Consider the following 70,257-nt stretch of genomic DNA (forward strand, 5'->3'; position numbering starts at 1 on the left):
TGATGGTGGTGAGGCACAGGCACAGGTTGCCCAGAGAAGCTATGGATGCTCCATCCCCGGACGTGTTCAAAGCCAGGCTGGATGGGACTGTGGACAATCAGGGGGGAGAAGAGATGATCTTTTCAACGCAAACTATTCGGTGCTGCCGCTAGGGAGCACTGCCGGCCTCACCGGGACGGACGGAGCGGGGCGCACGGCAGGAAAAGCGGATCGGCCGGTTCGGGTCCCTGCGGGCGGAGGCTCGTCCTGTGCAGAGCGTGGTGCCGAGCTCCAAAGGCGCACACGAGAATTGCGCCTCCAGCCCGCCGTCCGAGTTTGGGCCAACATGCAGCCGTGCCCAGGTGAAACAGAGATTTTTAGAGTTAGGTTAACAAAATAAATTAAGCATTTATAATTTAGCTTGTAGAGTTATGTGTTGAATTTTAACCTTTTACTTAAGAAACCTCTGCCTGGTACAAAAGGCATAGGAAAATGCAAATTTCTGAAGCTTCTTGCATAAAGAACAATACCAGAAGAGGCAAAGAACCCAGATAAAGAAGCTCCTCTGTCTCCAAGCCTATCAAGACTGACAGACCTACTCAGATAAGCACTAAAGGACTGAAAGCGCACGCGCAGAGAGGAAAAGTTCAAAAGGTCAATCATGAGGAAGACCACAATCTTCAGCCTCAGGACCACCGAGAGACCCCCGTGCGACCACCACAGCAAACCACGCGTGCCCAGAAGGGCGTGGACTTATTTAGCATGAGAGGCGAGGACAGGCGGGGCCAGGGGTTGAATATGCATTAAAAAGTTGTGCAATGTATTGCATATGGAATATCTTTGAGAATAAAGGTGTGGGTCAGACTGAAGCTCGGGGCACAAGTTTTGGAGAGCTATCTCACTTGTGCCGGGCGCCGACATACATACCCACTTCATAACTACCCCAGGTTGTGGAGTCTATTTATTTATTCCGCGTATCGCTTCACAGGGGCATGTGATTAATACTGCACCCAAGCTCCGCTTTAGTGCTTTCATGATTTTCCAGAGAGATGGGTCGGTAGAGGAGAGAGTTGATAAAAGTGTCATTATAAAGCCTGCAAAGCACAGATCACACTGTTTACCACACAAGCTATATCCTGGTTTCTTCATTTTTTCTGTGTCCTGTCAGTGAAAACCTCAGGTTGTCTGAGGAAGACACAGGCACAGCTCATGCTCAGCACCCCAAGTCCATCTTGATGAACTGAATTTCAGGCAGTGGGCTTAGACAAGTGGCCATTCCCCCTGCCTTATGTGAGCCCACAGCAGGAATACTGGATTCAGTTAGGGGAACCCAGTGCCAGAAAGTCATTCTTATATTGGAGCTCAGCTGAGGCCATCAAGGCAGGGAGCTGGTGTGTAGACAGACTGAAGGTATCAGGGTTGTTCTCATGGAGAGCAGGTGAGCCTGGAATCTAACTTGCAGTCTGAAAGAGTGTTACAGAGTAGATGGAGCTGGAGTCCAGCTGACACTAAGATGGAGCAAGAGGGCACTAAGATAGAGAAAGGGCAAGGAGCTAAAGCTGTGCTGAGGGAAAGCCTGGTGGGACATAAAGGAAAAACATTCTTTCCTTGAAAGTGGGGCAGCCTTGGGTTGAGGACAAGAGGGGGATGATCTCATGTCTTGGAGAAGGTCAGCACTTGACTGGAGAAAGCCCAAAGCAGGCTGGTCAGATTTAGCCATGCTCTGAGTAGGGGTTGGACCAAGATCTCCAGAAATCTCTCCTCACTTAACTTTTCCTAAAGTTAAATGATTTCCTGGTGGAACAGGAGAGTCAGGTCAGGTGGTGGAGCACTGATGAGCCTAGCTTGGCACACATCTCTGGTCTGTGGCAGCCCTGGCAGCATTATAAAAGTATTTATTTAAATAATGAACACAGGATGGGAAGGAGCAGAGCTAACAAGTTCTGAGCAGGAAGTGGTGGCCAAAAAGGGAGGGGTACTTGCTGTCTCCAGGATTTACTGCTTAAAGTCAATATTTGTAAATCGATTAGCAAATGCTTCTTATCATGCAAGACTAGGCACTTATGGGGTGGAATGGCTTTCATTGACCTGTGGTGGCTTCTGGTTGTAAGTCGCTTGCCAACTTCTTTCTGCTGAGGCTTAGATACAACTTCACTTCTGCCAAGGACAGGAAGATCCTTCTGGTTCAAAACATCGCCCATGAGCAACAGCCTGCCACAGATCACCCCTGACTTTCAGCAAATGTGGGGGAGCCCATATATTAAGAGTTAATTTGAGAAGTGGGAAGCCAGGGTGCATAAACAAAACAACTTCCCTTGTCCCATAGAGCTGGAAGCATATTTCCTGAAAGGATACTGAAAGGTAATCAGCATGACAGAGGACAATCTGGTTCTCCAGGATATGATGTTAGGTTTCCTCTTCTTAGTGCTCGTGTTATGGCTGTCAGCACTCAGGATGGCTTCTTGTGCTCTGCAGGAGAGGGGGTCAGCACCTGAAGCCTTGAGAAAAGCTCACAGGAGCATGTTTAGTCCAGGCCGGTTGACATTAACTAATATCCTGCTGAATCTCACTAGTGAGGAGACAACTACAGTGCTCGTGTCCACCGTGTACCACAACATGCCTTCATCTCTGTGCCTCAAGGAGCAGGTCAGAGCATCCTGGAGGAGCCTCAGGCAGCCCTGCCAGTTTACAGCACACCAAGGATCACTGTGTCAGGCACTTACCTGGCTCCCTGTGCTGGCCCCATAGCTCCCTGAACCCATATCTTTCTCTTTGCCAGTAAGGAGGCTGCAGTCAGTTAAAGATCTCTGGCCTTCCCCAGACTTCCCCTGAATGTCAGAACCAGACCATAGTGTCATCCAGTTTTCACCCAGAGGGTGAAAATTTACTTTATTGGACTCTTTGTCAATGGCCCTGGGTAAAGACATCTGTCTTGGATTCAGGAAGGAGGGAAGAAAGGGAGAAGGTGACTTGTTGCACTTGCAAAAAGCAGCCTCCCTGTCGATTTCTCTGGGTTCTGAAGGTCAGGGTGACCCCGAGATTGTAAAGAGTCTTTGCTTCCCTAGCCCAAAGCAGCCAAAGAAGGAGCCTGGAATGCATCCAATTGAGTTTTCAAGGTTGTTTATTTCTTATCTAAACATTCTCTGACCTGCCGAGCTTTGCCTAGCAAGGAGGCCATAGCATTCTGCCCCGAGCCTCGGGCGGCTCCCACCTTATATACTCACAACTACATGTCTATGTTTACAATTTATTACCAATTCCCATCATCTATGTTAGACAGTGAATCTCTACCTTGAACCAATAGAAAAGTGTCACCATCACACCAAGACATGGAGGACAAGAAGAAGGAAAAGAAGGCTAGGACATGACCAAATTCCTTCATCTTATACCCCCTTGAACCCCATTCAAAAAATCCCAAAATTCTACTTTTCCACCCTGTGTTTGTTCAAATATCACACTACTAAAACCCTTGTGGCTTGTAATTCCTCATACAAAATTGACAGCCTTTTCCACAGGCTAAAATCGAAGCCACAGATGTTTTTGACTTCATGTCAGGGTCTCCAAGACCCCTGCCAGGGTCTTGAGACAGCCAGGGCAGCCAGAGGGATGTCCTGGACTCCGACATCTCCCTATCCTAGATACAGCTGTCCTTGCCAGCCTCCCTAGCTCCATTCAGGCAGCAGAACCTACCTCAGGGGTACACAGGGACCACCATGAGTCCAGCCTCACACCTGAACTCCATCTGTATAAGCAAGAGCTCTGTTATCTGTCCTCTCAACAGCGGAAGAACCAGTGCATGGCGAGTGAAAGCGTTGATTAGGAGGACTTCCTTTTGTTCAGTTTGTGATAAGATTTGTTGTTTGCACAGGCACACCTTTCTTACTGTCTGCCAAAGAAGACAAAGTAAGAGCAGCTCTAAGAGAGAGTGTGCACTACCTGGGATGACTCCAGGACTTCCTAGCCACCAAAGGCATCTCCACAGAGATGGACAGAGGTGCTTGCTCTGGTTCCTGCACATCTCTGCCCTCAGGGAGCTCTCCCAGCCCTTCCAGTGCAAGGATTAGCACTGCTGCCCATGTGTGCATCAAGAGTGAGTGTTGCCCCATATTCATGGACACCTCACTCTGCCAGGCCTTCATCACCTCCTACAGCTCCACTTCACAAAGGAGAAGGTGGAATACAGTTGTTCTGTGCCCTCCTTGATTGATGTGAGCTGTAAGATGAATCTAAACCTCCCCAGAAGTTTCTTCTCAAAAAAATCTAAAGGGCTCTGGAAGTCAGGAGAGTCTAAATGTCTGCAGATGTGGGCAGTATGGCTGATTCCCCATCCCTGTCAGCACTACAGAGGATCAGAAGGAAGGGCCACTGGCTCTTGCTGGTCTCTGCCATGGCACATGTGGGGCTCCACCAGGTGGAAGGGTCTCCTGGCCTGCCTGGCAGCAGCCACAGCCCAGCCTTTCTGCAGCACGGTGTGGGCACCACACTTGCAGGAGGACCCCAGCACAACTGTTGTGCTGTTGCTCATCCATAACATGACCTCCAGCCTCTGGCTCTACTTCAGGCCAATGCAGCCTCAGCTGCCTTCCCCCAGTGCCTTGGTTTAAGAGCAAACCTCACAGACAGAAGTTCCTTCCATGCTGCAGGGCTTCCACAAGGCCCTCTTATACCTTAGATATTTGGGGTTGTGGGTAAGGTTTGAGTGGTTCATGGTAGAAGCTGAGAGATCTTGTTCAGCTGCCACCAGTATCAGTGGCTCAAGCTCAATACTGTGGCACAGAGCCTCGAGGGCTCTGGGACAGCAGCAGCAACATGTTCAGAGACATAAGAAAATCCCCGAAATCAGGGGTGCCTGCAGGATCCGGCCAGCCTTGTGCTCTGGGAGACAGGCCCTTGGGAAGTCAGACAATGGCAATATGACCTCCACTCCTCCTCAAGAGGAGAAGGATCCTCTGTGTCAGGATACTACAGGAATATAAGAGAGCCTCTTCCCTCTTCCCTCTCTTACATCAAGAGAGACTCTTCCCTTCCAAGAGCAAGAACCACAAGACCTAAAATATGGGGAGAGACACAGGGTGCCCCATTACCTCCCGGCTTCAGGAGAAATCCTGTGTGAAGACTGGGGAGACAGGAAGACAATGATTGTGCAGAGTGTCGCTTGTCTTTGCTCCAAATGGCATTTTCCTGACAAAAGTGTATAATTCAGCCAAGTTTCAGCCCAATGCACTCAGCTTTTAAACCATCTTTTGTTTGTCTTACAAGGTGAGAGTGAAGCTGCCCAGAAATTAAAACAAAAAAATATTTCCAGCTTTAGGAAAGCAAGATGTTTATTGCAGATGAAAACAGGCAATCAGAAAAACTTTCAGACTAAAGATAATAGCGCAAAGGGTGGTGGGATTTGTAGGGTGCAGTAAAAAGCCCAAGCTGGGCTTCTCCAGCCAGCTAAAAATCATGGTGAGTGTTAGCTTTGCAATGCCACTTAAGAAATAAGAAATTACTTTCAGAAACACAGGTGGATACTGGACTGTACAACTGAACTGTAGTGTGGCAGAGCACTGTGAAGCCTTCCATGGGCCCAAGCAAAACAGCCTGTTTGCAGAGGGAGCAGGAGGCTCATAAGCCACAAGCAGCTCCCTATGGACTGCCTCTCTAGCCTGGAAGGAGCGTAGAAAGCAGAGTGACAAGGAGAGTATGGGCTTTATGGCTCCCAAGAAAGCAGCTGCTCAAAATCACTGTGCTGTACTTATCAAGTTTGTGAGTTGAGAGTAAAAATAAAAAATATCCCCAAAAAATCAAAAAGTTAATACAGAATAGGCGGGATGAATTCGTTATCCTGGTGGTCATTTTCCAGAGAAGTATTCAACTCTTCTAGTATATCTGCTTCTGCTGGTTTCAGCACATCCTTTTCACCTATAAGGCATGTAAGAAACAGATAAATTTGTACTGGGGGGCTCTCATGTGTTACCCCTCTGTCCCATGTTAAAGCTCCCCTGGCCAGTCTCTTGCAATTGCCTGGAGAAGGTATTATGTAGCTCAGGGTGGATTGCCTGCTTTTCAAGGGCAGTCCCAGTTGTGAAGGGGAGTTGGAGAAAGTAAAGAAAGCACTGGCAGTTTTAAAGCCAGAGGCAGTAACCTGATGGTTGCCCATTTCAAGACCTCAGGGCTGGAGGCTGGACACCACCCCAGATCCCAGGACACAGAATAGCTGTTTTCCATGGCACGTCACCATCACATGCCTTGCATCAACAGGCCTTTTATTCCCCCCTGCACAGACATTGCTGGAAATGCAGTAGATGATGGTCAAAGGATTGTTACTTCCTCTGAAGCAGATCCTTAGTTTTCCTGTTTTGAGGCAAACTGCATGCCTGACCCACTGACTGCTAAAGTGAATGTACTCTACTCTTCCCACTCCAGATCTGGGAGCAACTCCTGATGCAGTGTCTGTAAATGGATTTTTTGAGCCCAGACATCAACCTGCCATTCAGACCAGCTTAGTTCCCTCCATGCCTCAGTCCTGGCAGGTTTCAAAGGTGTAGTTGCCTGCAGACCCCCACCTCTTTTCCCAGTGCCCACTTTGCTCTCCCACCATCCCAGTGTCAGTCCTGAAACTGGACGGACTGTGGACAAAGCATGTCTTGACTTTGGCTCCCCCATCCAGCTGTGACCACAAAAAAAACCCTCATATTCTCTCCACAGAGAAGAGATCTTCACAGAGATATATCACCCTGTACTAATATGGCTCTTAGCAGAGCCACAGAAGTGTTCTTAGGACAAGGAGTTATAAAGGACCAGGTCCACAACCCCATCCCAATGACTGACAATAATCGACTTGTTATCACTCCCCTGGACTCAGAAAGAGCTGTCTGTCCGCACAGTCCCACCATCCCATCCCCCCACCCTTTCTCAGCTACCCAAGTTTTGCAGGTTAGGGACCTAAACCCTGTAGATGCTGTGGGGTTGTTGATAAAGTGAGCACCCTTGGCTGACAATCCTCAGGAGGCAGCACTGCACTGCCCTCCAAGCCACCATGGGGCCAGCAGCTCTGCAGCAACTCACCAGCAGGGTCCAAGCTCCTGTCTGCCAGCTCCCCTTCCATTGCCACTGCTTGCATCCCACCGACCATGTTCTGGATGGCCAGCACAGGTGGCTGCTGTTGAAAGCCTGGTTCAGGCAGTGCTGGCTCAGAGGGTACTGGTTCAGCCTTCTCCTGTGGGTCAGGCTGGGGGTCCACTGCTGGCTGTGACTCCAGGACAGCCTTGACCACCATCTGACGGCCCCGTCCTCTTTTGGCTCTTCTGCCTCTCCTTTGCTGTTCGTTCTTATAGTCTCTGCCAGGGGATTTCACAGGGGCGATGACTTGGGAATAGGACAAAGGACTTTCTGCCCTAAGGCAGCTTTGCTGGGTCTCCCTGTTGTGATTGCAACCCAGTTCATCCCGGCAGAAGCTGCAATTCTTCAACCCCCCTTCATGAGCCCTGCACAACAGTGGGCATGAGCAGCTGCACCAGTGGACAGGAGCTTGGGTAACAAATTTTTCCTCAGCCCCACATTATGATTGAGGTTTGCTTGCTACCCATCCATCTCTACCCTCAGTGCCTTTGTAGACCTTGAGCAACTACTAGCTGCAGGTCACCTTTCCCCACTGAAGACTGATGGCTCTATCCTTGGGTGAAGATGGAGGGGATGGGCCATGTCTGGGCTCAGGTTAAGTGCACCACAAAAGCAATATGACAGAAAAAGCAAGATTTACCTCATAACCCACTGAGCTGAATCTTTCTCCATGGCTTCTGCTTTTCTTTTCCTGAGCAACTCCCGGTCTCTCAAGCGACGGGTTATGATGACATCTACAAGGATAAACTGAGTGTTAACATGACATTCTGATCCTTCCCTGCCTGGTACTAGAGCATTGATGGATGAGGCCATGATTTTTTTTTGTCCCAAAGGGGTCTTAATATGAAACTCCTTGAGCACTGTACTTCCAGCACAGCCTCAGTGGGTAGGATCTGATGACACAGCACCCAAAACTCCCAGGCTCCTAGCCCGACAATTACTCTAGATTTCCAGTTACAATTCCTTGGGGTGACCCATGTCCAACCTACTCCCCACTGTAGGGACTTGGGGCATGGTGCCTTTGATCAGGCATCAGTATAGACAGAGAGCTGGAACTGGCCACCACTGAAATCAAGATGTTTATCTAACAACAAAGAGAAAGCCTTGACCCACAGAACAGACAGACCTTCAAAAAAGGAACAGCTCTGTGGGGGCAAGGATGAGCCGGAGGGCACAGCCTTACCCACACAGATGCTTACGTGCATTGGGCTGAGACCTCGTGGGGAGATGGTGATCCAACCAGAGACCAAGACAGGACTAGTACACACTGCTGGGGTTGAGAAAATTGGTCCCAAACACCACACAAACAGCCCCAAGATGGTCTGCAGCTGTGAGGAAGACCATGGCAGGGCCTAAGAAAGACTAACTGATGTGAGAAAGCTCCAACAATGGCTTTATTATTTGGGCAGGATGTGCAGGTTGCATACAGCCAGCAGCAGAGGACTCCCCAGATCCCAGTCACCATGCCTTCCTTGGCTAAGGTCAGCAGTGTCCATTTCACTGGTTGCAAAGGGCTCCAAATGGCTTCCCAAGACAAAGACCAGCCTAAAAAATGGTATGAACTTCATTTCTCCATGTCTTTGTCCTAAAAGACAGCAATCCCTAATGATTCCTAGTGTAGACTCTAAGCTGTGATAATAAAAACTTGTCTCAAATCAAGCAGTATGAGACCCAATCCCAGGAGACAGGGACCAACACTACTGCCCTGAGGCCTTGAGGGAGAGAGAATTCTTCCAAAATGTATACTGAAGAGATCACAAAAGAACTGATTTGCATAGTTTCGATAAAACCCACACAAGTGGAAAAGCAAAATTATGACCTGCTCCTTCCAGATGTAGTCAGATCCAGCTCCTTTCACAAAAAGCCTCGGCTCACATTAAAGTAGTGAAATCAGTAAATAATTGTCATTTTGTCATTCCCTTGATCAGATGGTAGAAGTGTCAAGACTTCTGAGGCTGAGCTGGGATTACAACTCTTTATCCCAGGTATTTATTAAACGCAAGAGAAAATGTAGTCCAGGACAGGACAATGCAAAACTGACAGCAGGAGCCAGTCTCTGCCCAAAGTAGACTTTTACACAAGACACTTCTGATAATTAATAATAATCTTAGAGAAATTTAGCTTGGAGAGTATTTATGTTGGTCTATGCTTCAGTGCCCTCATCAAAGCATAGTCAACTTTAAAATTACATCTGAGTGCCCAGGACACTCTCCAGGGAAGTTGAGAATAACTCCAAGACAAGTGGAAGGTTGTTCCCTGACATGAGGCAATAACAGAGACAGTAGGGCTCAGCCAGCAGGAGATGACTCTGCCATCCACATAGGAAAAGGCAATAAACTCCCTGGGAAGATGAGGTTACAAGTTGCAGTAGCAGGATCTGCACAGGGCCTCAGTTCAGCTACTAAAGTATATAATCCCTTGCACATCCCATTTGCAGCCAAGGTTATTTTCTTTTCCTTTCAAAATGTCTTGTCAGCTGTAGAAGCAGTTTTAGCTGCTTGCAATCAGTCTCTTTCCAAGTCCGTTCTAAGAAAACACCCCTAATTCATTTCTAATTGGACCAAAAAAGCATTCCCACAACAGCTCCAAAGCTGTCACCTGCCAGCACTAAGCAGGAAAAATCACAGTAAAGCATATGCATCCCAATGAAAAAATATTTACTAGAGGGCACAAAGAAGCAGAAATTAAATTAAAAGAGAAAATAAAATCTATAAAAACAATGAGGCAGTACTGCCAGTCTGCAAACAATCTACTGAAGCTCTCTGAAGGACTTTAGTTGAAAAGCCTTTTTATGTGCTTCTGCCTTTGGGATCTGGAACATAGCATTTGCAGTTAAATGTGCATCCTCTACCCCCAAGCACAGACTAATAATTATTAGTTCCTTTCTGAGAAACACTTGGTAACAAAAATCATGCTCTCCTCTCTCCAAAAACTCAAGTTAAGAATGTTCTCATCATTACCTGGCACAGCATACTCCTCACAGTCTGCAGAGGGTGGCAGGGAAGAGTCCCAAGAAGCATGGTCTTTGCCTAAGCTCTCCATTGCTCTTTGCAGTTTTAATTAGAAAGCAGCTTAGCTCCCTGGAAACAACATCTGGAGATACTGGTGCAGCATAATGAGAGCTTGAAAAACTGCAGACTGCCCGCCCCAAACCTCTTATCTGGCCAGGCCACTAGGAGGGTATTAATATTCTCCTTATCGGAGTGCAAAGGTGTGTGAGTCCAGGATCTACTGTGTGGATTGCAAAATATGTTAGTGCTTTTATACTTCAATAATTCTACTTCAGATAGGAAATTTACACTCACTGCTGCTAAACTGTGACTCAAAAGCTCTCCTTTGTACTGGACATGGCAGGGCAGGATGTGGCACTGCCTCACTGCTGCTTTCTAGAGTGAGATGCAGGGATGTGTTGTTAGTCCTTAAAAACCCCTTGAGGGGTCTTAATTGGGACATATGCTCTCTGAAGGTGTTTGCATAGGATCCTAGCAGTGCTGGTAAGAAGAGACATCCTCCAGCTCCCCTCACAGCAGGACTGTCTGCTTCACAAGGTCAGGATGGCTTTGTCATATTCTTTGGAAACCCTGAAGGATGGAGACTGTCACAGTCATGGTACCTGTCCAAGAGCTGCACCAGCTTCCTGGGATCCAGACAGAATAATAAATCCATGCCAGCCTGGCTGTGCATTTTGAGAACTTCCTAATGATTCTTTGTTCCAGTCCCTAGTGGATCAGGACTATGAACAAAGCACTTCACTGATGAAGTAGGATGGTAATGGGCAGTCCCAGAAAAACCAGTGGGTTTAAAACCCAGCCGCTCCCTTGCCCCTCATAGGATGATTTGCTTAAGTGGCTCTTCCTAGCGGCTGGTAGCCCCTTGCAGCCCCAGCCCGGCCTGGCCTGCAGGTTGGTGCAGGGACATCTGCAGGGCCAGAATCGCTGCAAAGGGGAAGCTGCTGCCTGGTACAATTCAATGCTGAGAGCCTGTTCCTTGCTCTGTGGGAATGGCCAGGCCCTTAGATCAGCATATGGGAAATGAGGAGATAATCTTGGTCTCTCCTGAAAACTGCCTTCATAGTTTCTTATGCCAGGATAGCACAGAAAAGCTCAAGAGTATATTGTGTGTAACAATTCCAATGGACCAGAGATACCTCTTTACCCAGTTTCTCATGCACTCAGCTGCTGTCAGCACTTTTCTCCATGAGATACTCAACTACTTACACACTGGTTAGGTGCTAGTGCCGCTAATCCCTTCCCTCCCTGCTTGCCATGAGTTCAAAAGTGGTTCAAAGGTTAGTAGAATGACTTGATTATGTGTTTACCCCTAGGTCCTTTGGGACCTGACTGCCTTTCATGGCAGGGATGATCCCACCTCCTCCAGCAGTCTGAGGACTTGCCCTGAGGAAAGCAGCTTCTCAGAGATGAACAGATCTGGCTGCCTCCAATCTTTGCCAGTCTTTTTTATTTTTAGTGTACATCTTATACTCTAAGCAGAATCTCTCTCTAGATCCTTGGAAGCGCCAGAGCTTGAAATTTCATGCATGTAGACTTCATAAGGTGCAACCTTGGAGGTCCATGGTCATATGTGCTGCCATTCTTCTTATCCCCTGAGCTACCACTTTACTCTAGGGCTCCTGCCCTGTGTCTACTGTAGATTACATGGTACCTCCAGAGAGGTGGGGTAGGTCTAACAGCCCAAAAGAAGCAACAGGGTGGTGGCAGCAGAGCAGATATGGGAAGGCTCTGATATGGGAGGGTGGGCCAGGAGCATGGATGTCATAAAGAGATGTGGGGCTACCAAGTCATTCACAGAATAGTTTCTTGTTGCTCAGTCACAAATGAAGACAAGGTGTGCCAAGCTGGTGAGGGTGTCCATGTTCCAGCACTGTGTGATGATGCAAAGCACTAGAGACACCCTGGTCATGCAGAAACTGTATGCTGACAGGATACTTCACTATGCAACGGCATTGCTTTTGGAGGGGCAAACATATCAGACCTTGAACATTGTTTCTGTTTTTGTGTTCCTCATTACAAAAAACACAATATCACAGAACCACATAATATGCTAAGCTGGAAAGGACGCAGGAGGATCACTGAGTACAATTCTTGTTCCTGCACAGAACACCACAAAATCACACCATGTGCCTGAGAGTATTGTCCAAATGCTTCTTGAACTCTGACATACTTGGTGCTGTGACCACTTCCTTGGGGAGCCTGTTTCAGTGCCCAAACACCCTCAGGGTGAAGAACCTTTTCCTGATATCCAGCCTAAACCTTCCCTAAATCAGTTTCAGGCCTTTTCTTCAAGTTCTGTCACTGGCCACAAGAGTGAAGAGATCAGTGTCTGCCACTTCTCTTCCCCTCACAAAGAAGTTGTAACTGTAGTGAGGTCTCCCCTCAGTCTTCTCCAGGCTGAAGAGACCAAGTGACTTCAGCTGCTCCTCATATGGCTTCCCTTCAAGGCCCTTCACCATCTTTGTTGCCTCTCTTTGAAACTTTCTAAGAGCTCAATGCACCCAGAACTGCCCCCAGCACTTGAGGTGAGGCCACCCCAGTGCAGAGCAGAGCAGAGCAGAGCAGAGCAGAGCAGAGCAGGACAATCCCCTCCCTTGCCTGGCTGTGATGCTGTGCCTGATGCCCCTCCAGGACACGGGTGGCCCTTCTGGTTGCCAGGGCACTGCTGACTGATGTTCAACTTGCCACTGACCAGGTCCTTTTCTGTGGAGCTGCTCTCTAGCCTCTCATTCCCCAGTCTGTACACACATCCAGGGTTGTCCAGTCCCAGGTGGAGAAACTGAAGTGCTTGGATCATGTTCAAAGAAGAGCAAAGAAGCTGGCAAAGAGTCTAGAAAAAAGTCCTCTGAGGAGTGACTGAGGGAGCTGAGGGTGTTGAGCTTGAAGAAAAGGAACCTGAGGGGACGCCTTATTGCTCTGTACAGCTTCCTGATAGTAGATTGTAGACTGGTAGAGGTCCACCTCTTCTCCCAGGTAACAAGCAAGAGGACAAGAGGAAATGACCTCAAATTGCTCTGGGGTAGGTTTAGGTTGGATGTCAGGCTGTCCAGGACAGTGGTGGAGTCACTGTTCTTGGAGGTATTTAAAAGACGTCTAGACATGGTGCTTAGGGACATGGTTTCCTGCAGGACATGGCAGTTAGTGGTTGAATTCCATGGTCTTAAGGGTCTTTTTCAACCGAAATGATTCTACATTCTGGGCTGATTGCAGGTGGTATGAAGCATGGAGGGAAGGGCAGAAATCCCTGTGTGTTTCAGTGCTCCACAGGAACTGGGCGCATGCTCAGGCTGTGGCTAACTCAGCTTCTCACACCAGCCATCTACATAGTCACCCCAAAGCCTGGTGAGAGCTGATAAGTGACTCTTGACTCAGCAAAACTTTGGCATAAGACACTGCAGAGCTGGTACTGGGAATGTTTCTCCATTTCGTCTGTCTTTGACCTTGAATGGAGCATTTGTGAAAGAGGGTCACTGTGCCCCCAGGTTATTCAGTAGTGTTTAATGGAATAGATGGACTTCAGAATCTTACAGAGCTTGCACTTGCATCTCTCAGGAAGGAAATCTCTGGAAGACCCTTGTCCCTTGAGTGTAAATTGCTTTAAATGCCAAGGAAGCAATTTCAGTATCCCACAGAAAACTTCCGTAATGGTTAGCAATGTGGAAATTACAGGCCACACTACCTACTTTCAAGTCGTCTATGCTCTGAAGTAGATGGACTGAGATGTGACCACAGCTACACCCCCTTTGCTGCAGAGAAATTTGTGCAAGTGGGTTAAATTTTATGGCCAGTCTTGGCTACATGAACTGCTGTAGCCGGACATTTTACAGTGTGCCAAGTGCTGCTTCCCTCCCCTTTCTTTCCACATTTCAGTTCAGCTAGCCCTGGGCCATTTTCACTAATGTGTCCAGTTTCCTTAGTTCCTGTGGCCCTGGAAGATGTCAACTGAGAGTTCAGCAACATGAGCATCTCCAGTGTCACAGACTCCTCAAATGTCATTGGAGCTGCTCAGTAGGGGAACATCACCAACCTTGGGTACATCTCACCATCCCCACACACAGCTTTCAACACACAAATATCCTAGGAAAGTTTTGTCCAAGGGACAAACACTCCTAGGGCTGGATCCTGCCATTGGCTGGACTGCTTTCACTGCAGACACAACACCAGGCTTCGGATCTATGTGTAAGTCAAAGGTCTTTGTGAGCCTCAAGGGTATCTGTTCCCCCTGTCTGGCAAGGCTACTGCAAAGCACAATCCAGAGACCTACATATCCCCCCCTGCAGTCATGGGCAGCTCTGGTCAACATGGGCAGCTGGGGGAGATATGCTGCTGCCACTCTTACAGGGTGTCAGGCACTTCTTCCAGTTTTGTCTCACAGGACAATGACAGAGAAGCAACTTGCAGGCTTGTCCTTCACTCTCTGACTTGAGGAAACTTGTCTGGTTGCAACACACTGCTCTGGGAGCAGGACTACTCATTGCTCTGTGTGACAAACTATAGTGCCTGTGAAAGCAGATAATCCCTTTCTTTCCCTGCCTTGACTGAAGCATGAAAATATGAGAAACAGACAGATAAATTGAATAGGAAAAGAGTATGCAAAAGTGCAAATTCATATGTATACTCTCTGGCAGGGGTCAGGGCATTGCAGGCATCTTGCTGTCCACCAGCTGCTTTCTGAGTCTCACCTGACCTTGGCAGACACAGATCTGTTGGACTTCAGGGTCAGGCTCTCTGCAGCAGGCTGGTCTTGCACAGGCCCTGGTCTGTGGTAGTCTTCAATCACTGCCTTCATCCTTCCCTTTGTTTGCCACTTGCTTTTGAGCCATGTGAAATAAACAGCCAAATCCACAAGTCCCTGGGGAGGATGAGTATCTCTGAATTTGCTGTGTGGAAGTCAACACTGACCCTGTCCTGTGGCTGCCCAAGCTCTGACCTTGCAGGTCTGGCCTATTAGTCTGTGCTTTAGCTCTGAAGTTTCTGAATAAACACTCCACTTTGTGCTGGAGGCGTGTGGTTTCCCTCTTCAGAAGAGCTTCTGGATGGTCTGTGTTATTTTTTCCTAGCCTCTGCACATAAATAGTCATGACTCTCAGGGCATACACAGCACACACACTCTCTTGGGCTGCAGCCACTCTGCCGGTGCAGCTCAAGCCATGGCGTGGGGCTGAGATCCTGGTGACACTTGCCCACCCCAGGGGAGAATCCCAGTTATGCTAAGCTGGGCATAACCTTCCCCTCAGCCCTGGCAGAAAACTGGGATAGAACTGCCCAAATAAATCCCGCCTGTGGCTGAGTTGGCAGCAGCAGGAGCAGAACCTCAGGACAGAACTGAGCAATACATTTGTGTTGCTCACCGTGGATGTGTTTTGGCCCTACCAAAGTCTTTCCCTATGGCACAGGACAGACAAAAAGTCCTGCAGGTAAGAGCTATCAACACAGAGAGTAGCACACAGCCAGACCACCTCTTCCATGCTATTTGGGGACTGGAAGGGGATGAACAGCCTTGCAAAGCCTTGGGACAAATGAACAGGTAATAGCAGCAGCCATGGACAGGTGTCACCTTCTCTGCAGAAGTAGAAAGGGTCCAGGAAAGGAAAACAGGGAAAGTCAGAGCTCTGGACAACCCTGAGCAATTAGTCAGGCTAGGACTTCTCAGCCTGGGAGAGAACTTTCTAAGGAGAATAAAGTTTTTGATGACAGCAACTGCCTCTGGGACAGAAAATAGTGGATACAATCCATCTGACAGAGCACAGCTGTTTTATACTCCTCAATACTATTTCCAGTTGCAGCATTCAATCTGTCAGCAATGGCTTTGTTGTGCACTGTGGTGCTATGCGTGTCCTATCTGGTGGCTCCAGCAAGGTGCAGAACTGGGTGAGAGGGTGAATTCCAGCTGACCAAGCACAATCGTCATAGCAGACACTGGCATATCTCCCAGACTCTGAGGATGGTCACTGACTTTGGGGAGCTCACTTGACCACATATTAGACCCCAGACTCCTATCAGATGCCTGCAAATGAGAGCTGTATGGGATACTATACTATACTATACTATACTATACTATACTATACTATACTATACTAGTATAGCAGCAAGTCAGAGCAACATTTTCTCCTGTGGGTGAGCACAGACCTGTCCTTGGAAGGTTTCAACTCAGCCTGAAGCACTCTTCAAAGCTGATCAGAAAACTCAGCTGGCAATTCTGTACAAATACAACATCTGGTATGGGACTGAAATGACCTAAGGAGGCAAGCCCCACATCAGCACTCTGATCTCTGCCACTGTGTGCAAAGGGGGCCCCTTGCCTGCCCAAGTTGTATTGCCTTGTTGCAGGTGTTTTGTGTGTCCATGTGCTAGAAGTGGGAGATGAAAGAACAGAGGAATTCCCAAGGCCTGCTGATGCACACTGCCACTATTACCTTGGCAGGACTGAACCCTACCACAATCTCAAAGATGGTTCTGACACCAGGAGCAACCTACACCTGAAAATTCTTCACTTTGGGGTTTTTCTCAAGTGCTGGAGCATACATCTGGGATCCCTAGTGTTCGCCATCTTCGCTCAGGCTCTTTCCATACTCCCATGTGTTATCTGAGCTGATTGTTCTATGAAAGAGCCTTACATAAAAAGCCGAATAACATCTAATATTAGAAGTGCAGATGGTACTATTTTCAATTTACATCAGCTCTGGAACCAGTAAAGCAGTTTACTATGGAGCCATGGAGTCATCTTCTTCCATGCCAGAGAAACTTTATTTTCCCTTCACTAAATTGCCTCCTACAGAGAAAAAATTGTGCTTGTTCAGCATCTTCTTCATCAGGACAGGTGCATTTCTTGCTACTCTCCCATGGCCTTTCTTGCAGGAGTGTGGGTGAGATAATACTCTATGCAAAGCACCCCAGTTCGTTATGTGGATTTGAAATTATTATTTTGACAGTGCACTTTTAGTAGCACTTGGTGGGAACTGGCTAATGCTGTTTTCTTCCAGCCATGCATAAAAAAAAAGTGCTGTTGAAATAAGATTGTGCATGTCATTTTATTATTCACCACAGCTAGCTTAAGGGTGCAATCGGCACAGAGCACACAGGATCAATTAATCACCTGTTTTTAGGTTCAAGAAAGCCATCAGAAAGCTCAGGTATCTTGACACTCCCCATCTTTCAAAATAAGGATGTCGTGTCTGGTTTTCCTAGAATAATATAGGAAGAAAGAGTAAGAGATAAAAAAAAAAAACAAAAACCGTTCCGTGAGTCAAACTTTGGCTGCATTCCATCAAATGTAATGGAGCTATTATAAAATTGACCTGCTCATTTCCCTGTCTAAAGAGCTGAGGTGACTGCAACATCCTGGCTCATGGATGTGCCCTCCCAGGGCCTGTGGTACTGGTGGCGTATCTGCAGCTCAACCTGCTCACAGCAGGGCTGTCCCTAACATGTGGCTATGGTGGCCATGGCTCTATCTGAGCCCCAACCACCATCCCCAAGAATGGAGACCCCCCCCCCCCACCTCTGTGGTGCACCACCAATTGGTGCCTGTGTAAAATTTTCACCCTCTTGGGGCTGCTGTTTGTGGCTGTTGCCCCATGTTGTATTGCCTGTACCAAGACGACTGAGGCTCCATCCCATCTGCAACTGTAGATTGCTGCTGGATACCCCCAGGCATGCCCTTCCTCACCCTGGCCGGGTACAGCTCCTCTGCACTTCCTTGCAGCTTTGCTTGACAAGCTGGCCATCCTTCCCCTCCTGCAGCCCAGTACACGGTTTGTGTTACTTGCCATGCAAGTGCAGCCTGCCATGGCTTTTCCCAGGCTCTAGGGGGCCTGAATGACTGTACTTCACAAGCACCCAGTTTCAGACAACCAAAATTAGATCCAGGAGGTCCCTGCCAAGGGCATGAGCTTACATTTTTTCCACACAGAGCTGGCATTCATTGGCATAGGTATTCCCATCGGTCCCACAGATGGGCAAGTACAGGAGGGGGCAGGCCTGCAGGCGAACCAGGTCTTCACACACTGGCTGGAAAGCAGAAACCACAGCACGCATTTCAGTGCCAGCAGCACCCATTTCTTCCCCCCAGAACACTCATGCAGAAGTAAGTGCCACTGGCAACCTGGTTCCCTCTGTCTTGGAGCAGTGTGTGCCCACAGAGGAGCAGGGGCCACTGAATCTCTCAGTGGGACTCGTGGCTTGGGCTTTGGAGTGGGTTTGGTGCTGGAACACCAGTTGCCATGAGGCTGGGGATGATTTCTGGGAACAGTCTTTCTCCCAGGCACAGCAGCATGCCCATCTCCAGCCATGAACAAAGAAAACCAGAAGCCTCTTACCCTTCTCAGGCCACCCCGTTCATTCAGCTCTGCCCCTGAAACAGAGCAGAGACCCATGAGCATGGCACACCCATGCCTGACGGCAGAAGCATGAGATATTGACAGAGGATCACATCCAAACCAAAGGGAAGGCAGTGTTGTGCAGAGCCCACTCAGCACTGAATCAGCTCTGTGGGTTTCATAAGGGGGGTTCAGTTTGCTGCCACATGCCACTCCCACCCCTCCCTGACAGCAGCACAGCACACAGCTTCCATCCACAGCTGAGCTGACTGGGACAAACCTGTGAATGGCTGTTCCCACTCCCTAAACCCTCTCCTAACAGCCCTCTCTCCAAGTTTCTGGGTCAGAAGCTCCACAGAGCATCCAACACATCTTGGGAAATGGGAAACCATACGATGCAGCGTATGGCATGGGGTGTCCTCGGAGGGATGAGGCTTGGTGATATTGCACAGCTGGACAACTGCCACATCTAGGGAGAGCAGCATCCTTTTCTCAGGCAAGCAGAGCAGCAGCAACAGTTCACAGCTCACCTGTGCAGTGCACAGATGTCCTGGGAGCATGGAGGCTCACACACAGGCAGCTGCAGAACCACTACTACCTGCACATAGGTAGCAATGTCTTCCCAGTGCCTGTAAACAGGTGCTTCTCTCATAAACATGCTGAGCACATACTATTCTTGCAAAGACTTGCCAGTTTGCGTGGAGGCAGGAACTGCAGCAGCTGTGGACTCTCCCCTCTCCCAGATCACTCCCAAGTGCAATACATTTGATGAACCAGCCTGTAACCCTTGCTACAGACTGCTAATAAGAAAGGCATGGTGTGTTTGCTTCAATCCTTCTTCCTCACCATGCTGCCACTGTTTGTTTGCCCTAACCTCACTTCCTCTCCAAACCAGAATTTCTGGGTCTTTATACCCTATAATGCATTCCCCTCCATCCCATTATCCATCTGCCATTCCCAACCCACCGCTGATGAACCAGCCTCCAGCAGCAGAGCAGATTTACCTCCGGCAGCAACCAGAGTCACCATTGCCACCAGCAGCAGCAGCTCTCTCCCAGGCATGGTCAGTTCACGCAAACCTGCTCATGCACCTTGCTCTGCTCGTGGCTGCCTTTATAAGGGAGAGCACAGCCTTATCTCAGGAGCACTGGGAAAAGCAGTGTTTTGTTCCTGCTGGGAGCAGCTGGACTGTACACCCTAAGGGATCACTTAGGCACTTTCACACATAAGATAAGCTTTCCCCTGAAGCTTCCCATTTGTCAGCTTCAGGTGGCAGCATCAAAAGCTGCTTTACAATCCCTTTGAACTGTAGTCAGGTGTTGTGGTTTGACACTGGCTGAACGCCAGGCAGCCATGGAAATCACTCACCCTCTCCTGCTACAGCTGGGCAGAGGAGAGAAAAATTACATGAAAGCTTCATGAGTTGAAATAAGGACTAGCAGAAAACACTCCAAGGGCAAAAGAAGCTCGGCTTAGAGGTACAAAATTAATTTATTACTAACAAAATCAGAGGAGGATAATGAGAAGTAAAATAAGCCCTTAAAAAAACCCTTCTTTCCCCACAACCCTTCCATCCTTCCGACTGACAGCATGGGAGACAGGGCAGGCAGTTTTGGTCAGTTCATCACCCGAGGTCTTCTGCTGCACAGGGAAAAAGTTGTTCACCTGTGAGCTTGTGGGGTCCCTCCCATGGGAGATAGTCCTCCATGAACTTCTCCAGCTGGGCCTAAATCTCAGGAGCAGCAGTAATCCCAAAGCTGCTGCAATGTGAATTCCTCACACAGGCAGTCCTCTCAAAACTGCCGTGGTGTGGCTCTCTTCCCACGGGGTGCAGTCCTCCAAGGACAGGCTGCTCCAGCCTGGGGGCAGGGCCCCTCTCTCCACAGGTCTCCCACAGGGTCACAGCTTCCTCCAGGCATCCACCTGCTCCAGCATGGGCACCTCCATGGTGTGCAGGTGGATCTCTGCATCCCTGTGAATCCCCATGGGCTGCAGGGGCACAGCTGCTTCACCATGGGCTGCACCACAGGCTGCAGGGGAATCTCAGCTGCAGTGCCTGGAGCCCCTCCTGCCCCTCCCTCTCCACTGACCTTGGTGTCTCTATGTTGTTTCCCGCACACATTCTCACCCCTACCTCTTCTCTGACTGGAATTAACACTGCACACCCCACTTTGTCTTGATTTTCTTCTTAAATCTGTTATCACAGAGGCGTTACCAACCTTTCCAATTAGCCCAGCCTTGGCCAGCAGCATGTCCATCTTCAGAGCCATCAGGGATTGGCTCTGCTGGATATGATGGAAGTTTCCAGCAGCTTCTCACAGAAGCCACCTCTGTGGTCCCCTGCTATCGAAAACCAGGCCATGCAAAACTAACACATCAGGGTTGGGCAATGCTGCTCTCCTCTGTTTACCCCAGCCAGCTACTTCTGATTGTATCTCACTCAAACCATCCCTTCAGCCTTGCAGCTGCTGTTATTCTTACATGATAGGTATCTGCACTTGAATTGTGAGACTAGACATAGAAAAGCCAGGAAATTCAGGCCGATTAGAGTGGTGGCACTGTGGTGTTATTCCATGAGACCCAGCCAGGTAGATACTCAGCTGCCTGATGCACTGGTCAGGATCCCAACACAACAGTCTCTGGATGGGATGGGACAGGCTGAGGGTGCAGAGGGTCTGGAGGGTACAAAATTCAGCTGCCTGGGGGCAAGGAGCTGTAGGTGCAGTCACTGCCTATGAGGAGGAGAGAGGAGCCACATAGTCAGAGGTGGTTTAATACCTTACTCTGCTCACCACCTGGGCTGCAGCTGAGATTGCCAGAGCAAAATTATCATTATCATAAGATCCAGTGTGTTGGAAGGAGGCAATGTGAATAAATACCCAGATTAAATACACAGAGGTGGCACACAAAGCAAGGAGAGGACAGAGAAGCTGGAGATGATCCTCAGTGGCAAGAAACACCGTCTTTTCAAAAAGAATCATGACCCCAGAATATCCCAGCTGCTTTGCCTGCAAGACTGGACACTTTATGTCAGAGGGAGCATTCTTATCTGCTCTTTCTCAGAAGCTTTATTTTCTACAGAGCTCCAGATACATGGAGCATTTGCACTCACTGAGGATCTGACTACGATTTAGTGCTTTTTTGGGGGATGTTTTTTCCCCAGAGGAAGATACACACCGGCCCTCTCTGTCTGAGTCAAAAGAGGACAGCTTGATCATCCCTTGTGGCCAGAGAGGTATGGGCCCTGGTAGAGGCTGCTTGCATCCTTCTATTGGAGGTCTGTTCTTGCAACTCAGCAGGGCTGTAACCAGGACTTGGGAAGTGGCAATGTAACCAGCTCAGGGCTCCCCTGGCAGAGTCATTCCTCCGCTCTGCCAAGGCAGCTGCATACGCTTTATATTCCCTCTTCACGGAGTTTACACAGTTCAATAACCTTTGGTTTTCATTATTATTCCACTTTGGAAATCCCTCAACTAAAGTAAATATTTAACTGCATTAGCAGTTGTTCACAAGGCACATGGGGTCCTGTTAGTCTTGTTTAGTCTAGTGCAAAGGGAGGCCAAAGGGGATCTGATAGCAGCCTACAACTGCTGGAAGGGAAGCTGATGGAGCCAATCTCTTTTTTGTGGTGCCAGATGACAGAATAAAAAGCAATTGTCATAAACTGCAGCCTTGAGATTATCAGGTCAGGAGTCAGGAAAGAAGCCTTACCCCAAAGGGTGAACAACCCAAACCAGCAGAGAGGTGGGACATCTCCATCTCAGCGGGACATTTACCTGACCAAGACTCACTGTGCACAAGGTTTGTTGGGTGAGCCCTGTAGGACCCTGCCTCCAGCAGGCTGGGTCCATGGGACAAGCAGCTCTCACTCTCCAGCACACATGGATGTATGACCTTAGATTCACATCTGGCAAATCTGGTCCTAGCCAACACTTGACGTTATGAACAACACAAGTCCCCTCCTGCAAACTGCTTACACAGCAACACACTTCACAGCTCCAGATGAGGGCTATCTTGGGCCTTTAAAGTCTTCTCCAAAGTTTTTACTACCAAGAAAAACATCCAAATGCTGATTGTAATGCCTCTGGTGCCACCTTTGCTGCCTCTGATTCTAAGCATGGCCTGGTTCTATGGTCATGCCAGCAGCAGCATGGGAGCAGCAGGCTGGGGCTGTGCTGCTGGACACATTGTGTACTCCAGATCACTCTCCTTGGATAGAGGTTGGCAGGAAATGTCTGCTTCCCCTCTCTGCTGGAGGCCGCAAGGTCAGTGGTGCTGTAGCAAAGCTGTTGGCTGATACAAGGCTTGATCTTCCTCCACCTCATTCCTCAGTGGTATTCAAATTCCAGTGCCTTCAAAAAGCAGATTAAAATTATATGCTAAGAGATGACAAAGGGTAAATGACCTCTTGCAAACTGTTTTTTTCTTTTCAAACTTTTCTGCCAAGCACAAACTTGCAACTCCTAATGAAAGCCCTACCTACTGTACCGCTCGAAGAAGAGGTTGGGAAATTCTTCCTCAGGTGAGGCAGGAGGTTTTCTGGTGGCTGCTTCCCTCACACTGGTTGTGGAGCTCCAGCTGGCTCTGCATTTTCTCCCTGTACTTACACCAGCAAGATGGTGAAGTGGAAGGCTTCAAGACATAGGATGGGGAGATGTGAAGGCTCTAGGTTTGTTTGAGGAGCTGGAGATCTAGTGTCACCACCAGCAAGACACATAAACTCTGCTGGAGACAGCGGTAACAAGCAAGGAGACTTCTGATTCTAAAACCAATCTTAGGCCTGCTCCCTGGCAGCACTGCCCCTGCCTTTGTGCTTGTGCTACACCAGTGGTATCCACATCCATCTGGGGTTGCTCATCACATCATAAGCCCTTATTACACCTCTCCCCTCCTAGGGGACTGCAGCTATTTGCAGGCTTTCCATCTGAGTGGGCACAGATGGCAGCTGGCCAGACCGGATTGCGTCACATCGCTCTTGCTCCACATCTGCCTGGTGGCCTTATCGGTGGCATGGCCTTGGTGTCGTCAACACTCCACCCAGCACCTGCTGTTTCCTTGCTGTTATCTGCTGTCTTTCCTGGATTTCATGGCTGTTCTTGGCCTTCTCATGTTCTGCACCCATACTGATATTTTAACTCCTGTTCTGTTGCTCCTCCTAGGGCTTTGGTGAATCAGCAGACACCAGGGTCCCACAAGTACTGCAGTGCCCTGAGAGAAGAGTGCTGCCTTACTTGTGCAGCCCAAACCAGAGTCCACCATCTACCCTCCTGCTGCACAATGGCGCAAGGCAAAAAGAGGAGGGCAAGAGCCACACTCACTTTCATCTTTAGCTCAATCCCTGCATCTAGATGGCTTTTATAGAGAGGATAACAGTCTCTGTTCTGTTCCTCTGACCACTCTGAGGTCTCCAGACAAGTAAGAGAGAGAAGGAGCAATTTGTTCTCCTTCATATGAAAAAAAAAAAACAACACAAAACAAACAAACAAACAAACAAACAAAAAAAAACCAAAAAACAAAGAAAAAAACAAACAAAAAAACCAAAAAAGAACCACAAAAAACTAACAAACAAAAAAAACACACACACAAAAAAAAAACCCCACAACCAAAAAAAAAAAGAACCAAAAAAGCCCACCAAACAAAAAACAAAACAAAACAAACCCAAAAACCCCAACAAACCAAACCCAAAAGCAACACCAGAGATGCAAGTGACCACCAGAGGTTTGCCCTTGGATATACTGTGGATTCAAAACCCGACACCTGAAATCTCACTCTGTAACTGGGGAAGGGACCAGCCATCATCCCTTCCCAACAATTTTGCCAGATGTTCAGGATTCAAAATACATCTTTGGCCACCTTCCTCCTTTTTATTATTGTGAGTAAATACTGCAGTATGTCAGGCAGTGAGTAGTGTTCATTATTTCTTTTATGATTGAAGACTTACCCTGTGACACTGTCAGCTGGGAGAACACAAGATTGTGAGTACACAGATTAATCCTGTCTGCTGGCATTCTCACCAGATGCAATCTGAACAATCAATCTGGCATCAGTCTGGAGAAGACTAGAGCTTCCTGCCAGGCAAAGCTCTACAGTGGACCTCAGAAGTGCAACAGCCCAAGGGAGTATCCATTGCATACATTTTCCCCTGCTGCAGCTTACAGCTGTAGCTGGGCAGAAGTTGCTGCAACTTGCCCTGATCCATGGGCACCCGCTTCTCTTCTCCCTTGTGTTGACCACTGCCTGTTCAGACCTCTGTTCTGCAAGACATGCTCTAAATGCACCTGCAGTCTGCAAATGCTCTGCAGCTCCTTGGCAGCTTAAGGATGGCCTTGACCTGTGTTTTTCCGCATGCTTGCACTTGAGGGCTGAGTGATCAAATTCCAAGCACAGCAGATAAAACAGCATAAAACTACAGATTTACTTCTTGCCCAGTAAATTCTTGGCCTGGGGCACGCCAAGCCCCATTGCTGGTGTCAGGGATAGGATGAGGCTGTGTGACTGGGCTGGGTAGGCAGAGTTCCCTTGCTGCTGCAGTACTGTCCCCTCCTGCTCTGAGCTGACACAGATAACCTGGGTGCTGGCAGCAGCAGCAGGAATGCTGTCCCCAGCATACTGATGTTCAGTCTTGTTTATCTGGGAATAAAAATAATAAAAAAAAAAAATTAGATTTCTCAGTCTCTTTTTCCCTGAAATTTGTTTCTGAATGAATAAATCTGTACTAGGCCCCCAGTTTTTTATACCTTCTAAGAACAGTGTTGCTAATTCCATTTTGTGTGGGACTGAATGCTGTCATCACCCTGCATTTAGCACCACGCTGGAGAAAAAGGGGTAGCACATATGCCAGCTCCCCCCTTCAAAGTGACAGCTGCTCTTGGTGAGATTTTGTGGAGGAGGCCCCTTGACTTCTGCAAGAGAGGCCTGGTCTTCCCAGTCTGCCAATTGCTAAAGTCCCTGAAGATACCCCAGAGCCAATTGATGTAATAAGGGACACAATAAGGATGCAGTAATGTAAGAGAACTGGGTAAATCATTCTTTTTCTCCTTGCATTTTGAGGGGATACTGTTCTGTGATGCTGCATTTGCATAGATCTTTGACAGCAGGGTCACCCGGCCATGCTTGGCCACCTTTCCACACTGTCACTGGTTAACATTCATATGTCTCCACTTTCTCCTACACATCTGCAGGTGCAGCATCCTTCTGAAGAAAAAACAGGGAATAAAATTCTCTCTAGTGTTCTGTTTATCCAGTGAATTTATTCTGTTTGTGTGCAGGCACACAAACTGCTCAGCACTTCCCCATTAGTTAAATTGCCAGAAAAGGAAGATGCATGTTTATACATCAACACTAAAAGCAGAAATGTGTGTCCTTGATGTTGCCTGCTGCTTCTGACTTCAGAGCCCACCTACTGTGCAGGTGTAATTTTTTTCAAATTACCTATTCACTACTTGGATATGTATGAATTAACACCAGGAGGGAGCCACAACAAGTACCACTGAACAGAAGGGCACCAGTCACCCTCGGTGAAACCCATCCTGTTTCTTGGAACACATTCCTGTAACCTTTGCTTTCATTTTTCTTAAAATGTGTAGAGAGAACTTGGTAGTCTCTGAGAGATCTCATTTGCTTTGAGACAGTGATATCCTCTCTTAACTCATGGAAGCTCTGTTTTTTACTTCAACACTGCGATTATCTTGATGTGTACTGGCAGATCAGAGCAGAACCAGAAGTTCTGAAAGCAGCTTACTCTTAAGTAGCCAGATGCTAATGCAAAGCTTTTCCTTCAGGAGCTGTCAGGTAAAATCAGGTCGACAGTGGGAAAAACCCTACCTTTGAGTATAACTGCCATCCCAGATTCTCCTCCAGGAAATACACAGCCAAGGGTCCAGCCAGGTCCTGGCACCTCTGGACACATGCTATTCTTGCTGCTGTCTGTCCAGGAAGGCAAAGCAGTGCATAGAGAAGAAATGTACCGCTTATAGACACAAAGGCTGAGCACTCTTGTAACAAATGGATTTGTGTGATTTATATATTACATGGCTGTGACAAATAATCAGGCTGTATGTTAGGCACTTCAGCAGGAACCACCCAAACCAACAGAAGATGAGCTAGGAACTGGGAACATGCAGCAGTAACCAAATGTGAACTGGCTTTGGAGCCAGATTTTGGCAAGGCCCATTTAACCTTATTCTAGTGACTGGAAAAAGTTGTGTATGACACCAAAAACCCCAAACCAGATAAAGAAAACTTCCAAATTAAAAGCTATCAAAGACTGCTACTAAGAATGGCAGATGTTTTTCTTCACTTAGATGAATGTAGCTGCATGTACAGAACATATCTTCTTGCCTGATGATGAGCTTCTCCACAGAGGAAGATATTTTTTTCCCCTGTTGTCATCGACCTACACACAACCAAAGCTTTGCAGGCACCTCCCTTTGCTCTGGCAGGCCTGACTTTAAGCCTCATGCAGAAGATTATCGTCACTTTGCTTCCAAGGCAAGCACACAAAATGAGGCCTGAGACATGGGGCACAGCTTAGCACCATGTGGTTAAAAAGATGCAGACCTTACAGGACTGGATACAACTGAGAGGAAAGGGGGAATAAGCCTGGTATGGCTGGGTAAAGAGGTACAAGCTCATGTGTCTTTCCTGTCACAACTGTGGGTACCCCCGGTTCATAACAGGACCAGCCAGAACCATTCAGGAGGCAAGGAGATTAGGATTAGGATCTGGTCTGTATAAGTATTTGCTGTATCAGGGCTGCTTGGGACCTTTCCCACTGTGCAAAACCACCCCACAAACAGTTCAATGCTGGCAAGAGAACTGTGCAAAAGGACTTCCAGGTTTGTAAGATGATTCAAGTTTCTTTGTTCAAGTCTTCAAGTCTTTATTTCAAGTAATGATCATTGCAAATTGTAGACAAAGTTTGTGGCCTGGGTTGTCATGAAACTTTTTCCCATGGAGACAGTGCTGCTCCTGATTTGACTTCTCTGGGCTCTCAGCAAAAGGCAGCTGGATGTTGCAATTGGATCTCCAGAGCTTTCTGCCTCTTTTCTCTTGCTCCTTTGCTGCTACCGGTCCCTCCAGATGAAGTCAGCCCCTCCCAGTCCTTCCTCTAAACCAGCGCCCTGGCAGAAGAGCTCCGCAGCTCACACAGGAGCAAGCGGCGAGTCGTGGTGCAGGATCCCAGGAGCAGGGGGCTGTGCTGTGACACTCAGGTTCATGTCCCCGCAGCAGGGTGACCTGCAGGCAGCACGGAGCCATGCCCTTGCCTTGGGGCTCTGCCCTGCGGAAGTACACTACTCTGCCCTGTTGCCACGGCAGGAAAAAGCCAGAGGAATGTGCCTGAAGTGCTGCATGGTGCGGCAGGGATGCCGCCCGCCCATCCACAGAGCATACCCCAGAGTCAGTGAGCGGGAGGCAGACACTGGGGATATCCCTGGGCTTTTGCAGGCCTTGAAGAGAGCAATAGAAGAAAAAGCATAGAATTATTTGGGCTGAAAAGGACCTATAAAATATTATCTAGTCCAGCCCCCTGGCATGAAGAGGGAGAACTTTCACTTGACCTGATTGCTGTAAGTCCCCATACAAGCCACCCTCACTGAAAAAAAAAAAAAAAAAAAAAATTCTTCATGAACGGTCTAAATCTACAATCAATTTGAAAGCCTTATCCCTTCTCCTGTTATTACAGGCTCTGATTAAAAAAAAAAATCTGCCCCCATCTTTCTTGTAAAGCCCCCTTTAATATCAAAAGGCTGCTCCCTAGAGCCTTCTCTTCTCCAGGCTGAACAACCCCAACACTCTGAGCCTGTCATCATAAGAGAGGTGCTCCAGCAGTCTCATCTTCTCCATGGTCTCCTCAGGACTACTCTAAATAGGTCCACATCTTTCTTCTGGGGACCCCAGAGCTGAACACAGCACTCCAGGTGAAGTCTCACCAGAGCAGTGTAGAACCACCTCGTTCAACCTGTTGGCCACAATTCTTTTTTATGCAGCCCAGGGTACAATTGGTTTTCTGAGCTGCAAGCACACTCTGAAATAAATAAAGACAGAACAAATTCCCAATATCATTAATCTGGGTTACTGCAGTTTTGATAGTAAGGAAAGATATACCTTATGGAAAGCTATCAAATCACTTTAATAGGTCCTGTAAATCTGAGAAATAAAGATGTCAAAGAGAGCATGTTTCTGTCCTGCTGGTATCCCTGCAAGCAGCATTTATATGGAGAGACATGGGCTGGATTTTCTGGGGAGTTGCACAGTGCCTGGACTCCCTGCCAGCGCCTGGGAACATGGTGCCAACAGAGGACACCTGCAATCCAGGGTACCCTGGCACAGAGCCCCACACACCATGCACAGATGCAGTAGTTGCACAGATCTATTGCCACTCACCAATCTGCAAAAGCCTTCTTCATCTGGCCGAGCCCCAAATCCTGACAATATCTTCTGACCTTTCTTCTTGCTTCCTTCTTGGCCAAGCAGTCCTCATCCCAGGCACCACTCTCATGATGTGGGGACATGCACTGCATATTTTTTGTTCTTGTGAGTGACCCGGGGCTGTAGGATTCAGTCTAGCACAATCCAGGTCTGCTCACACATGCTCTTGTCCCATAGATGCTCAGGGCTGCCACAACCATGCTGAAGAGCAGAGTCACAAGCCCAAACTTCCACTCTTCCTGGAGGAGCTGACATGATGCATGCTGAGCTTGGAATAAGCAGACAGGAGAGCTGCTGTGGGGCTGTGCTTCTCTGTGTCCTCCCTGGCCAGAAAGTGTCTTGCGAGGTTTGATTCAGAAGGGCTAGAACAGCTACTGCACCTCCACTGTCCCAGCCACCTTCAACTCCACAAGACCACACACCCAGATAAGCCATGTTTTGCTGTGTGGCATTGCATTTTCATGTGGATATGTCCTTGCAGTTCTGGTGGTGACCACACGCTGCTCTTCAGCTAAGAAGTGGTTGCCCAGTGAAAATACATGCTGCTACTGTTCTGGTGAAAATACTGACCCCAGCACATGACCTACCTGACCAAGAACCTCCCATTTGATTAATATTCACATCCTTTCCTGGATTATGCCATGCTCCTTGAGAACTTTCCTTTTCTTCTGGGAATACGGGGCTTATAACTTCCTTCTTCCTCCTCATACTTTGATGCCTAACTACAAATGTCTTGTCACATTACCGGTGAACTTTCATTCTGTTGCAACCTGATGGCTTGTTTCAGTAGGTATTCTAGATGTTTACAATCTCTTCCAACTGCCAGCTTTGATTAAAATCAGACTTACAAGTCATTAGGCATGATGGATGGACAGGTGTATTTGTGTGTAGCAAAGTATTATAGTCAAGCAGTGTTTTTTTTTGTAGGGAGAAAAAGACTGAAAATTAACTATGCCAAAAAAGAACATCACAACATGATGAGGTTGGAGTGGATTATAGTGTGACTGGAAAAGTGAGATCTCCAAGGACTCCTTACAGGTTGGGCTGGAGTGTAGAATGCAACGGTGAAAAGCTGGAGAGGGCTGGCATGCAGTGTGAGCAGCCAGACCTTGCACAAACACATGCTCATTTTTACTTCTCTGGTAAGGTTTATATTTCTCTTTCCTCACTCATGGGTTCATTAGGATACATTACCTCTATGTAAAAAATAGGTGTGCAGTTACCTGCTTGGATGTGTAAGTCTGTATTTACCCTTTCACACATTGTACACTTGAGTGGTGCAGAGTGTGAATAATCCCTTCCAGCATCAGGGCCTTTAATCACAAAGCCTTGCTCTTCTTCCAGAGATATGTTGAGACCAAGCAAGACAGTGGTTCTATGGAAAAAACTGCAATATTTTTATAGGATTCACATAAAATATAGCAGGCATTCATGGTGGGGAGCTACAGTGGACGCATGGAAAAATGTGTTAGACATTTCCAAACTCTGATGTTTTTACTGAACACTGTGCTGTCACTTCTTTTGCTGTTGATAGACAAATTTGAAAGATGGCATATATGATAGTGTCATGGGAAATCAAATTGACTCTGCCTTGAGTCACAACTGAGGTCTAGTTCACAATGCATCGGTTTCCCTACAAGTGCTCAGTTCAAAACTGAAAGAAGGGAAAGACAAATTTCACTAGCACAAGTCTCCAGGTATTTTCTAACAGTAGAGAAACATGGAAACTTTGGACTGACCTGCTAGCCCTGAAGAATGGATTTTCTGTTGGCTCACATTGTGAGTTGCCTTTTACCAATTGATCCATAAAAGATGTCTGAAGAGCCTGAAAGTTTTGAAAGATAGGTTTAATCATTGAAGAAGGCAATTATTGAGCTATGCTTGTTTGAGTGTTGACTGAGAATATCAGTGCCATCAGTGATGGTGTCATTATAGCGTCATGGACACCGGCATTGACATCATGTTGCTCAGAACATCGTATTTAAACAAAGTACAAGGTGACTGTTGGACTGACTTGCAGAATGTCTCAGGAAGAAGTGAGAAACATCTAAGTGAACAGAAAAGAGGAAGCAGATGTTTCTGGTCATGCCCTTTGGCAGCAGGATAGCTCATTCTCATCGCTTTGGCAGCCCATCAGGCAGCACCAGAGGGCTGAGGACAGTACGAGTAGCTCATGTACACATGGGGCTGTGGGTGTGTGGGTGTGTATGTTGGGGGGAGGGGTGTTACAAAGTAGTTTTTACCGATGAGAAGAATGAGATTCACTTTCTCCCTGCAGTTACTTTGCTTTCGTGAGACCAAATGAATAGTGGCATTAAGGGCTACTAGCAGGAGATATTTATTGCACTTGAAAACCACTTGAGTGTTGTACAGTGTATGTGAAGCACTCTGCAGCCCAGATACATACAAGTCTGACAGACCACGAACAGGATTTTGCCCGGTGAGCTGTCAGTCTCATCCTGTGAATCACCAATCACTCACAGCTGACTGATTACTTTCCAGTCAGCTGTGAGTGAAATGCCAACAGTGCCCAGGGGAACAGCAAGGTTAGTACTGTCTTCCTGACTGTCCCCTGCTCCTGCAGTAGGGCAACTCTACAAAACCTCCACCATCATCTCTGCTGGCCAAGACAGGATAGGTTTCTTCCTGTAGAACCAAGGCAGTTTCTTTCCAGGCTCAAGGACTTACTAGTTATAAGAAACATATGTAACTAACTTGGAGGGATGTTGGATGGTGCCCAGATCTGCATGCACAGGCACTACTACTGGCTTGATATTGAACGTGAGGAAAATCTTTCCTCAGAAAAGTGGATCAGTTCTGGGACAGGGCACCAGAGAGGTGTAGATCACCATGCTGGGTAGCTTTCAAGACTCAGTGGGACAAAACCACAGCTGATATCACATGTTGCTGACAATAGTCATACTCCAAGCAGGGTTTGACTGGAGACCTCCAGAAGGCCCTGCCACTCGCACTGCTAGGATGTTGTGATATATTTAACAAAAAGCTAGTTATGATGCTTTGCAGGAAACGATCTGAAACGTGCTCCACCGACCTGACAGAAAAGCTATAGTTTATGTAGAGTTGCTCCAAGTGAAGACAACGTGTAGCCAGCCCTCCAAGGGGCATGAATACAAACATAGGCCTCGCTGCCCCGCAGCAGCTCGCTGCTGCCGCTTACACCCTCTGCTACAGGCGAGCGCTTCTGGGGGCTTCTACACCGACCGTTTCAGCATGCTGCCACCGGGCACCATGTAGGAGAGCCAGCCAAGGCGGGATGCGCTCACAAGCGCCGGCCGGAGCGGCGCGGGCTCGGGGGACACGGGCGGGAAGCCGGGGCGGGAGGCTGGGGACGGGAGGGGGATGTCGAAGCCGGGTAGCGGTGGGGGTCTTGCTGGCGCTCCCGGCGGAGGCGGGCGGGGCGCGGGGCTCGGGGCCGCCCCCGGCGGGCGGAGCCGCCACCACCCCCGCCCCGTCCCCTGTCGGCGGCGCGGCACGGGGCGGGCGGCGCTCCCCGCCAGCGCAGCGGTATGAAGGAGCCGTCGCTGCCCGGCACCTCGCTGCAGCGGGCCTGCCGCCTCCTCGTCGCCTTCTGTGCCCTCCACCTCTCGGCCACGCTGCTCTACTACCTGGCGGGCAGCGCTCTGGGGCCGCCGGGCAGCCCCGAGCCGCCGCCGCGCCGCCCGCCGCCCGCCAACCTCTCGCTGCCGCTCTCCCGCTCGTCGCCGCCCGCCTCCCGGGCCCGGTCCCTGCCCGCCGAGCCGCCGCCGCCGCCGGGCCCCTGCCCCGAGCCCTCCCCGCTGCTCAGTAAGTGCCGTCCCGGCAGGGTTTCGGGATAACGGGCAGGGGCCCTGCCGCCCCGGGGGAGAAGGCGCGGGCGGGCGCCGCCGGGTCCCCGTGCGCCCGTGGGTGCCTCTCCCGCACTCTCACAATGTGAGCGGGCGCGGTGTGACAGCGGCGAGGCTGCTCTCGCGTGTGCCGCCGGAGGAGGGGGATTGTGGGAGAATCCCCGGGGAGCCGGTGCGCAGGGGAGCGCGGCGCGGATGCTGCCGCAGGCACGGCAGCGGCGAGCGGAGCCTCTTTGCTCTCGGGAAGCGCTCCCACCCCGCCCGGCTAGGTTTCTTTCTGGTTGTCGTCGAAGTTGGGTAATTTCCTCTCGGAACTCTACCCAAAATGCTCCTCTTGCGCAACGCCAAGCTCAGGAGGGCTTTTTGCGATGTGCAGGCTTTTCGCAGCTTTTCTCTGTCCGTGGACCTGCTGAATGAGCCGCACGGCTTTAAAATGAGCTGTGAGGCAGGGTCATGAGTACAGTTATTATGTATCCCAGCGGCGCTTTCCACTGGATATATTTGGTCCTGTGATGCAGTACCGTGATACGTGGCAGCCTGGCGTGTGTTTTATCTGCACTGGAGCTGTGCTCCCCATAGGCCTTTTCCACGACCGCTTGGGTGCTGGAATACTGGCAGGATCTCGGCGGGTTTGCAGCTTGCTGGTGGTTTCATTTTTACTATGTGATGACCTGGAGCTGTTTTGATCTGCTGGCTTTGTGACAAGGCAGAGTTGGGGACAAGGGGAATTTCAGATTTTTTTCGTACCTTTAAAAGACTCTCCCACCCAACCTGTTGCTTGTAACTGCTGCTCCTTGAACAGACACTCCTGTGCTGTAGGTAGGGTTGATACCATGACCTGCTGGCATCCCAGTTCACAGTAGCCTGGCCACACCTTGGGCCCTTGAGCCTGGGGATAATCTCCCTCATCCATCAAGTGTGCCATTTCAGCATAGGTACCTCTGTTACCAGAGATCACAACAGGGGAAGAGACTTCAGAGAAGCTACCTGTGGTTTTCTGTTTACGGAATGAACAAAAAAAAATTCATCGTTTCTCTCGGTGCTTGCTGGTCAGCCCTTTATGGATCAATGCATCTGAATTACAAATGACTGTTTTGTTATTTTAGGAAGGTGGTTTTGAGATCACTAAAAGAAACTGTTGTGTGTTTAGTGTTGTTGTTTTTGATTAGTATCTTTCGCTTTTTTCTCCTACGTCACTTATGTTGAAAGTGGCTGTGCAAGCTTGTCCTTGGAGGGAGAGTGGATGTGGGAACCCTTTATGAATACTGCTTTGCTTTGAATGGTCTCCACTTAGTCTGATCCTGTCAGGAGTGAGTCATGTGGTTTGGAAATGCCTGGAGTTCAGAGAAATGCTCTTAGTGACTCCAAGATTCGAAGTGTTTTTGGAGTTAGTTGCTGAAGGATCATTTAAGATATTTTAAATCATCTTTGTAACATCTTCAGTGCCGTTCACTGAATCTGCCAAAGGCCATATGAGGCTGCTGGTGGTGGTTACAGATGGTCAAGAGAGCTACAGGGCCACGGAAGAAGTAGCTCTTTACAATAGAGCAGGCAAACGTTTTCTAGCTGTGTTAACTTCAGTACTTGTGGGGTGGTGCAGTCACATGCAGCCTGGCACCGTCACAGCATCAAGATTTATAGCCAGCGTATAAGTGAGATACTGTTTGTTCTTTCTTTTTTTGCTCTGTTCTTTTCAGATTTTGGTAGCAAACAGCATTTGTTAAACAATTGTATCATGCCTCTCATGTTGGTAAGAGTTGAGTCTGCCCTAATCAGCATCTCATGTGTCCCAAAGGCCACTGTGAGGAATAGAGGGTGGGCACTTCTGACATGTAATTTCCTCACCCAGAACTCAGAAATATTCCTTTTTGAGCTCAAAACTCACTTATCAATATGAACATAAAAAGCAGGAATTATCCTGTGAGTCCTGTATTCCAAAGGCATGGGAAGTGTTCTGATGAGAACAGGTAGCTCCAAAAACTCAATTTCCTCAATAAACCGACATTTATTGCAACATACATGATTCTGGCTTTTTTAATTTCCTGCTTGCCCCTCCCACATCATTGTTGGGAAGCATGTGATGACTCACACAGGATATGTGTGACTGAACTGCTCAGGCTTTTTGAATGGTAAAATAGCCAGGTACTCATTTCAGAGGCCCACAGTTTTCTTCCTAGCAGTTTCTAGAGAGTAGTTTACAATCCCTGCTGTCTGTCTCTGCAACAAATGCATTAGCTAAATGAGGTTTAATCTCTTACAATAAGCTGCCAAATTTTAAATGTGCTTTTATGGTTCACTTGCTATTATTTATAATTTAAAAGAATAAATCAGGAGTGGTGTAATACTATAATTCAGCTTTGAGCTGAAAGTCCTTAAAAGCTATGCAATTCTTTAATACAAGGCAATATAAGCATTTTGGATTTATGCTCCAGTTTAAAACTGCATGCTAATGAGTATCTTAAATGGGGTATCAGGAAACAGAACCTGTTTGCTGCAGTAAAATCTCAAGAATTCCAAGAAATTCTGGTTTCTCTGGGAAGCCCAAAAGCAAGTATATCCAGGTATTTCCTGCAGGTGTCCATTCCCCAAATTGTTACATTCTTTAGGAGATGCTGAACAGTATTGTGGTATTGGTTTTCGGTTGTTTTTTTTTTGTTTGTTTGTTTTTTTTGTTTTTGGTTTTTTGTTTGTTTGTTTGTTTGTTTTGTTTGTTTGTTTTTTTGGTTGGTTTGTTTGTTTTTTTAATTAAAAAATTGCTCTCTAGAAGTAGTATGTGTGTTGGCCTACGCACTTTCAAAACAGTCAAATGTGTTTCTTCTACCATTTCCATGTGTTTTTTGTATTTTGGTGTTGGGGTAGTTACATGCCTGCTGGTTTAAGGAGGGTATGCACAAAGGGTCAAATTCTTCAGCTGAAATTCCCTTTCCAAAAGAGCTTATTTTAAAGCAGTAGAAGTCTGCAAAGCAGGATTTCATAGACAGGCTTATCTGTATTTCAGGGATGCAATTTTCAAGTCCTGCCCAGGTGAGTGCATGTATTTATGGAGGTTATTTTAGAGTACAGCTGTCTCCTTAGCCAGTTCTACCCCCATTTAGACACCGGGTGTGGCTGGGATGGCAAACATAAAAGATGCGCTCTTACCCTTTTTGCCATGAGCATCTTCTAGGAAAGTTTACCCAAGTGTGCTAAATGTTGCAGTCATGTGTCTGTCTTAATAGCTTTTCATGCCCAGATATAAAATTAGAAAACTGATAACTATGTACACTAGCAATAAACAAATATTCACAACACGAAAGTGTAGGTTAAAGTATGAACCAGTGAATTGTCCAAAGGACAAACCAATAGAGATGTACACATTTTCGCTAAGGTTTAGAAATGGCTGTTTCCTGGGATACCCTAGAATGGATTGGATTGGATTGGATTCAAAGGGACCTTAAAGATCATTTAATCCCGACTCCCTGGTGTGGGCATGCACACCTTTTCCTAGACCAGGTCATCCAACTTGGCATTGAACAAACAATTCCAGGAAAGGAGCATCCACAACTTCCCTGGGCAACCTGTTCCAGTACCTTATCACTCTCACAGTAAAGATTTTTTTCCTAACATCTCATCTAAACCTGCTGCACTTAAAAGCCATTGCCCCTTATTCTGTCACTACCTTGTCAAAAGTCCCTCTCCAGCTTTGTTTTCTCCCTAGAGCCTTGTCCTCTCCAAGCTGAACAGTCCCAACTCTCTCAGCCTGTCTTCACAGAGAAAGTGCTCCATCCCTCTAATCATCTCAACTCCAGCAGTTCCATGACGTTCCTGTGCTGGGACCCCAGAGCTGGATGCAGGGTTCCAGGTGGGCTGTCATCGAAGCAGAGCAGAGGGGCAGAATCCCCTCCCTCCCCTGCTGCCCATGCTGCTTTGGATGCAGCCCAGGACACGTTTGTCTTTCTGGGCTGAGAGTGCCCATGGCTGGGTCATGTCCAGCCTCTCACCCACCAGCACCCCTAAGTCCTTCTGCTCAGGGTTCTTGGGCATACAAGGAAAAGAACTGTTTCTCCAAGATGTCAGAGTTCTGGATATAAGTTTGTGCTTCCCACTTCCGTGTTAATGAGGCATGTTTTAAAAAAACAAGGATTGAAAGAAAAAAACTCCTTTGGGCAGCTGTCACTTAGGGAGGAGAGGACCTATTACACAGGCTATTTCTTCACTGCACTGCTCTGATACCTGTGTAGTCAGTACAAGCAGATGCTTCAAACTGTTGATGCTGAAGATAAGTGATGAGGGTTTTCTGATGCTTTGAGGTAGCCTGTAAAATCAGCAGTGATGGTTAGTGTCTGTATTGCAGAAATGTTTAGAGGTTATGCGCTGCCTGAGATGGAAAAAAATAATATAGTTTGAGGTCCTGTATATGTGGACATCTTGTGGGCAGAGGTAGAAGATGTTTTACTGCTGGCAGAATCCTAGCAGGACAAAACTGGGGCAAGAGGGTGAAAACCTAAGAGATGATAAACCCACCATTTTTTAGGAAGAATTCTATGCTGACAGTGCTGGAGGGATTTGGGAGGTTTGGCATGCCTGGGATCTGGTCATCCTGTCACATTGGCCACCTGCAGTCATAGGCTCTCATCTTGCTCTGGGTAGTTTCTACCCCAGGAATTAGAAGCCTCTGAATTTGTGGGGTCACTTGCAATACCAGGCAGTGGAGAAAACATTTGCTTTACATGTAGCATCTCCCTTTCCTCTCTCATCTGGACCTGCCTTTTTCTAACCTTTTTTATATAGCCAGTCTCTGCTCCTTCCTGCCTGCCTGGGTGCTTGGAGGCATTGCTTTGCTTACAGACACAAGCTGGGGTTGTGTAGTGTCCCTCTACTGCCTTCTTTTGAAAAAGTAAAACAGAAATTCAGGGCAGAGCATGGAGAGGGCAGGGGGAGGAGGAGATAACACATGAATCAGTTTGCTCAAATTTAAGCTTTCTTGGCTTCAAAAGAGGGTTTGAAAAACTGTTAAACTTCTCCAAAGAATATGCTTAAGATGTTTGGCAGGAAGCAGATGTGTGATCCTGGCAACACCACCGACAACTCCACAGCTATTGATCTGTGTGGCTGGGAGCACATCATACCTCTGAAGGACAGGCTTCCTTGGCAGGCAGGGAGCAGCTTCTGTGAGGAAAATATCCCTAGCATCCTCTTATCTGGTCAAAGTGGAGGTCAAGGAGTGTTAATTAGGCTCTCACAGTAACTTGGAAAGGTACTGTGCTGTGCTGGGGAGCAGCTGTTTCAGGGACAAAGCACAACAGACAGAGGAGAAAAGGAAAGCTTTCTGTCTCATGCATGTAGTGTTTTATGACATACTTGTTCCTCTGCCAGCATTGATCTGAAGCAATAGCTAGTTTCTTTGGAAACTGGGCCAAGTTTGTGTTTGGAAAGAGACAGATAACTTGCAGCTTCCAAAACTGCACTTGGACGCAGAATTCAGTTAAGCTCACTTTCCTCCTCTGGTGTGGAGCATCTTAGTCTGACTTCATTCAGCAGACAGGGAGTATTGTCCCTGTCTTGAGGGCCATCCTCATCCCAAAGGGCAGGGTGCTGGAGGTGCACAGTCCTCAGTAGGGAGCTGCTCTAGGTCTGATGGCCTCACATACAAGCAGGAGGTGCTGGGCTCCACGGCTCACCTCCTTTCCTCACCAGAGGACACTACCCTCCAGCCAGCCACGGCTCTGCTCCCTCTTGCACACCCTTCTCTGCAGGGCAGAAGGGGAATTTGGTTCTGGGGACAAACCCAGCCAGTCCACAGCAATACTGCAGTGAGGGGGCCAAAGATTTGGGGTTTTGGAGCATGTGGATGGAGCAGTGTCAATGTTCAGCTTGCTCCTACAGGCTTCCAGCTGAAGTGCAGTGAGCTTGGGGCAGTCCCCAAGCCTCTGCACATGTTTGTCTGAAAGAGTTGCCTTTGTCACCTCCCCCATCTGGGGTATCACTGGATTTGCTTTGAAGGCAAAGAGACAAGTTACCTGCAAACCTGTCTTGCTGAATCTGGAAGTGGCCCTGTAAAGGCCTTTACGGGATGGGTCCGCACAAACCTTTGTGCTCTTGGGCAGTGCATGAAGCAGCAGCCATCTCTGCAGGCATGCAATGCCCTCCTGCTGTCCTGGCCTCCTGTGCTCCCTGACGCCAGCAGCAACCCATGCTTTTGGGGTGCACAAGCCCTGGCAGAGTTTCAGCCAGACAGACATACCTCCACCCCACCTGGCACTCAGCACTCCCCCACCTATCTGAGGAGTGCACCCCAGCCCCGGGGCAGTGTTGGAATCCAGGTGCACATGCCACAGGAAGGATGGGATGGGGCACAGCGAGAGCGGCTGCGTGGATTGCCTGATGATTTGGGGCTGCCAGTGGCAGAGACATGCCTGAGATGCCACTCAACCTGGGAGGTCTCCTGTCCACACATCCCATCCTGCTGTGTAGTGGGGGGTTTGTGGCTGATGGCTGCTCAGCCTTTTTCTGATCCATGTTTGTTTGTTTGTTTGTAGTTTGCTGTTAAGAGAGCCTGGAATTTAATTTTGTGGTGAGTGGGAACAGCTAATAACATGCAGATTGCCTGGCTCAAAGGGAGACAGTTCAAAGCCGGCTCAGTAAGCATGCACTGGATTTGAGCCACCAAGGAGGACTTTGCTTCTCTCCCAGAAGTACCTTCTATCAACGAGACTATCTCCCTTTTTTTTTTTATTTTGTTCTAAAGATGCCACGTGCTAGTGTCAGTGCTGGTGATTGGGTTAAGAAACTTTTTTCTCTGGCTGTAATTGCTGAATTAATCAAGCAGACCCAATGTAGCCAGCACATGTGATGCATCCTCATTTTTTTCAGCCTGTTTTCCTTTGGGGTCCACAGTTGCAGATGCCAGACCATGTGCAAGCCTGCCCAGGACAGGAAATAAGCCCATGTAGCAGGCTTCCCTTGCCTTGGTGTAGCTAACATCTGTGGGGGTATGCAACTTCAAAAGTGTAGATCCAAATGTAGAGCCAAATGTAGAGCCAAATGAAGTGTATCCCAGCCTTTGGGAGGGCATATTTTTTTGTGACTAGGATATTTCTAGAAAGACTCAAGGAGTTTTTTCTTTAAACTCTCCTAGGGAAGCAACGGCTGCAGTTAGCAAGAGGCAGCAGCTGCCAGCCAGTTGGCCATTTTGACCCGTGAGTTGCATGCTAGGAATGGCTGCTTCAGAGACCCAGATGGGCAAGGGATATGGGGGCTGCCCCGTCCCCCCACCATGGGCCTGAGCCATGACTTGAGTCTGTCTGGTGCCATCTGAAAAGCTGCTGGCACAGCTCTGAAGTTTAGCTGATGGGAAATTATTTTAATTACCTTAAGAGGAAATTACTGCTTTGCAGAACTGAGGGATGCATCTGCCTGCCTGCCCTGGAGCTGCCATGTGGGGCTGGGGTCCAGCCTTGCTTCAGAGCCTGGGGTGGGGGAACTTGTTCTCACATTGTCTGAGGTGGAGCTGATACTGTTTTTCCCAGCCAAGGCAGGCTTGGTGTGGCTGACGGGCCCTTCCTTCCCTTTTCTGTTGGGCCCCTCCAAAGAGAGGGTTGTTTGTTTTTGGTTTTTTTTTTCTCTCTTGCAAGCTCTGCTTCTCTTTTCCAGCTTTTCTTTCACATGAGGATTGTTTGAGTGTGGCAGTGCGGGTGTGCACGCGACTCAGTGGATGGATAGCAGCATCCAGCTCTCAGCCAGGGTAATGGAAATGTTCTTTTTAGCTCTATTCGGGGAGAGCCTTTTTCCAACTTCTGCTATCAGTTTTTGCTTTCATTTTCACTAAACTAAATGTCTGAGATTGATGCCTGGCTTAAAGCATGCAGGTGGATTTTGCTTGTTTTCCCAGTGGAGCTCTCAGGAGGGTGATTCAGATGGCTGGATCACTCTTCAAGCCTGTCCAAGAGACTAGTTTTCCTCCTTCCTATTTCCTTCTCCCAGGGCAGCACTGACTTCCTGAAGAATAGGGTTCCCGCGGTCTGTCCTGCCTGAGCCCCCCAGGTCTGCCCTTTGTGGCAGCAGCCCTGTTTTGTATCACCTGTTCCCACCTTCTTGGATGGAGTGTGGTGTCGTCCCATTTGTAGCCCCTATAGAGATGCACGAGTACACTTCTGGTCCTGCAAGGCATTGCTGCCTGAGTTTTCCCAACACTTCTAGTATTGGAAAAGTGTTCCTAGGAGCCTCCTGAGATCACTCCCTTTGGTCTAGGGAGGCTAGAGCAGTCTCTAGATGTATTTTAACATCAGGCTGAGTGGATTCTGGGCTGCTTATGTGAGGGTCCTCTCATTTTGGCTTAGCAGGATGAGCACCAGGAAGGCTGTGTGCTGGCAGCCTCAGATGGCAGGAGGTTTAGTTGTTGTGGCAGGCATGGCCATTGGGAAGTGGGGATGGGAAAATCACTGGCACTGTGGAACAGGCTCCTGGTGATTCAGCACTGAGCTGCCTCTGCTTTTTGCAAGCCTCGCTTTTTGCTTTGTGTAAGAAGCTGTGCCCCTGGCTTTTCCTGTACACCTTCCCTGGGAGCAGAAATGCTTCTGGGGGTCAGAGGTGAGGGGCAGGAGTGGGTTTTTTTTGGTGTATCTTTCTCTTCCCCTGCCATTGCCAGCTAAAGCCTCATTTTACAAACTCTGAAATGTTTTGATGTGATGCTGTGCTTTTGTGGTTTTTTTTCTTGCAAGATTCCTGCAGTTGCTTATTTATGTTTTGAGGTTTTCTTTTGCTAAAAATACACAGTGGAGGTTCATGAAGCTGCTGTGTTAGAGCTTTGTGATGCTGAACCCAACAGGCATCTGCCTACAGATGCTGGGCTGCATGGGTGACCAGAGTTGCAAGTCCACACAGCACTGTCATGCCTGACTGTTTTTAGAAGGGACTCATACAGTGATTCCTATGTCAGGCAATCAGCTTGAACAGAATCAGAAATTATTCAGATGGAGTGAATCGAGCTGGAAAGTTTACCTAGTAAACATAGATTGGGACATGGTTTTGACAGGTGGGACAGCACTTGCAGCAGACTTTGCACGTTTTCTTGGCATTGCAGATTACATCCTGAGTCAGCATCCTTGGGAAACAGCAGCCCTAGGGCTGCTTCCTATCCAGGTAGTCAAATTTCAGTGAAAATTATTTAAAGCTAGTAGCTGGAACTATGACTCTATTAACCAGTTGGAAGGCCTGTTTGTTTGTGGATTTGGCTTTAGCCTTGTCCTGCTTGGGAAGTGAACTGGAAGTGTCAATTTGCAGTATGTTGCTGCTGCTCTGTGTCAGCCACATGGCTTTATGAAGTCAAATTTGTTTTAGTCATTCTGTATTTCAAAACAACCTATTCAGCTTTTTTCTGGTTTTGTATTTGGTGATTGTATTAACCGAGTGTTTTGCGTCCAGCCTGTCTCAGAGGTGCCTGTCTTGCCACACATGGATGGCACTGGGGACTTCTCACTGACCTACATATTGGCTGCATCCATTAGGGCAGTATTTGTGAGGAGTGCTGCCCTTAAAACTGATGCATTAAGCAGGAGGTTGGAGCAGTAGAGATTGTTTCTCACTAATGTCCTTCAAAACTATGAAACTGTTAAATCTCTGCCTTCTGCAGCTGTTTTTTTACAACGAATATCCTTTCTGCTCCCATCTTTTCCTTGCCAATGTTCCAGTCTCCATAAGGCAAGCCAGAGTGAGTGCTGGCAGGATGAATGGTCTATGTTTCACCTTGGGGGGCTGCTGGATGCCAGCCAGCAAAATGCTGTTTGCAGTTCCATATGCTTGTGGCTGTCCTTGCCCAGCTGGAACTCACAAGTTACCAGTGGGAAATTTCCTCTGTAAGTTCACCTAAATGGCAGACTTTCATTTCCTCCTGCCTTACTCTGAGTGGGTTTGAGACATTAAAAGAACCTTTGTTTGTTAAACTAGAAAGCATTCTCCAGTCTGATGGGCTCACAGTCACTTCTTGGGATCAGCAACTGGGAGAAGAGTCCAGTAACTGGGAACACAGAGCCCAGCTTGTCCCAACAGGAACAGGAGCAGCCACACCCAGTGCCTGGCAATGGACTAGGCTGGCGGGACCCTGCGAGAGCGTATGTTGCTTCTGCCCCTCTGCTTCCTGCAGCATCCCAACAGGTCCTGCTGCTGGCAACCAGGTCCAAGAAGGACGGGAAAATAAAGTCCCTGAACACAGATGCCCAACATAATTGCGTTTGCTGGTTGTGACTGGTTAGGTGAACCATGCCCAGTACAATGCCCTCTGCTGTTTTCAAATCACAAAAGTGTAGCATCATCCTAGCTCTGAGTACTAATCTCCTAATGGATGTGACACTGATGGCCACAGGGACGGCTGAGGGAAGTGGGTGTGCAAGTGGGCTGGGGCCAGAGGCTGTTTTGGAAAAATGCTTGCCACCATGGTGTGGAAGCAGGCCTCAAATCCAGCGGAAACATGCAATGTACTGCCTCCCCCTCCTGCCACCTCTGGCCTTATTGATATGATGCCTGTCCCACAGGCACGAGGGTGGCTGTGCCTGGCCCCTGATCCTGTCACCACTGAGCCCCAGTCCCGGTAATTCCACTCCGTGTTCCTTCCTGCCCCAGTTCCTCCAATTTTTGCCTCTTCCTCCTGCTGCAGAGCACTTTCTGAGCTCTCCCTGCAAGCCACATTTAGACTTCAGAGTAGAGAGGCTTCGGCCCTGGCTCTGCAGCTGCAGGGCAGCATCCACAGGACCCAACTTGTACCATGGGGCAGAGAGGGTGCAGAACTGGGCACAGGTGTCAGCAGTACTGGGAATTGCTGGAGTACTGGGAGCGTGGGCAGACTGGTCCCAGTGCCCCCGGAGTCTGAGAAATCACTGCCTTCTCCTCACATTAGAGGGGAACTTGCCCATTTAACCAGTGCAAAATACAGACATCAGGAGATCCCTTTGCATCCTGCGACTATGTAGCTGCTCTGCAGCAAAGCTTCCCTGCTGCCTCTGGAGGTACACCGAGCATCTCTGCCAGCTTGGCCAGTCTCCTCTTAGTTCTCTTCAGTGTGAGCGACCACAGGTTAGTGAAGCAGCACAACCAAACTACAGTTGCTTCTTCTAAATAACCAGGGAATGAGCCATGAGTCTGGAGAATTATTTCTGCTTTTTTTACTAGTCGGAAATTGTGGAATGCACAAGGTTGGTTGTGATGGCTACTGCCTTTTTGAGCTCCATAAGTCACTTGTGCTCGTTCTCAAGGGGCACCTCCAGGGCTGTGTACCCTGCCTTGGGGACCTGGGGGTCTCTGCAACAAATGTGAGGCAGTAGCATTTGTGAGGTAGGACACTCAAACACATTCAAATGCAGGAGAAGGGGATGGTACAGCAGCCAAATCCTTAAGGGGTGATCCTCAGACTGGTATTTATGGTTGATGCTTTATGCAGGGGGCTCTCAGCAACCCCCCCACTGCAGAGTTTGTGCCAAGTGTAGTTTGTTGACTGGCTGGTGCTGGATGCAGGACGTGGCAGCAGGAATGGCCTTTCCTTGGGCTTTTGTGGTGAATCGCTCCATTGATGCTGTAGAAACTGGAAGCAAATAGAAGGGCAACCCTGGCCATTCTGAAAGGGTTTCTCTGATGCCATCCGGACTTCTCACTTTTAACCTGGTTTTGACACATTGTTTCAGTGGTTTCAAAACCTGCCGCTTTTGAAACCATCTGGGGGAATTGCCAACCGGAATGCAAATCTGGATATGGGGTTTTTAGCATTTCTAGAACAGAACTTCTAATAAATAAATGGCATGTCTACGGAACACTGAAAATATCTCTAAGAAAAAAACAGGAAGGGGATTTTATTCACTTTGCATGTGACTAGCCATAGGTGATTTTGTTGGTAGGAGAACAGGACTATTTTTGAAGTGCTTGACTCTTGGGCTGCCTGAGGTAGGTGAGAGCCCAGAGGGCAGTACTTCAGGCTGGTTTTGTGGTGCATGTGCCAGTGGGAACACAGCTCTTGGTTGGCCACACAGACTGCAAGATTTGCACGTCTCAGTGTCAGTGACTCCTTTGGGTTCTGATACCAAGAGGACACATTGTTTGTGGGTTTGCTCTGACTTGGTGGTGTGAGGTTGCTTTGGGTATGGATGGTTCAAGCTTCAGTACCTCCAAGCACTGATGGGGTTGTGTTTGCCCAGAAGCTCTGTTTCCTAAAAACCAAACTCAACCAAAACCCTAATGTTTGTAAAGGATGTATGTTCAGAGAAGTAGATTGTGTGTGTTAATTTGCTTTGTGTTATGACTCTCTTCCAGTTGGTGCACTACGTGTGGAGTTCTCCCAGCCTGTAAACCTGGAAGAAGTGGCAAGAATAAACCCACAGGTCAAAGCAGGAGGTCATTTTGCTCCAAAAGACTGTATAGCCCTTCAGAAAGTAGCAATAATCATACCATTCAGGAACCGAGAGGAGCACCTGAAGTACTGGCTCTATTACCTGCACCCGATTCTCCAAAGGCAGCAACTAGATTATGGAGTATATGTTATCAACCAGGTAAGATGCTAGAGATAAGCTTTTACACAGCTGTCACAACAGTGCCTGTGCCCCTTAAAATAGAGGAATGGTTGCTTTACTTTGAAAAGCAATAGGCTGACAGGCAGGTTGTAAGGTTGCTTAAAAATAGAAAAAGAAAAGGAAGAAAGATTTTGCTTCAATGCTTTTGATGGAGAACCTGAGATCCCCACTTCTGCTCAGGTACAATTCAATCTTAAGAGTTTCTGCTTAAAGAAACCACTTGGTGAGGAGGAAAGAATTCCTAATAGCACAACCCAATTAATTATCTCTTTCCAAATGTCTTTTTTTCCCAACTGCTGCAGGAATGGCATGAAGAGATTTTTAAGGTGACAAGTTGGAAGGTAGTGCCTAATTTGTTATGCCATAAATGTGTAGGATTTCACTTTATCAAGCACCTTCTGTTCAAGCTAGTGCACAAAGTCAGGATGGAGAAAACAAAGCTGTGGTAGTGGGGCAGGTAAGTGGTTGCCTTCAGGAGAATAGAAAAGAAACAAGCAATCATGGGGAAGTTCTTGGAGGTTTTGGTTTTGGGGCTTTTTTTTCTTGCTATCTTTTGGCCTTCAATCTGTCTTTAAAAAAAAGAAAAGCATAAAAATGCACATTTCACTCAGGACAAGCTGTCTTAATTTATAGCATAATGGTGTTTAAATAAGTGAGTGTTGTTCGCCCTTGGAAAGGCTTAAAATGTGCTGGCATTTTTACAGGCTGCAGGGTGAAAGGGCAGATGCAATTCTGAGAGCCTCAGCAGAGACCACCTTCTGGACAATTGCACTGCAGTGTCTCTCTTGGATATGTATTTTTATCCTCTTTTCTCAGCTCAGTAAGAATTGAGATGAAATAACATGCTTCTTTAAGTGTTAACTCCTTAAACTTCTGCTTGGATCAGCTGGTGTGTTTGGGCATATCAAACACCATGAATATTTAAAATGGTCACCCAAGTGATGAATTTCACCACAGACTTGAAAGTAGGGGCAGACTTATCCCGAGAGAGAAAACTGATACTCCATTACTACAATTTCTCTTGCTTTACTCATTTCCAGGGTGCCAGAGATCAGGACAAAAGAGATTTCTGGGTAATTAGCAGTAGTTCCCCGGCACGGCAGCCAAGATGGTTCGGTGCCTGCCTCTGACTGTGCTTGTGACCTGGCAGCCACATTGCTGAGGACACAAGGCATTTCTGCAGCATGTGGACTGGCATGCTGTGCCCTAAAATTGAGCCCTGTAAGGAAACCTATCCTGTGTAAAGCAAGGAGCAGATGGTGCCGCTGTGGTGCAGTGGTGCAGGGCCAGCCGCAGCCCTCCATGCTTTGGGCTGTGTTTCCTTGCACATGCAGCATTTGCCCATGTGAGTTACCACAGGGCTGGCTGAGCCACAGACACTGCTGGTCAGGGGGTGCAGGTGGTGCCTCCCTGCTCTGAGCACAGCTTGGAAGCGGGAGGGTGGTGTGGCATCCAGCAGTGGTCCTGCGGTGGGGGCTGCTGCTTTCCCAGGCAGCAGGTGTAGTCACCTGCCAGCTGTGAGAGCTGCCCGCATGTGGTCTGGGGCATTGCTTGTGAGAGAGCAACCGCCTCCATTGTGAAGAGCTGGCAGTGCAACTGGTGGGGGTGTTTCCCCATCGGTGGTGTTCCAGGGAGAGGAAAGCAGTGCTGGTGCCCCTAAAGGCAGGCAGTGTCTGAAGCCTGATTGGAGTCCCTGCTGCTGCTGTGATGGTGCATGCTGGCTTGCATTGCCCTGTGTTGCTGGCTACTCCTCTTCTGTGGTCCTGTTATCTAGCACTAGGGCTGTGTCCTTTACAGTTAACTCTCACAGAAGTATATATGCCATACTACAAGTATATATGGCAGGTATGTATGCCCTGGCCACACCCAGCAGATATAGGTTAGCAAGTTAGACTACTTAATTTGTAAAATAAGTGTTCGCCTTCTGCATGCCTCTAATAAGTCATGTCTAGAAGTAGTGGAGTGGTCAGTGGTAGTAAAACCACTGGATGCATCTCCCAAGGGTGACTGGGAACACCGAATAGAGAGAGATACAGAAAATGTATTAATTCTTCCAGAAGTACAGTAGAAAACAGTCTTATTTCTCTGCTGTCTTGACAATTGCTTTTCTCTTTTTCTTGTCTGTCCTTCCCTTTGCATCTGCCCTCCTTTTTTTTTTTTTTATTTTATTTTTCCTTCTAGTGGGGAAATATTACCTTTACTTGTTAATCCTGTCTATATCAAAGCAATCACTGAAGCAAGGAGAATTACTGTGTGATCTGGTTCTTACACGCTGCCTACATGCTCTTCTGTGCTCCGCATCTCATAGAAAGAAAGAGGAGCGCTGAGCCCTGCTACTGCTGCACTGGTAATGTCAAACTTCTTCCTTTCAGCGCAATGTGTTTCTGTCACGAATCCATTGTGTCTCCACCGTGCTGTTCTTGCATGCCTGAATGCCTCTGAGTAGGACTTGGCTGAATTCAGGGGGGTGATGTTTGTAAAATGTCCAGCATGTAACAGGAGCCAGTGGAAAATAACGTATTATGTTTCACCTTGCACACTCCACCCCTAGAAAAACCCAAACCCTGTATGTTGGAGGATTTTTCAGGTAAATCTGAGATGAGGACACATGGCCGGGCACGCTCTGCCCAGGGCCCATCAATGCCGCACAGGTGACAAATTTTCAGTGCCTTCCTCAGCCTCGCTCACTCCCATTATCCATGGCTTCTCCCACACCTGTGGCCATTGCCATGTGGGTGCTCAGGTCTAGAAATTAATCTCACTGCATTTCAGCCCATGCAAATGCCCATGCAGCCAGACTAAAGTTTGGGAAAGGGAAGACTTAGCCAATTCCCTGAAAAGTGGGTAGTTGTTCAACCATTTTCCACTGCCCCCTGGTGCTATTTGCAGTGTCTTGGTAGTAGTTTTCCAGAGAGCTGTGTGTACTTGTGTGTGTGAGGTGGTTGGGGCATCACTCTTACTCGTGTTACTTTGCAGGGGGTATCAGGTATGTGGGCAAAGGAGGGAATTGTGCTCAGCTCCTGCTTGCCCTTGCAGTGGCAAGGGAGGCAGGTTTCCACTGTGGCTGCTCTCTCCCACTGTCCAGTGTAATTGTGCTGAGGCCTCGAAACACCCTGTGACTGAGAAATACCAAAGTATCTCTTGATATCTCTCTATGGCTCTGGAAATTTGTTTCTACCTGGTCAAGTCCACTGGAGGAAGGACTTCCTCATGGATATTGCCTGTGTGCTTCAGGCTATCTCAGTGTATCTATGACTTAGCCAGCAAGCTCCCATTGGAGGTGATGGCTCTCCTCGTTGGCCAGAAACATACATCCTCACTGTTACCTCCATGATATCTGAAGAGCGTAGGATTCAGGAGAGAGATGCAGCCACATTTCATCTGTGCTGTCTGCAGGAGGAATCACAGAGCTGCCTCCTGTATAGACGTGGGAGGCAGAACAAAGTCAGGACATGTGGCTTCTTGCTGGTTTGCAACTCCTTTAGTATGAATAACGATTCCAAAAACCTCAATTTTTTTCTGTCTAGCACTAAAAAAAGAATGCTTCTTTGGCAGGTCTGGCTGAACAAACTAGATTTAGCTAAGGTAAGGGATGGGAAGTAAAAAAGCCTGCATGTTGTTTTGCTCAGGCTGATCACTCACCTCCAGGTGCAAGCAGTATCAGTGTCAGACCTTGGAGGACTGAGGCAGCAATTTGTTCTAGGAATGACAGAGTGAATTCAGGAGCCAGAAGCAGGTGCTGGGCACCAGCAGTGAACTCAGACATGGGTTAAATTTCAGGACAAGAGAACACTGGGACAAAATTGTCAGGAAAAAGAAAATAGAAAAAATGTGCTTGGACTACGTATTTTCCGTCTGAAAGCCTAGGAAAGCATGGAGGCTATGTCTAGAGCTTGACTGCATTGTCAAACTAGCAGTCCTCTGTGTGCTGCCTCGCTCTTCAGGATAATGCTCCTCTGTCTGAGCAAGTCCAAACGAATCTATTTCTTTGTGACAAATAGCATCATTCATGGGATGACAAGCTACCAGGCAGAGGTGAGGGATGGAGGTTTTTTCAGTTGTGCTTTACCTGCTTTCTCAAGGGTCACCAGCAGGTACCGCGCTCTGTGCTAACCTGGACGGAAGTTTTCACAGCTCTGGTTTGTTGTTTGGTTGTTTTTCCAGAATGTTTGGGATCAGTCAAAGATTGCAGCATGCAAGTTTTAAGAGATTTGAATCTGAGATACCACAAGCACACCAGGGCTTCCACATTGCCTTAGGTAAAGAAACAGAGCTTCTGCAAAAAGCAAAACCTCTTTTTTTTGTTCCAATATATTTTGTTAAAGCCCCACATACCTTCTGGGACAGAAAACCAGCCTCCTGCTGTCAGAGCAGTCACAGTTGGTAACAGCCTTACAAAGTTTGCTGCATGAGCTACACTCTCACTGTAAAGTTAGTAAAAAATGGCTTGGAGAGGGTTCTTTGTTTTCTTGTATAGGTTGTATAGATTCCCTTCTTCCTAGTCTTTTGGATGCCAGAGTGTGAAGCTGTGTAGCCATTTGGGAGGAGAGTGACAGTGCCCACATGAACTGTTTGTGCTGTGTCCTGTCCCTCTCCGTGCACAGGGCTCCAGTGTGAGCTCTGCCAGGGTCCTGTGGGTGAGGTGGCAGGAAGGGTCTTGCATGCTCTTGGTGCAAAACTCTCTGTGCTTTGAGATTTTTTGTGGAGAGGTTTAAAAACAACAGCTCCTTATAGCACTGCTAATCTCCATGTGTCACCCAGAAGAGTTAGAGGCTACCCAAAAGCAGTGGCTAAGTACAGCTGAGTCTCTGCTGGTAACAAAATTGGTGCCCTTTGTCTTGAATTTCATTAGGAAAAGAGCAGCCAAATGAGGCTGCTCTCCTAGACTGGCCCCAGCAGTTGCTTTGAGGTGTGAGCACGTTGCACTTTGCACCAGCACCAGGATGAGTTCCCCTCAGAACCTTTGAGCCAAGTTTGGATTTGGTGTCGTGGGACCTGAGGAGTACTGGGCAGCAGCCTTTGCTGGCGAAAGAAAACCCTCCAATCTCATGACCTCAGCTGGTTCCTCTCCCCAGCCTCTTTGTTCCACTTGCCTTCATTTTCTGTACTTGAGTTTTCACTGCTCTTGCTTTATGCATGATGGTGATCATCCAGCCACCACCTTATTGTTGTGTGAACCCTTTTGTTTTGGGTGAGGATGCTGAGAATTTGCTCAGATCCTCTTCCATGAAATCTTACTCCTCCCTGTGAAGTCATTTATGCCCAAGGCAGGTGAGGAATGCTTTTGAAAACTGGTTTGACATTTGCATTTTAAAACCTTCATTTGGAATATACTTGGGGCTGTTTCAAGAACCTGCATTGGCTCTTCAGCAGCAGATCTGTTAATCAGTCTGGATTAAACAGTTACCAAAATTATTGCTTATTAGCCAGATAAAGCCGTTACAAAGAGTGTGGTATTTCAAGCTGCTGCTCCTTGGGCACAGTATTTTATCCATCTTTGATTTGCATCCCATGATGGGTGTGCGGTAGTGCAGGTTAGGGGTACAGCTTGCACAGTGGAGGAGTCCTTTGTCTTAATACTGCTCAGAGAATGTGAAGGACTAAAATTTGAATGGATTTGGCAGTCTTTGTTTCCAGACTGGCAAAAACCTTCAGTCTCTTTGAGCGATGCCCTGTGAGTTCCTTTCTACCTGCTCTGTTCCCTTGTAAGGGTTTGGGTTTGAAGCTGCTGCTGCAGAGTGGGGTCTTTGATTGGAAATCCTTACTCTCAAACCACCAGTATTCTTGGGTTTTGGGTATGATCTTTCAGCTAAAAAGCTAAAGTACTCAGCAATTTGTGAGCCTGTACTTGTGCTCAAATCCACATGTGCTTTTGAAGTGTTTTTGCCTGAAAAAGGCTGAACAGGTTCTCCTCAAGTGTTTCATTACTTGAGGAGGAAAGTGGAGATTTTCCTGCCCTGCTTTTTGCCAGTCCCTTCATTAGCTGTGCTTACCCTGAGATAAATATGCCCTGCTGTAGTGTCAGCTCTTTTCAAGTCCTTCCCATCATGGTGAGAGCCTTCCTGATTGCATTTTCCCATCAAGGCCCCCAGGACAGATAAATAGTGGTGGAAGAGCACCAACTAAGGGGATGCTGCCACTGTAAGCATCTGCTTACTGTGGTGGCAGCATCCGTCTCTCAAGCTGTAGCCCTTTCAGGAAGCAGCTCATGCTGGCCTGCCATGCAGTAACCAAAGCTGTGTGTCATAGCCATGTGCTGAACCTGCTGCTCAGAGCCCAGGGAGCATCCTGCTCCTCTGCATTCATGGCTGCTCAGGGCTTGGCAGAGGGTCAGAGAAGAGCAGCAAAGCATCAGATCTTGGCTCCTGGTGCCATCTTGTGCTTTGCAAATCAGGTTTGGCATGTGATCACACATTGCTCAGCAGTGGCTGTGCCACAGTCTCACAGCCATGTTGTGGCAAAGCTTAGGAGGAAGGTGCTGGCCACAGCAAGGTTTTGGTCCATGGTCCTGGTCATGGCTGTAAGCTAAAGCACTGCCAATGTTTCTGTCTGTAGCAAGAGTCCCTTCTTCCAGAGGAGCTCAACTCTTTTTGCTTCTCTCTGCTGCTCCAGGAAGCCCCACCTGCTTGCCCTGTATAAGAAAATTCAATCCTTAAATGCCTGTGCATAGAGTGGGACATAGGGACTGCTTACTATCTTATCAAACCTGCCCTCCTGGGGGCTCCCACCAAGAGATGGGAGCTGAGTTGGGTCTAGCCTTTCCTCAGGCATTTTTCTTGCCTCCACGGTTTGCAGCTGTCCCAGGTGTCATTGTCCCACAGGCAGCATTTGGGGGTCACTGGAGGTCTGCTGCAAACATGCCATGGGTGCTGCAAAGGCAGTGCTTGAGCTCGAGCTCAGTCCATCATCAGGCATGTCAGCCCAAAGCAGCAACACTGGCATCTGGCAACAGGTAAGAAACTACTGATGTCAACTCTCATATTTAAGTCACTTATCTGTTTTTGTTTGTTTTTAAATTAGGATGGAGAAGAAGAATTTAACCGTGCTAAACTGCTGAATATTGGATTTGCAGAGGCCTTGAAGGAATATGACTATGATTGCTTTGTGTTTAGTGATGTAGACCTCATCCCAATGGATGACAGGAACACCTACAAATGTTACAGCCAGCCACGGCACCTCTCTGTATCCATGGATAAATTTGGATTTCGGTGAGACGCCTTTTGGAGTGGCATCTGTTTCCTAATACCATTGCCAGCCTAACAGGGCAGGCGCAGTGTTATGCATCCCCGCCCACCATTGAAAGCATGGGGAAGCATCTCTCCCAAAAGCCTGTCTTAACATGCACAGCCCTGCAGGGAGCGGGTGGCTGCAGGGGAGAAAGGCAGAGAAATGCAGCTGAGCAGTTTATTAAAATTCACAGCTTCTGGAAGGTGAAACGAAGGGTGAGGAAGAGCTAAGCAGCTTTCGTTTTGCAGATGCCCACATATCCTTTCTTGTATTTCAGTCTGGAAGCTGGAAGACAGCTAGTATTTCTACCCAGTCTGAAAAGTGAGACACTCTTACACAGTGAGAATTATGTGCAGCTTTAAAAAGACTGCATCAGACACTATCTTAAGAGCAAGACAAAAATTTTTTGGCTGTTTGGTTTTATGTCACTGAGAGAGCTGCCCTGGTACATGAGAGCAGCACAGAGCGAAACTTCTTGCAGCATACATTTGGGTTTAGCAAGCTGTTCTGAACAAAAACATGTCTTGCTTTCCCTTTCTGTTATTTTTTTCCCTGTTCCAAATCCCTAAGGAGGAGTTTAAAAGCTCATCTATAAAGTGAAGACTGGTCATGACCCTGTGGTGGCCAGTAGTGCTAAAGCTATAGCACTGGTAGTGTTGGCAGGGTCTCTACATGTCTCCACTCCAGACCCAAGCCCTGCTTGGAGCAGGACTGCCACTGACACTGCAGCAGCTGCAGTTCTTTCTTGCACAGAGGTGAAACTTCAAACAGAAATGCACGGCCCTGGGGATTTCTCTGCTTGTTAAAGCAGAGACAGGTCTGCACTAGGTCCTGGTGATCCCTGTGTGGACCCTCTCCTTGTGCTCTGGGTCTGAATTTCATCTGTCCCCAATCTCCTGGTGAATTGTCCTGTTTCAGGTGGGAGTTGGTTGGCTTTCTGTATGCAAGATCATCCTGCCAGCTCAGTTTTGAGCTGCAAGCTTAATTTTGGGGCACTAAGGAGTGTGGAGGTGAGCGGTAGAGCTGCAGGAGGAGAAGGCTCTGTGGCACATCCAATGTCTGTCTGAGCTCTTGCTACTCCTGTGGCATTCATGTCACCTTCGGTGAGGTGATATATATTTCAGCCTGTACTTTGAGGACAGTGTAAAGCTTAGTAAAAGGCTGCAGCTACTTCCAGTTGCAAAATACTTTCAGATATATTTGGGACTGACCCTACCAGTTCTGTCTCCCTCAGCTGAGTCCACAGTACCACAACACATGGCTGCTTTCTGTGGCAGGAAGGTGCCTTGCAGTGGTGCTGGCTGTGTGTGGGCTGGGTGAAGGGCAGCAGCAAGCCCTTTTCAGGCAGGCAGGCTGCCCCTTGGCTAACACTTCTTCTCCTCTAATGTGCTCTTTTCTCTGCTTCCAGGTTGCCTTACAATCAGTATTTTGGAGGTGTGTCTGCCCTGAGCAAAGAACAGTTCACAAAGATCAATGGGTTCCCAAACAATTACTGGGGCTGGGGTGGTGAAGATGATGACATTTATAACAGGTAAATAATTTTTCCTCCTTGGCACCCTGAGGTGCATTCAGGGTGGGGATGAACACAGACCTGCTGTTCTCACCTGGGTGTGGGGGGGGACATAGGGTGTCTCCAGGCAGGAGGTGAAGGTGGTGTATGGGCAACCTGCTGGTCAGTGAGAGCATGTTCCTTCCTGCTGGGTTTCTCACCCATTTCTCAGCTCCCAGGGTGCGGTGGGAAGGGCCTCTAGTTGGAAAAGTCACACCCCGACCCCCTCCCCCTGCCATTGTTCATTCTCCCCTATAGCCTCACCAGCATCCACACCAGTGCACTGGCTGGAGCAGTGTGTTTCTGGGTCTCCCAGCACTGGCTCAAAGAAGGGGATTCAGGACATGCAGCTGAAGGTGGATGAGACCTTAACCCACCTTGCCCAATGCAACCCAAGATTTGTTTGGGTCTGCAGCCTTGTAGCAGATCCCTTTGTTCCCATGAGAGTTCCATTTGTCAGGCTGTCTGTATAATGCTGTGAGCCATGTAAGCTTGACTGGAAGGAAGCTGAGCAAGGCTCAGAGTGCAGGAGAGGATGAAGGTGTACTCACAGGGCAGGCTGGGAAGAGCAGGGCAAAGGACAAATATGCTACCTTACAGCTTCACATATCCACAGCATTCACTGAGAGAAATAATCATGAGGGCCTTGTATTTGGAGGCCTTCTTCATGTTTCTTGGTAACAAAACTACTCTGTGATCTTTTCTCTGAGGTTTCTGAGCTCTTCTAGGCTTCAGGAAAGGTGTTTAAAAAAAAATGTACCTTCCTGAGGTTTTGCACTTCTGTTAAAAAACTAAGAGAGGGACAGCTTTCCAGTAGGACATTCAGAGCAAGTCCTTGCTCTGACATTCATGGCAGTCCTTTCTTTTTGGGGCACTTGGGTTTTGAGGAACAGAAGATGCTATACAGAAATGAAAAGAGAGAGGCAAAGAAGAAATCAAGTACTTTTTCATCACTGATATCCATGAAAAAACTCTGCAGGTGCTTTGTAGAGAGCTTACCAACAAAGACAGGCTGCCACCTGGGACCACTGTGATTCTGAACATGTGTTTCCTTTATGCTGTTTCACCACCATTCACTTCGGTTTCCCCCAACACTGCAGCTTTCACGTCACAAGAAATAAGTGCTCCTCTGGCTCCTATCCAGATGGTTTAAAAACTAGATGATTCCCACTCTAATTTGAGTCTACAGCCTGGACCAGGGTTAATGTGGCATTGGGTGCTGTTTAAAGAAGATGGAGGTGTAAGTGAGGGTGTGGTGAACTATCTTGGTGTTGGCAGGGGGAGGTCTCTACTCTGCACGATAGTGTCTGTGTGGAAAAGGACTGGCTTTCCTTCCTTGTGTTGGCAAGCTTGGAAGTGCATTAGTAACATCCCCCCTCAAAAAAAAAAAAAAAAAGTAGGTAAAACCAGTGGTTGTTTGTGGAAGGTGCAGCAGAGCATCCCACATCCGTTGGGTGTTTAATGTACTTGCTTTATACAGGCTGGTGTTTAAAGGCATGGGGATATCCCGTCCGGATGCGGTCATTGGGAAGTGCAGAATGATCCGGCATTCCCGGGACAGGAAGAATGAACCCAACCCTGAGAGGTGCGTCTCATCCTTTCCCACAGGGGGTTTAGAGGTGCTTCCTGCTCTTGCTGCTCCAACTGCTTGGCTTTCTCTTTGCTAGGCACAAAGGTCCAATGTAGAAAGGCTGCAGCATCTCCTCACTGACTGAGCTCTCTGCTTCTGCTCTGTAGGCGGCCACCTTCCCCTTGCCAGTTTATTATCTGTTTATAGACCATTTCCCCAACATTTCACTATGGCATGAAGGCCTCTCCTCCATTTTTTTATTTCTTAAACCGAGAAAATTAGACTCTGAGCAATTGTTTCCAGCTTGTCTTTGGGATACAAACCTCTTCTCTAGTGCAGAGCTGGAAAACTACCTGTGTGATTTAAAAGCTTGGCTGCTTCTTCCTAGCTAAGATTTGACCCCATAGGGATGCATTGGCCCATTGCTCAGGCTGGCCAAATCTGGGAGTTTATAGCACCAATATTCAGGTTTTTCTTGAAACACCTGCGATGCTGACTGAGAGGTATGCAAAGATCAGATTGTTTAAACATTTTTTCCTTCTTTCTTTGTTGTCTCCACCCTCTCCCCCACTTCTTTTCCTTCCCCTCCTGCAGGTTTGACCGAATTGCTCACACACGGGAGACAATGAATTCTGATGGCTTAAATACGCTGTCCTACAAGGTGTTAAGAATTGATAAGTACCCTCTGTATACAAAGATCACAGTGGATATTGGCTCCCCCAATAGCTAACATCAGAGACACAACAGAGACTTGCCTATATTGCCCAGGATATCTGGTCTCACTGATGCGTTATATGTGCTGGTTTTATAAGAGTTGCAGTGAACCAAAAAAAAGGCCTCTTTTGGCATGCCAAAGTGTCTCCAAATTGGTTGGACAAGTGCTTTTTTAAAATTTTTTTTTAAGTTTCAAACTTGACTTTACACAACTTTCTAGCTCTCCATTGTTTTTTAAGTCCAGAAGCTGTACATACAAGTTGTAAATAGTTACTTTGCCAGAAATTGTTGAATCTGATCTATTTGCTGCAGTAGTCCCCATGTTGAATTAATTGCTGGACTCAAATTTTTCTGATTACAACTGTGATGTATCAACAGTTACTGCCCATTATATTTGGTATTTTGAATGAGGTGTGTGCAGGCATTCTTTTCAATTCATTCCTGGTTTTACATTATGAAGGACTGTAAAATGCTGCTAAAATTGTCCAAGTTTACGCTTTGCATTAGATTTTTTTAAATGGAGACAGCATAATACAACTTTTTTCTCAGAGTGACCAAAACAAACATCTCATCTATGTGCAGAGCAGGTGTTGAACAATCAAGTCTGAATTCAATGAATGCCATTATTTCTTTTAGACTCAAAGGAAGCTTTGAGTGAGATGAGACAGTTTGCCAGAATTTGTGGGTAAGCTCCCTGCATAGGGTGGGAAGCTATACCGATGACCTCTCTAAAAACTGCTGGCTTCAGATAACCTTATTTCTGGATATGATAGAGATTATTTGCTTCAGCACAACACCACCTGGGATTTTTTGGGGGGTAGAAGAGTTCAGAGAGGGGTTTGTGGTGTTGATCTGTCTTTTGGTTTTTTTTTTCATGAAATAAAGATTAATTTAATTGCACAAATAAATTATGGCCTTAACATTTGCTAACACTTGTTAGCAGTGGTAGGAGGTTACCATGCTATTTAAGCATTGTCTGAAGCTTCCTAAAACCAAAATTTTCTCTTGCAAGGTTGTGCATAAAACTTGAAATCTTTTATTACTTTTGTTGTCATTGTAACATTTTAATAACTTTTAAAAGTAATTTGTGTATCATAAGCAGTATATTTAATACCAGATTAAAGTAGGGTGCAGCGTAATAGGATGTGATTCAAAGCCTTCTTTATCTTTAGACTAGTAGGCTTTTTATGTGTGTCATTATATATAAGCCATGTATTTTGTTTGCTCTGTGTATTTGTCTATTAAATCTCCTGCAGTGCTGAGATATTCACAGCAGGGCTGACATCCAAATGATTTTTCTTTGCCTAAAGAAAAATGTGTCCTCTATCTGGAACCTCCCTTCTGATTGTCTCAGGCTTGAGGAGCATGCACATTCTGCAGTACTATTTTCTGTCAGTGCACCAGGCCACCACCTGTACAGACCCTGCTTTTCCTTCCCTTGACCGTGTATGTATGAAAGCCTCAAGCGCTGACACCCAGGGAGCTGGTTTAAGTAATTTAAAGCTCTTAGCCAGAACTCAGAACTTAATTCTTTCTGGTGAGTACTTTGCCACCAGCTCTGACCACAGCAATTTGCACTTCCTTGGCCTGTGCTGAAGGTTATTAAAATCAGGGACATTTTGTTGTATTGGGGATCATCTTCAGCACTGCATTTTTTTCTTTTTTTTTTTTTTTTTTTTTTCTTTGTTTGGTTTTGTTTGTTTTTTTGTTAGATTTTTTGAGACCTGAAGGTTTGCTGAACCCTTGCACTGCAGGGGTGGGATCCTGCAGGGACCAGGGAACACTGCATTTCTTCTTAGGCTCACAGGATGCATAGGGACTTTAATTTACTAGATGCCTTTTCAGTCTCACTTTGGAAAAGTCTTCACCTCCTTTGGTTCAAAGCTCTTTCTGGCTAGGCTTGCTGCTCCAGTCACAATGGGAGCTGTGGAAAGATGATCTTGCATGGAGCAGGAGCAAAGTGCAAGGAAGGAGGCTTGTGGTTAAGAGCTTATCCCTTGTGCTTATCACTGAATATTAAAAAAACCCAAACAATATAATAGTCCTTATGGCAGATCAGGCTCCAGGTCTTAAAGATGCAAGGGGGAGTACAAGATGATGTGTTTTACAGAAATCAGGTCAAATGTCTCCCTGTAAAACATTGGCATGGGTGTAGTCTGTAGCAGTAATGGAGACACAGGAAAGGATTATTTTTTATTTTTCTTATAAAGCTGCCTTAGAAGGAGGGCTCCACTTCCACAGCTAGCAGCAGATAACCAAAAACTTACCAAGGCTGCACTTGAAAATGCCATGTCTTTGCAGAGAGCACGTCAGTTTTGTGCTGAGCCTTTTGTAAGTCAGAGTTGGGATCTTCTGCTGTAGTGGTGTGTGTCTGCTATCAGGTGGGTGGGGGAGATGCTGGCAGCATTCCTTGCAGTGAGATTCTTGGATGGTTAGAAAAAAGTTAGTGCAACAACACATTGTTCGGCTGTATGGTGAAATTATTCAATGTCATGGAGGTGGGATGAGTGCTTGTTTTTGGCTGTTGTGATCAAACATTTCTACAACATGTGCCTTGAAAGAGGGAAGAAATGGAAACTGGAAAGTCAGGAAACCTGAAAACCCTTTTCAGCAGAGAGATACTAGTAGTGCAAGAAGCTGCTGCCTAGTTTCTCTTCCACTGCTAAAGCCACAAGCCATGTAAAGAACTGAAGCCACCTTTCGTAGCTCATGTTGCCCTTTGGTGCTGACCTGTGATTTCTAGATCTCATTGTCTCTGTGTAAACTATATCAGTCAAACTTATTAAATGCTCTTGACTTGACCTGGCCATGAAATTTCTCTCCCTGGGATTTTCACATCTACAAACACTCACGTTGCACCAAAGCGAATTCCAACTGTGTCCTATGGTGGGTGGTGTTTTTTCCTCTCCCCTACTGGTGAAAATACTCAAAGTGATACTGATTGTAACTAATGGTTGAAACCCAGAAAAACAGCTTCAAAGAAAATGCTAATGCTTGGATTCTTTGGGATGACTGACTGCTTGTTAGCATGAGGGAGGGTCCTGATATGCTGCTTTTCCCCAGGACGCTACTTGTATACTGGACTGCCTTTGGGTTTCCTGTAGATGGTTTTGCTTTTGCATTCTTATAATTTATATATCAAGGGATGTGTAATCAAATGTGTATTCTTTACTATTGATGTCAAATAAAAATATTTTCAGTTACAATGTTTGGCAGCATTGCTCTGGATTACCCCTCTGTCTTCACAGGTTTCTGGCTCATGGGGTGGACTAGGTTGTGCCTTAATCTCCTTACATTAACTTTCTCCAGCTTTTACTCCCTCTGGCTACCCCCTGAATTAATTTCTCTGTGCTGCAAAATTTTTCCTCGTTAGAGACACAGACCTAAGAGTCCCCAGATGACACCAGAAAACTGTAAGGTGGTTCCTATATTTGGGTAGGGGGACAGCATGCAGTCCATCCTGAAACCAGGCAGAGGATGTAAACCCTCACTCGGGCTGTGACTGCTTGGGCGAACAGGCCACTGCTTGCTCCCTGAGTGCTTGTGGGTTTGGCTAGAGTGTGGAAATGGAAGAGTAATTCCTGGGCAACTGAAGTAAACATTTGTCTGTGTTCCTTGGCAACTTCTTACAAAAACAGTTGCTGTGGAAGAGATCTTTCTGGCCAGACTGTGGCTAAGGCTAGGCATGAGCTCTCCAGTGCTCTCCAGGGAAAGGTGGGTTTGTTTCCAGCTGAGACCAAATACCAGCGTCTAGGCCCAGGCTGGCACAGTGGGCAGGACATGCCCAAGCTCCTGCAGTTGCTTGCAGGCATGCTCTGAAGACCGTATTGACTGAGGGATCTGGAAGAGAGCAGTGGCCTCTGCCTGCTTTGGCCCTTCGCAACTGTCTCCTAGGGCTTTGGGGACAATGCAGGACCATCACTATAAGGAATTTGCCAGCAAATTAGGGTGCTGCAGCAGGCTTCATGGTTCCTGTTGCATCTCCTGTTGACTCTTGAACCCTGAAACGTTGCACAGAAATCACAGGTGTTACCTTTTCATGCTTTCAAGTTTGGCATCTACAGGCAGAAAAATAGTCTAAGAGTAAGAGTAATAGTCTAAGAGTAAGAGTAACCTTCCACTTCCTCCTGCAGATGGGAGGAGTACTCTGGGCAGAATACTTCTGCTCTCAGAGTATTGAGCTGTTCCTCGTCTCTGCACCCTGAGTGGCTGAGGCTCAGTGGCTGGAAGAAACCATGTGTGAAAATTTTGTCCCTTGCTGAAAGCAGCAGCTGAGAAGTGTCACCAGGATTTCACCCCTCTCCTCATTAGTTACCAAGGCTTCCCTTTACCAGCACGTGGCTGGTAAAGGATCCCATGACTTTTGCTGTGAGACCATATTTGCTCTAGCAGAGCTTTCTCCACCTTGTGCTCCACCTGCCTGCCAAGAGCCAGGATGAGGGAGCAAAGGTTTCTTACATTGATCCCACATGTTTACCCGGCTACACTTTACTGTTCTCCAGCCCACAGGGAGAAAAAAGAGCCAAAAACCTGCAACAAAAAAGAAGCTGTTGTTAAAAGGAAGGAAAGTTCTAAGCTGGAGTTTGCTAAACCTTTTCATCCTCTTGGAAGGAGTCTGAAGTAGGCGTGCTTGTCCTTTGTTCTTGCTTTGTGTCTTAGCACAGCGCTCTGATTGCTGGATCTGTTCTTATTTGACTACATCCAATGTGCAGGATGTCTGTATACTCAGGGACTATGCACTCATATGACACCTATATCTTCTGTCAACCCAAGGCAGCAACCCCACTCCTGAAGCCTGTTTTCCTTATCCATCCACTGGTCTAAATGTAACTACCAGCAATGAAGATGAGTGCACAAAAATCTCTGTAGAGTCAGTGGTGGCTTGACTTCCCGAGTCTGCACTAGACCTCGCAGTGATGAGCTAAGTGGGGAAAATAAGGGGTTTGGGTTAAATCCAAAGGCTGGACCAGTGGACTTTTTCCTGATTACCTTCCTGCCTCTCACATGCATGAAAATTATTTCCAAGAATTCTTGCTCTATGATTTTTCCAAGGATAGAGGTATTGCTCATAATAATTTTGTAATTACATTTTGTAATGACTACACAAAATGGAGGTACTACTGCTGTTTCACATGTCTTTCTCCTTGCCCTCCCTAAAGGTGGGTATCATATTAGGTTTTTCATTCACCCTTTTCCCATTTGCCATGATACTCCACCATGGCTGACAGCAGCTTCATGGACATGAACTGATAATTCATCTGGGTTAGCGTCATCTATTCTATTCTTTAAGCAGTCCTTAAGCCTCACATTTGGTCTTCCCACCAACTTCCAAAACCAAGCTGGTGAATGGAGAGATCTGGGAGCCGGTTTTACCTCTGAGGATGCTACAAAAATCCATTGATCATTGTGGTTTTTTTTCCATATTGTCCAGTACCACAGTGTTTCCTCCATCTGCCAGTGGATGTGCATTTTCCCCAACTTCTTGAATACCTGTAGGGTCCTGTTGTACTACCTTTAATGATCCTTTCTAGTCTGAGTTGTAGGTGGAACTTGGCCATGCTCAATACCATCTTTAAGTACCCAAGTAAGAATGTTTACTACATTGTTTTGCTGCCTATAATATTTCCCATTCTTACATGCTGCTTTATTGTTGTTCTTGTGGTTGTGTTTTTGTTGGTGGTTTTTTGGTTTGGTTTGGTTTTTATTTATTATTTTGCTACAAGAAGTGCCCTTTTTAGTCAATCAGGACTTCTAGTGAAATTCCCAATTTTCCTGATGAAGGGAAGGCTTGGGATATTCAGGATGAACACTGTGAAAAAACCCTTCCCAAGGAGGGTGATGCAGTCTTGGGACAGCATAACGAAGTGACACCGTGAGAGGTTTCAAGGGTTGATCAGTGGTTCCTGGGCTGTGTGACTGACACAGCAATAAAGCAGTCTCTCAGGAGCTCCAAGCCAGAGCCAGTAGAGCAGCAGGAGTGCAATCCCTCTGCGAAGGGACACTTCTGCACCAAGGTCATGGACCATACCAACAAGCCTGCAGAGTACTTCCAAGGAAAGAGCAGGGAGTCACTCAGTTGCCTATGATTTCCAAACCTGCTTTACACTATATTTTACTAATCAGAACTTGGCATGGTGTTTACACTGTGGCCATCTGCTGTGCTGCAGGAGAGAAAGGGAGGAGCTGTGAAACTTTCCAAGGTTGTGTTCAACTCATCCAAAGCTGGCAAACCTGTTAAGCCCATGACTGGGAGCATGTGGAGGTGCTGCTGACTGTTAGCATGTAGAAAATCACATTAAGAGCTCACTGACTACGGTTTGGGGGGGGGGGTTGGTGTTTTTTGTTTTTTTTTGTTTTTTTTTTTTTTGTTTTTTTTTTTTTTTTGTGGTGTTTTGGTTTTTTTAACATCCTCCAACTGTCTCTCAAGAGGGAGTGAAACAACTTAGTCAAAAATGCAAAACATTGCATAGATTCCTATGTGAAAAAGAGTTTGAAAAGTCATCTTCCAGCAAAACCCTACCTAGCAAATGCCTCCGTTTTCTTTCCAAGAATACAACCCGGAACAGAAACTTTTTTTTTTTTTAATGGAAAAAATCATAGCCACTGTATCTCTCTCCCATGGGATTTAGTGACCCCTCTAAGGGAAATGTGCTGACAAGTCTTCACAAGGAAAAGCAGCACTGATTAAGGAGATCTGGGTCTGAGGTCACGGCACTCCAGAGCAGCATGTGTTCCAGCAATGTGGGAGAAGATGTCTCTGCAGCATAACTATTCTCCCCATTTCCAGAAATACTGTCAGAGATACATGCGCCCAAGGAAGGGTGAGATGTGCCAGAGAAGAGACCAGGACTGGAAAAAATCTGTATTGAAGTGAAAAGAGATTATTCCTCTGTTTGTGGTCCAAATTTCTTTGTCTTTCTGACTGTAGTACAACCAGAGCTGATGTGTTCTTACAGAGGAGGCAGTCATATGGTCAGCCCTGGCACTGGGGTCTTAATGAATTTAATGCATCCACTTATCAGTCATCAATGCCTGGGGATGTGCTTGACACAGGGAAGTGCAAAGGCTGTGTAAGGACATCAGTGGCCCAGGTGAGGTGGGCTGTTGGTGAAACAAGTCCACAGAGGCAGCCTCAGAATGTCACAGAAGCATTGTATATCTGGGGTTGAAAGGGACCTCTAAAGACCATCTAGTTTTAACTTCCTTGCCATGGGCAGGGATACCTTCCCCCAGAGCAGATTGCTCAAAGCCCCATCCAGCCTGAATCTGAACACTTCCAGGACTGGGGTATCCATGTCTCTCCAGTTTTGAGAGATATCACATGAGACAGTGTCAAACTCTTTGCACAAGTTCAGGTAGATAACATCTGATGTTCCGCAGAATGGCCAAGTCTTGCTCATTTCAGGTGGAAAACACTGACTTTCTGCCTGTGTCTCTAAAATTTGCTTTCTCACCCAGCTGCTAGAAATTTGCCTCACATATTTACCAGGCCTGGGTGGTTTTCCAAACACAGGTCTAAGCAGGAGTCCTACAAGGGAGCACAAAGCTAAGGGGACAAGTTGGATGTCTCTGAAGCAATAGCAGGATGAAGACTACATCTTTCACTTCAACTGGACAAATCCCTGAGTGATTATAAAGTGTGAATTCATATTTACACTAGCTTTGAGTAAAGAGATTGAGCAAGAGCCCTCAAGAGATCTTTCCCTGCCATAATCATTCTAAACCACCATCATACCCTTAGAAAACACAATTACAGAGGGATAAATTGACTGTGTTTTGGTTACCTCTAACTTACGTGAACATTGTGGTACTTCGCAGAAAGAATCCCGGAGAAACAAGGTCTCAGCACACCTTGTTGATGCAACAAGGATTGCCCAGACAATACAGAAACAGGAACTGGAAACTGGGATTTCTCAGATCTATTCAGCAGCCCTCCAAGTTGTGATCTCACTGCAATGAGAATTTCTGGTGGACAAAATGACATCTGATTGCAGAGGTGGTGAGGGCCTTTAACATGTAATGGGCTGCTGAATATCAGAGTCAGTGTTGGCTATTGCAAGCAGCAAGGCTGTGACTGACTAATGTGGTTCTCTGCCTGAGAGTGTGCTCACTGCAAAATTAGCTGCTTTGAAAATCAGCATGCCTAAACCACTGCCACTGGCCCACCTCTGAAGCATTTTGCTAGGTGCTAATTATAATACTGCCCAAAATCATGATTAGACACATTGACACATATGTATTAAACTCATTGAGAACTAGAGCATTGTCGGAACCTGTGATATTTAAATGATCCTGAGATTGTAGAAAGTCTCTGTCTTTCAGCCCCGCTGCCAAAGAAGAAGTCATAATTCGTCTGTGCTGGTTTTCGAGGCTGTTTATTCTTGCTTATCTATAACATGTTCTCTCTGACCTGCAGCAGGTCTGCCTTGCAGGACAGCATGCGGGGCTCTGCCCCTCAGTGGGATGTTACAAACCTTATATACTAGAAACTACGTGTCCTATATTTACAATAATGTGCCAATATCTATCACCCATGTTGAACAGTGTGTCCCCAGCCTAAACCAATAGAAAAATGCCAACACCACAGTGAAACATGGAGGGCATGAAGAAGAAGAAAAAGGACAAGGCACACCCAGTTTCCTCCATCTTGCCCCCTTTGAACCCCTTATCTAGAATCCTAAAATTCTACTTTTGCACCCGTGCCACACTAATTACTACTTATATCAAACACTCAGAGCTTGTAATTCATCCTGTAAGATTGAAAACTCTTTTCCATGGACAGAGATCAGAGACTGTGTCTCTTGGGGCTCTGTACAGGGAGACTCCTGAACCCCTGCCAGGTTCCCAGACCTTCCAGGGCAGCCAGAGGGATGCCCTGGATTCCCACAGAGCATTAGATGGGCACAAAAAGCCCATCACTCGGAAACACTCATGGCACCATGCACCTGCTTGCTATTGCCAGCTCAAAAGGGTTTTGCATCCAGGCAGATGATGAGAATATCCACCCTTAGAGATGTTCAAATGCCATCTGGACATGTCCTGTGTGATTGATTCTGTGTGGCCTTGCTTGAGCAGGGGGCTTGGACCAGATGATGTCCAAAGTTCTCTTCCAGGCTCAGCTGCATGTGGTCCCCAGGAGAGCAGAGATATGTGCAGCAAAGCTGTCCACAGCCCCACAGCTGTGGCACAGAAGCCTCCAGAATCACACCACATTTGGCACCCTGGCACTTCTTCAAGGTGTCTGAGCTTCTAGACAGTTCTTAGCCCTTGTCCTCCACCCCCTTTCCTGCACAGCACTGGCAGGTGTTGCTTTCCCAGATCACAGCAGGTGCCTGACCCTGTTGCTCAGATGTGTTTCTCATTGCTCAGCTGCCGCTGCTTCTCTTTGGAACACTTAAAGACAGGCTTTGCCCAGCTTTTGAGGCTGCACACCTGACCCACTGCCAGTGAGTTATTTATAGTCCTTGAGCCTCTGCTTCTGGCCTGTTCCAAAACTCTCAAGGCCCCTGCCGCTATTGTGCTTACATCACACATTAATAACAAGAAACACCTGGCACCACAGGCCAGTTCACACACCAGGCACTCATGAGGAGCTGGCAACATGTATAATAGGCCACAACAGGGTCTTGGTATGCTGTGTATCCACTGTATTAGTGTAAAGACTGGGACTGTTACCAGCAGCAGCAAAGTCCTTCCTCATGGAGCCCCAGGTGACAGGAGCAGATGGCAAAAAAGCAAATCAGAAATCTCACAGCAAAACCTCATCTTGCAAGAACACACCAAAGCTCACTATGGAACCCTATGGGAAGAGGGAGTACTTATTTTGAAACTAAGTCAGTTGTCTCTTATTCACTAGGATATTCAAGCTGACAGCATCTGAGTGGTCTGTCTAGGATGAAAGCATCAAAATGCAAGCAGTCTGTCCAAGGACACTGAATGCTGATGCAGAGTTAAAGGGACACTCACTACTGAGGTATTATGATGGCTCCTGTGTTGTTTCCTCAGGAAATGTGTGCTGCTTTTGAGTCTTGACTTTTGGTACCTTTAGGAGCTGATGGTGACTGTAGTCTCTTGTCTCTCCATTTTCTTCATCTCTGCTCCTCTTCTGGGAAGCAAGAAGAAATACTCTTTGTGTCTTTGTCAAGATGCTTTACATCTCATCTTCCAAACACTATTTTTAATGGCTTCAGTATATCCTGCTTTATCCTGTCAAATATTTGATACCATCCTGGGGGTTGGAATGGTCTGGAAAGCAGCTGGAACCCACAGTCAGCTAATGCAGATGCCATCCGTGACTGCCTGCCCTGTGGCTGCTCCTGCCACTTGTTCCTGCAGATGCTTCTGCACCCACGTACTCTCCATCCAGTCAATGTTTGCCTTGCAGAATAACAACAACCAGCATAGGATTTTCATGAAGATAGAAGAAGTAAGGGTAAGGGAACAGCTGGCACCTTATACAAATGTTGGTTTGACACTCAGGATCAACAAAGAGGCTGAAGATTGCTACCACAGACACCCATGAGGCACAGTACTGTCAAATAAACTTGTTTTCCTTTATTTTTCTTCCTTAAAACAAAACCTAAACCAAAACAAAATAAAAACAACACAAAAGAATAAAAAGCAAGCAGTACAGGATTACTGTTTCAATCCAATAAAGGGAATGGTGTTTCTGTTATATAATCGGATTTCCTCAGCATTTTTTCACTTAATATCACATGATGCTTTGGTAAGACCCATGCCTTATATAAAAGAAACAAGAATTTGAAAATGATCTGGTGACCTTTCAAAAAGTAGCTGTTACAAAACCTTTAAGAAATTTGCAGATGGCAGAAACATGGTGGCATGGCAAATGAGGTCTTTGTTCCAGGAGGCTCTGGATCTAATCAAATCATTACAGTTTGGTGAAATAAACTTTAATAAATTACAGAAACATAACTGGAGGCAAATAATGTCAGATGTGAGATCTGCCTGGTAAAGCAGTGTTGCAGAGAGATTGAAGTGTATCCGTAGGTAACATCATGAGCTCTTTGTGCTGCAGTTAATAAGGATAATGCAACCCCCAACTATAAAAAAGTGAGTAACAGCATTAGAAACAGACAACTTTTGCTTCTGTGCATAGTCCTGGTAGGCAAAGTACTTGGTTGCTGTCTGTATTTCCAGAGGAAGAAGGACACATGTATATTCAAAGAGCTGCAGAAATGAGCAAAGAGTGCTACAAAAATTAACCTTGTGTTGCACAAGGGAAAGAGTGTCTCTGAGCCCTGTTCAGAGGTACAGCACAGCAAAAGGGAGAAGGCTGTAATATTCCCCTCTAGCCTCAGGTCAATAAAGTCTCTGCTGTGCTCCTCCCTCACACTGGGTATGTCTCTGGGGAGGAGGCATTGACAACTCTAAAGGAAATTTCTGTGTCCCTATGTTGCAACAAGACTAGAAGCCAGGGCTCAGGCTGCAGAGCTGGACATTGGCAGGAGTTAGGAAGAATGACTCCATGCAAACTGCATTTTGTGTTTTAGATCCTCACAAGTGTTTTGTAAGAGACAAAAGTGCTGAGCAAGTTTGGAAAAGCACTGAGTTAAAATGATCAGTACACTTAAATGGCACAGGGTGGACAAGCAAAACTGAGCATACCTCTGAGCTGAGATGGAACTGCAGATCTGAAGCCATTCCTTTGGGTGGATAATTTCACCTTAAAGGGCTGAAATTATTAATTCCAAGTTTTGTCTCAATACTCAGGGCACTTCCCTAGTTTCTGTGTGCATGGTATGAGCCCCATCACTTGAGTATGTTGGGGACAGCCAAATGAATGCTTTGCATCCACCTACCCAAGCACTGTCTGTCCATCTTTCCCTCTGCAGGTTATCCAACCAGTGAGCCTATTTTTTCACATCATTTATTTTCCAAGCCACAGATGTGCACAGTCACTTTGCCCCATCTGCCACTGAGAATGGTGGCATATTGACCTCGGCTCTGATAAATCCCTTGCTGCCTCTCAGTGAGAGAACAGCCCCTCTGCAAGTGTCAGGTGCAAAAGCCCCAGTGTGAGGTCAGCAAAAGTGGATGAATCTGGCTTTAGCAAACAAATTCTTCCTGAACTCCAAGCCAAGAGCAATGCAGCTTTTTCTTTGTCCCTGGGAGGAGAGAACAAGACCCCAGATGTTTTCCAGCAGAACACTTCTACAAAGCCTTCAGCAGTCTGCCAGAGGAGTGCCACATGTCCAGATAGATGTTGAACAGAGCTGGACTCTGAAGGGATTCGTGGTGAGACAGGGAATCTTGGCAGTTGAGAGCAACACAGCCCAGGACAGGGAGAAAAGCAGATAAGCCCCCAAAATCCCTGCAACAGTGCAGTACAGCTACTTGGCTTTCCACACAAACGCCTGAAACCTACACATGCTCTTACTGAAAGAGTCTGGTGACCAAAAAGCCAGAGGAAGCCCAGTGGATGGCTGCAAAGGAGAGGAACATGGTTGGCTCATTTACAGAGCGAAGTGGGAACAGATGCCCTTCTACCACCCTGACCCCTCTAGTTGTATTTCATCTTCCCTTGCAACTGCCTCAGAGCTGCTTCCCCAGCCCCACCAGCAGAGCTGATATTAAGGTGGCACTGTGTCACCTGGGGCACAGGGGGGGTGGGCTGAAGTTTCATCCTAAACAAGCCAGGAGACAGAGGAACTTGCCTGGTTGTCAAATCAACCAACTTCTCTCTGTTGTGATTATTTCCTCCCCCTACTGCATTCTTTGAATAGCAATACTTGTTTTGGAAATTCTCCCCAATAGTTTGAGGCTAGAAACCTTTGAAGATGCAGGAGCAGTCTGGTGTCAGAAATTGCACTTGCCCTGGATCTGTGTGACAGGCTGCCCTGCCCGTGTGGACCCACAGGGGGTCCTGGGGGAAGCAATGCTGCAATCTGGCAGCTGCTGAGTATGTCATTTTTTGTCATGTTTTTGTTGTCCCATCACTTACAAGTCCTCTGATTCAGCACCTTGCTGACAGCAGTGGTGACACAGCAAAGCAGCTCATTCCTTCCAAACCTGCTGCTCCAACTCCCAGCCTCTGCCTTGGCTTCAGGACTATGCAAGCCAAAGGAAAACTATGTACCTCCTATGGCCAAAGTACTGCAGCTCAGCAGAAGGGATCTGGCAGTAGTGCTGCCAAGCTCTTTGGCATGCTTTGCTCTCTCTGGTGGCCACCATATGGTATTTCATGTTTTGCCCACTAAATCGTTCATATCTGTACTGGGTGAGAGGGGACATGCAATCACAGGTGAGTCTGTGAGCATAGGTCTTTCAGAGAACAGCCAGGTGGTTAGGTGGGGGCTCCTGGCCTGTGTTTGAGTATGCTGGCAGGAAGAATAGTATTTGGGCTGAAAACTGCATTCTGGGAAGTCTAGAAAAATCAAGGGAGGGAATGGGACTGTGGCATAGTTGTATGCTTTTCAACCCTGGACATCTAGTTGGTGTTCTGGTCCCCTCAAGAGACAGCTGCAAACCAAGCACACGGGGAACATCCTGACCCAAAGAGGACTCTGTAGGGAAAAGGGCTGTTGCCACTGAACTGAGCAGATGTGCTCTTAACTTTAGCCGATGTCAGCAATAGCTTGCATGACTAGAAAGCAGATCAGTGTCACAGATCAGGGGCTTGTCTGACATGTTTCTGGGGAGCAGAAGGCATAGAATGTGCTGATGCACAGGACAGTGCCATGATGCAGCACACACAGAACTCATCCCCACCTGTGAGACCTTGGGCAGTCTGAAGGAGGGAAACCCAGGTCTGTCGCTATGCACATGCAATGAGTGCACACCTCGTGCCAGCAAAAACCGTGCAAAGATGTCAGGAGGCACTGCTGTCGGGACCCCCAAAATCTGCCTGCTACAAAGCTGTACTGCTGCCAGCAGGCAGTGGACTTCTGCTTCAGCCAGAAAGAAGCACTTCATCCACATGAAAGATCCTTAAAGTAAGAGAGCAAGTCCTTTGA

General features: G+C 47.3%; 3 protein-coding genes across 3 annotated transcripts; 1 reads left to right on the forward strand and 2 right to left on the reverse strand.

Annotated features, from left to right (window-relative positions):
• Positions 1-5,285: 5,285 nt before the first annotated feature.
• Positions 5,286-10,228, reverse strand: HEMGN (hemogen). The gene is made up of 4 exons (XM_053932852.1): positions 10,047-10,228; positions 7,727-7,820; positions 7,033-7,304; positions 5,286-5,886 (listed from the first exon to the last, which is right to left on the reverse strand). Exons 1-4 carry the CDS (start codon positions 10,126-10,128, stop codon positions 5,777-5,779), a joined length of 558 nt encoding a protein of 185 aa, XP_053788827.1. The 5' UTR covers positions 10,129-10,228; the 3' UTR covers positions 5,286-5,776.
• Positions 10,229-17,207: 6,979 nt separating this feature from the next.
• SPINK4 (serine peptidase inhibitor Kazal type 4) lies at positions 17,208-19,480 on the reverse strand. The gene is made up of 4 exons (XM_053932748.1): positions 19,420-19,480; positions 18,416-18,450; positions 17,995-18,107; positions 17,208-17,281 (listed from the first exon to the last, which is right to left on the reverse strand). Exons 1-4 carry the CDS (start codon positions 19,475-19,477, stop codon positions 17,227-17,229), a joined length of 261 nt encoding a protein of 86 aa, XP_053788723.1. The 5' UTR covers positions 19,478-19,480; the 3' UTR covers positions 17,208-17,226.
• Positions 19,481-32,373: 12,893 nt separating this feature from the next.
• B4GALT1 (beta-1,4-galactosyltransferase 1) lies at positions 32,374-59,487 on the forward strand. The gene is made up of 6 exons (XM_053931643.1): positions 32,374-32,650; positions 44,965-45,200; positions 52,242-52,429; positions 53,857-53,979; positions 55,478-55,582; positions 56,162-59,487. Exons 1-6 carry the CDS (start codon positions 32,374-32,376, stop codon positions 56,295-56,297), a joined length of 1,065 nt encoding a protein of 354 aa, XP_053787618.1. The 3' UTR covers positions 56,298-59,487.
• Positions 59,488-70,257: the final 10,770 nt, after the last annotated feature.

Source organism: Vidua chalybeata, chromosome Z (genome assembly GCF_026979565.1).
Source record: "Vidua chalybeata isolate OUT-0048 chromosome Z, bVidCha1 merged haplotype, whole genome shotgun sequence".
Classification (NCBI taxonomy): domain Eukaryota; kingdom Metazoa; phylum Chordata; class Aves; order Passeriformes; family Viduidae; genus Vidua; species Vidua chalybeata.

Coding starts and splice junctions, on each gene's coding strand:
- HEMGN (XM_053932852.1), bottom strand. CDS start 10,128: ATGGAGAGCTTAGGCAAAGACCATGCTTCTTGGGACTCTTCCCTGCCA. Junction 7,821..10,046: donor TGAGGAGTATGCTGTGCCAG/GTAATGATGAGA, acceptor TTATCCTTGTAG/ATGTCATCATAACCCGTCGC. Junction 7,305..7,726: donor TCAGCTCAGTGGGTTATGAG/GTAAATCTTGCT, acceptor ATCCCCTGGCAG/AGACTATAAGAACGAACAGC.
- SPINK4 (XM_053932748.1), bottom strand. CDS start 19,477: ATGCCTGGGAGAGAGCTGCTGCTGCTGGTGGCAATGGTGACTCTGGTT. Junction 18,451..19,419: donor GACTCTGGTTGCTGCCGGAG/GTAAATCTGCTC, acceptor GCTCTGTTTCAG/GGGCAGAGCTGAATGAACGG. Junction 18,108..18,415: donor AACGGGGTGGCCTGAGAAGG/GTAAGAGGCTTC, acceptor TCTGCTTTCCAG/CCAGTGTGTGAAGACCTGGT.
- B4GALT1 (XM_053931643.1), top strand. CDS start 32,374: ATGAAGGAGCCGTCGCTGCCCGGCACCTCGCTGCAGCGGGCCTGCCGC. Junction 45,201..52,241: donor GAGTATATGTTATCAACCAG/GTAAGATGCTAG, acceptor TTTTTAAATTAG/GATGGAGAAGAAGAATTTAA. Junction 55,583..56,161: donor AATGAACCCAACCCTGAGAG/GTGCGTCTCATC, acceptor CCCCTCCTGCAG/GTTTGACCGAATTGCTCACA.